The 72,089-nt window shown below is 47.3% G+C and overlaps 3 protein-coding genes across 3 annotated transcripts; 1 reads left to right on the top strand and 2 right to left on the bottom strand.

The window, feature by feature from the left end:
• Nucleotides 1–26,311: 26,311 nt before the first annotated feature.
• LOC115188760 (serine protease 23) lies at nucleotides 26,312–33,772 on the top strand. The gene is made up of 2 exons (XM_029747578.1): nucleotides 26,312–26,729; nucleotides 32,161–33,772. The coding sequence occupies exons 1-2, from the start codon at nucleotides 26,692–26,694 to the stop codon at nucleotides 33,320–33,322; spliced, it is 1,200 nt and encodes a 399-aa protein (XP_029603438.1). The 5' UTR covers nucleotides 26,312–26,691; the 3' UTR covers nucleotides 33,323–33,772.
• Nucleotides 33,773–34,460: 688 nt separating this feature from the next.
• LOC115188759 (transmembrane protein 39A) lies at nucleotides 34,461–57,932 on the bottom strand. The gene is made up of 10 exons (XM_029747577.1): nucleotides 57,632–57,932; nucleotides 55,425–55,632; nucleotides 52,365–52,587; nucleotides 52,143–52,226; nucleotides 50,499–50,653; nucleotides 48,029–48,139; nucleotides 39,574–39,796; nucleotides 36,902–37,089; nucleotides 36,344–36,464; nucleotides 34,461–36,216 (listed from the first exon to the last, which is right to left on the bottom strand). Exons 2-10 carry the CDS (start codon nucleotides 55,535–55,537, stop codon nucleotides 35,941–35,943), a joined length of 1,494 nt encoding a protein of 497 aa, XP_029603437.1. The 5' UTR covers nucleotides 55,538–55,632; nucleotides 57,632–57,932; the 3' UTR covers nucleotides 34,461–35,940.
• Nucleotides 57,933–58,429: 497 nt separating this feature from the next.
• LOC115188695 (immunoglobulin-like domain-containing receptor 1) lies at nucleotides 58,430–70,371 on the bottom strand. Its single transcript, XM_029747420.1, has 7 exons — nucleotides 70,114–70,371; nucleotides 65,145–65,315; nucleotides 64,508–64,657; nucleotides 64,025–64,144; nucleotides 61,288–61,434; nucleotides 60,882–61,004; nucleotides 58,430–60,764 (listed from the first exon to the last, which is right to left on the bottom strand). The coding sequence occupies exons 1-7, from the start codon at nucleotides 70,178–70,180 to the stop codon at nucleotides 59,902–59,904; spliced, it is 1,641 nt and encodes a 546-aa protein (XP_029603280.1). The 5' UTR covers nucleotides 70,181–70,371; the 3' UTR covers nucleotides 58,430–59,901.
• Between the last annotated feature and the right edge of the window lie 1,718 nt (nucleotides 70,372–72,089).

The following is a 72,089-nucleotide window of genomic DNA, read 5'->3' as shown; positions in this document are numbered from 1 at the left end:
CAAATCTTGGGTGAGAACCTCCTTCCCTCAGCCAGGGCATTGAAAATGGGTCGTGGATGGGTATTCCAGCATGACAATGACCCAAAACACACGGCCAAGGCAACAAAGGAGTGGCTCAAGATGAAGCACATTAAGGTCCTGGAGTGGCCTAGCCAGTCTCCAGACCTTAGTCCCATAGAAAATCTGTGGAGGGAGCTGAAGGTTTGAGTTGCCAAACGTCAGCCTCGAAACCTTAATGACTTGGAGAAGATCTGCAAAGAGGAGTGGGACAAAATCCCTCCTGAGATGTGTGCAAACCTGGTGGCCAACTACAAGAAACATCTGACCTCTGTGATTGCCAACAAGGGTTTTGCCACCAAGTACTAAGTCATGTTTTGCAGAGGGGTCAAATACTTATTTCCCTCATTAAAATGCAAATAAATTTATAACATTTTTGACATGCGTTTTTCTGTATTTTTTGTTGTTATTCTGTCTCTCACTGTTCAAATAAACCTACCATTAAAATTATAGACTGATCATTTCTTTGTAAGTGGGCAAATGTACAAAATCAGCAGGGGATCAAATACTTTTTTCCCACACTGTAAGTGTATGTAATCTTCCGACTTCAACTGTATATTTACATATATATAAAAAGTTACAGTTTTTGGAGAACATATATATATTTTTCTCACAAAAGTAATGCAGTGGGCCTTTACTAGTCCTGTATTAGCCGTCTGTAGCACGGACCAAAAAATCCCAGCACCCCCAAACTACTTCCTGCGGCTATGCACAGATGTTTCCTGTACATCTGGATACAACATAACATCGACTACTGTACTCTGGTTCCCAGCAGGTCATGAGTGTTATTGATCATTATTATGGCTGATTGATGGATGCTGAATTGAAGATTGTCTGGGGGTTGTATGATGACCACCTAACTAATGCACAGGCTTCACCCAGCAGTCTAACACAGTCTTGGCTGTGCTTATGACCTGGGTTCAACACAGACCCGACCTCATCCCCTGTCCTCCCTTCTCTGTCCTATCCTCTCCAGACCTCACCCTCTGTCCCCTGTCCCCAACCCTGGCTCTGCTGTCACAAGAGGAGCAACGTCTGGGTGCAAAACAAACTGACCTTACTAGTGAGAGAGAGCTCTGCTCCTTCCAGCTACTGTCTACTACCTACTGTCTGCTGTCTACTGTCTACTGTCTACTGTCTACTGCCTGCTGCCTACTGCCTACTGCATGCTGCCTACTGTCTGCTGTCTGCTGTCTGCTGTCTACTGTCTACTGTCTACTACCTACTGTCTGCTGCCTACTGTCTACTGCCTACTGTCTGCTGCCTACTGTCTACTGCCTACTGTCTGCTGTCTACTGTCTACTGTCTACTGTCTGCTGTCTACTGTCTACTGTCTAATGTCTGCTGCCTACTGTCTACTGCCTACTGTCTGCTGCCTACTGTCTACTGCCTACTGTCTGCTGCCTACTGTCTACTGCCTACTGCCTGCTGTCTACTGTCGACTGTCTACTGTCTACTGTCTGCTGTCTGCTGTCTACTGTCTACTGTCTACTGTCTACTACCTACTGTCTACTGTCTGCTGTCTGCTGTCTACTGCCTACTGTCTGCTGTCTACTGTCTACTACCTACTGTCTTCTGTCTACTGTCTTCTGTCTACTACCTACTGTCTGCTGTCTGTCTACTGCCTGCTGCCTACTGCCTACTGTCTACTGCCTACTGTCTACTGTCTACTGCCTACTGTCTGCTGTCTACTGTCTACTGTCTACTGTCTACTGTCTAATGTCTACTGTCTAATGTCTACTGTCTGCTGTCTACTGTCTGCTGTCTACTGTCTAATGTCTACTGTCTACTGTCTGCTGTCTGCTGTCTAATGTCTAATGTCTGCTGCCTACTGTCTACTGCCTACTGTCTGCTGCCTACTGTCTACTGTCTGCTGCCTACTGTCTACTGCCTACTGCCTGCTGTCTACTGTCTACTGTCTACTGTCTGCTGTCTGCTGTCTACTGTCTACTGTCTACTACCTACTGTCTACTGTCTGCTGTCTACTGTCTACTGCCTACTGTCTGCTGTCTACTGTCTACTACCTACTGTCTGCTGTCTTCTGTCTACTGTCTTCTGTCTACTACCTACTGTCTGCTGTCTGCTGTCTAATGTCTACTGCCTGCTGCCTACTGTCTACTGCCTACTGTCTACTGTCTACTGCCTACTGTCTACTGTCTACTGTCTACTGTCTGCTGTCTGCTGTCTGCTGTCTGCTGTCTACTGTCTACTACCTACTGTCTGCTGCCTACTGTCTGCTGCCTACTGTCTACTGCCTACTGTCTGCTGCCTACTGTCTGCTGCCTACTGTCTACTGCCTACTGTCTGCTGTCTACTGTCTACTGTCTACTGTCTACTGTCTGCTGTCTACTGTCTACTGTCTAATGTCTAATGTCTGCTGCCTACTGTCTACTGCCTACTGTCTGCTGCCTACTGTCTACTGCCTACTGTCTACTGCCTACTGCCTGCTGTCTACTGCCTACTGTCTACTGTCTACTGTCTACTGTCTACTGTCTGCTGTCTGCTGTCTACTGTCTACTGTCTACTACCTACTGTCTACTGTCTGCTGTCTACTGTCTACTGCCTACTGTCTGCTGTCTACTGTCTACTACCTACTGTCTGCTGTCTTCTGTCTACTGTCTTCTGTCTACTACCTACTGTCTGCTGTCTGCTGTCTACTGCCTGCTGCCTACTGCCTACTGTCTACTGCCTACTGTCTACTGTCTACTGCCTACTGTCTGCTGTCTACTGTCTACTGTCTACTACCTACTGTCTACTGTCTACTGTCTACTGTCTAATGTCTACTGTCTGCTGTCTGCTGTCTACTGTCTAATGTCTACTGTCTACTGTCTGCTGTCTGCTGTCTACTGTCTAATGTCTGCTGCCTACTGTCTACTGCCTACTGTCTGCTGCCTACTGTCTGCTGCCTACTGTCTGCTGCCTACTGTCTACTGCCTACTGCCTGCTGTCTACTGTCTACTGTCTACTGTCTGCTGTCTGCTGTCTACTGTCTACTGTCTACTACCTACTGTCTACTGTCTGCTGTCTACTGTCTACTGCCTACTGTCTGCTGTCTACTGTCTACTACCTACTGTCTGCTGTCTTCTGTCTACCGTCTTCTGTCTACTACCTACTGTCTGCTGTCTAATGTCTACTGCCTGCTGCCTACTGCCTACTGTCTACTGCCTACTGTCTACTGTCTACTGCCTACTGTCTGCTGTCTACTGTCTACTGTCTACTACCTACTGTCTACTGTCTAATGTCTACTGTCTGCTGTCTACTGTCTGCTGTCTACTGTCTAATGTCTACTGTCTAATGTCTACTGTCTAATGTCTACTGTCTGCTGTCTACTGTCTGCTGCCTACTGTCTACTGTCTACTACCTACTGTCTACTGCCTACTGCCTACTGTCTACTACCTACTGTCTACTGTCTACTACCTACTGTCTACTGTCTACTGTCTACTGTCTACTGTCTACTGTCTACTACCTACTGTCTACTGTCTAATGTCTACTGTCTACTGTCTACTACCTACTGCCTACTGTCTACTGTCTACTACCTAATGTCTACTGTCTACTGCCTACTGTCTGCTGTCTGCTGTCTACTACCTACTGTCTACTGCCTACTGTCTAATGTCTACTGTCTACTACCTACTACCTACTGTCTACTACCTACTACCTACTGTCTACTGCCTACTGTCTACTGTCTACTACCTACTGTCTACTGCCTACTACCTACTGTCTACTGTCTACTACCTACTGTCTACTGTCTACTGTCTACTGTCTACTACCTACTGTCTACTGTCTACTGCCTACTGCCTACTGCCTACTGTCTACTGTCTACTACCTAATGTCTACTACCTACTGTCTACTGTCTACTGTCTACTGCCTACTGTCTACTGCCTACTGTCTACTGTCTACTGTCTACTGTCTAATGTCTACTGTCTAATGTCTACTACCTAATGTCTACTACCTACTGTCTGCTGTCTACTGCCTACTGTCTACTGTCTACTGTCTACTACCTACTGTCTACTGCCTACTGCCTACTGTCTACTGTCTACTACCTAATGTCTACTGTCTACTGTCTACTGCCTACTGTCTGCTGTCTGCTGTCTACTACCTAATGTCTACTGTCTACTGTCTACTGTCTACTGTCTACTACCTACTGTCTACTGTCTACTATCTACTGTCTACTATCTAATGTCTACTGTCTACTGCCTCATGCCTGCTGTCTACTACCTACTGTCTACTGTCTGCTGTCTACTGTCTACTGTCTACTGTCTGCTGCCTACTATCTAATGTCTACTGTCTACTGCCAACTGTCTAATGTCTACTGTCTAATGTCTACTGTCTAATACCTACTGTCTACTGTCTACTGCCTACTGTCTACTGTCTACTGTCTACTGTCTACTACCTACTGTCTACTGTCTACTGTCTACTGTCTACTACCTAATGTCTACTGTCTACTGTCTACTGCCTACTGTCTGCTGTCTGCTGTCTACTACCTACTGTCTACTGTCTGCTGTCTACTGCCTACTGTCTAATGTCTACTGTCTACTACCTACTGTCTACTGTCTACTACCTACTACCTACTGTCTACTGCCTACTGTCTACTGTCTACTGTCTACTGTCTACTACCTACTACCTACTACCTACTGTCTACTGCCTACTGTCTACTGCCTACTGTCTACTGTCTACTGTCTACTGTCTACTGTCTACTACCTACTACCTACTGTCTACTGTCTACTGTCTACTGCCTACTACCTACTGTCTACTACCTACTGTCTACTACCTACTGTCTACTGTCTACTGTCTACTGTCTACTGTCTACTGTCTAATGTCTACTGTCTACTACCTAATGTCTACTACCTACTGTCTGCTGTCTACTGCCTACTGTCTACTGTCTACTGTCTACTACCTACTGTCTACTACCTACTGTCTACTGTCTGCTGTCTACTGTCTACTGTCTACTATCTAATGTCTACTGTCTACTGTCTACTGCCTCATGCCTGCTGTCTACTACCTACTGTCTACTGTCTACTGTCTGCTGCCTACTGTCTACTGTCTAATGTCTACTGTCTACTGCCAACTGTCTAATGTCTACTGTCTAATGTCTACTGTCTAATGTCTAATGTCTACTGTCTACTGTCTGCTGTCTGCTGTCTACTGCCTGCTGTCTACTGCCTACTGTCTACTGTCTAATGTCTACTGCCTGCTGCCTACTGCCTGCTGCCTACTGCCTGCTGCCTACTGTCTACTGTCTACTGTCTACTGCCTACTGCCTGCTGTCTACTGTCTACTGTCTAATGTCTACTGCCTACTGCCTACTGTCTACTGTCTACTGCCTGCTGCCTACTGTCTGCTGCCGACTGTCTACTGTCTACTGCCTAATGTCTACTGTCTACTGCTTAATGTCTACTGTCTACTGCCTAATGTCTACTGCCTACTGCTTAATGTCTACTGTCTACTGTCTACTGCCTCATGCCTAATGTCTACTGCCTACTGCCTACTGCCTACTGCCTCATGCCTAATGTCTACTGCCTACTGCTTAATGTCTACTGTCTACTGTCTACTGCCTCATGCCTGCTGTCTACTGTCTACTACCTGCTGCCTGCTGCCAGCTGTCTAATGCCTTCTGCCTAATGTCTACTGCCTACTGCCTAATGTCTACTGCCTCCTGTCTACTGCCTAATGTCTACAGCCTACTGCCTGCTGCCTACTGTCTAATGCCTAATGTCTGCTGTCTACTGCCTAATGTCTACTGCCTACTGCTTAATGTCTGCTGTCTACTGTCTACTGTCTAATGCCTACTGTCTACTGTCTACTGTCTAATGTCTACTGCCTGCTGTCTACTACCTACTGTCTACTGTCTAATGTCTACTGCCTACTGCCTGCTGCCTACTGCCTACTGCCTACTGTCTGCTGTCTACTGCCTAATGTCTAATGTCTACTGTCTACTGTCTACTGCCTGCTGTCTACTACCTACTGTCTACTGTCTAATGTCTACTGTCTGCTGCCTACTGTCTACTGTCTGCTGTCTACTGCCTAATGTCTAATGTCTACTGTCTACTGTCTACTGTCTACTGCCTACTGTCTAATGTCTACTGTCTAAAGTCTACTGTCTACTGTCTGCTGCCTACTGCCTACTGTCTACTGTCTGCTGTCTACTGCCTAATGTCTAATGTCTACTGTCTACTGTCTACTGTCTACTGCCTACTGTCTAATGTCTACTGTCTAAAGTCTACAGCCTGCTGCCTACTGCCTACTGCCTGCTGCCTACTGTCTACTGCCTGCTGTCTGCCTACTGTCTACTGTCTACTGTCTACAGCCTGCTGCCTACTGCCTGCTGCCTACTGCCTGCTGCCTGCTGCCTGCTGCCTACTGTTTACTGCCTACTGTCTGCTGCCGACTGTCTACAGTCTACTGTCTGCTGCCGACTGTCTACTGCCTAATGTCTACTACCTACTGCCTAATGCCTAATGTCTACTGCCTACTGCTTAATGTCTGCTGTCTACTGCTTAATGTCTACTGTCTACTGTCTACTGTCTACTGCTTAATGTCTACTGCCTACTGCTTAATGTCTACTGCCTAATGTCTACTGCCTACTGCTTAATGTCTACTGTCTACTACCTGCTGCCTGCTGCCAGCTGCCTAATGTCTACTGCCTACAGCTTAATGTCTACTGTCTACTCTCTACTGCCTCATGCCTAATGTCTACTGCCTACTGCTTAATGTCTACTGTCTACTGTCTACTGCCTCATGCCTAATGTCTACTGCCTACTGCCTACTGCCTCATGCCTACTGCCTACTGCTTAATGTCTACTGTCTACTGTCTACTGTCTACTACCTGCTGCCTCCTGTCTACTGCCTAATGCCTAATGTCTACTGCCTACTGTCTACTGCCTAATGTCTACTGTCTAATGTCTACTGCCTACTGTCTAATGTCTACTGCCTACTGTCTACTGCCTAATGTCTACTGTCTAATGTCTACTGCCTACTGTCTAATGTCTACTGCCTACTGCCTAATGTCTACTGTCTACTGCCTAATGTCTACTGTCTAATGCCTAATGCCTAATGTCTACTGTATAATGTCTACTGTCTAATGTGTACTGCCTAATGTCTACTGCCTAATGTCTACTGCCTAATGCCTAATGTCTACTGCCTAATGTCTACTGCCTAATGTCTACTGCCTAATGTCTACTGTCTAATGTCTAATGTCTACTGCCTAATGTCTACTGCCTACTGTCTACTGTCTACTGCCTACTGCCTACTGTCTACTGCCTAATGTCTACTGTCTACTGCCTAATGTCTACTGCCTACAGTCTACAGTTTACAGTCTACAGCCTCCTGTCTACAGTCTACTGCCCCCAGTCCCCTGCCTCCTGCCTCTTGCCTACGTTAGACTCTGCTGTGTGTTTGTGTTCAGAAGTTACAATCCAAGCTGTGAGTTGACCCTATCCCTGTTGTTGCTGACTTTCTCACTCTTTCCATCTCTCTCTCTCTCTCTCTCTCTCTCTCTCTCTCTCTCTCTCTCTCTCTCTCTCTCTCTCTCTTTCTCTCTCTCTCTCTAATGGCTTTATTGGCATGGACCGTATTACCACATGCATTGCCAAAGCAAACATATGATGATTTGATCTCTTTCTCTTTTCTCTCCTCTCTCTTTCTCTTTATGTCTCTCTCTATCTCTATCTCCATCTCTGTCTGTCTCTCTCATTAAAGGAAGCTTCATTCTGATCAAAACTTCTGTTGCTTCTGTCTGTGTAATGATGATGGCTCTGGTGTTTCTGCCATGTTGTGTGTGTGTGTGTGTGCGTGTGTGTGCGTGTGTGTGTGTGTCTATTGTGCTGATGTTGTTCTGGGTGATTTGACTCACGCCATGGTGATATCATCTGGGATAACAGTGACACACGCTGCACAGGGTCACTGTCCCCCAAGATGAGAATTACATGGCATGTGTCCCAAATGGCACCCTATTTCCTATGTAGTGCACTACTTTTGACCAGAGGGAATACACTCTTAGAATAAAGGGTTCCAAAAGTTTTTTGGGGGCTGTCCCTTTAGGAGAACGCTTTTTGATTCCAGGTAGACCTCTTTTCGGTTCCAGGTAGAACCCCTTTGGGTTCTATGTAGAACCATCTGTGGAAAGGGTTCTACATGGAACCCAAATGGGTTTTATCTGGAACCAAAAAGCGTTCTCCTATAGGGACAGCCGAATAACCTTTTTCTAGGTTTTTTAGGTTGTAGCTTTTTTTCTAACAGTGTAGGACAGGAATGTAGGGTTCTATTCGGGACACAGCCTCTTTGATATCTTCATTGGATTTTCTGAGTCAGACTTTATCTTCAGAGACTACGGGGAACTCAAAACAGAACATCTGATTCAATTAAAAAATAAGCTAATATAAACATCTTGTATAAGCAAGTCATTATGTTTATATGGACTAGTCAGTATGTTTATATGGACTAGTCAGTATGTTTTATACGGACTAGTCAGTATGTTTATACGGACTAGTCAGTATGGTTTATATGGACTAGTCAGTATGGTTTATATGGACTAGTCAGTATGGTTTATATGGACTAGTCAGTATGGTTTATACGGACTAGTCAGTATGGTTTATATGGACTAGTCAGTATGGTTTATATGGACTAGTCAGTATGGTTTATATGGACTAGTCAGTATGGTTTATATGGACTAGTCAGTATGTTTATATGGACTAGTCAGTATGTTTATATGGACTAGTCAGTATGTTTTATATGGACTAGTCAGTATGTTTTATATGGACTAGTCAGTATGGTTTATATGGACTAGTCAGTATGTTTATATGGACTAGTCAGTATGTTTTATATGGACTAGTCAGTATGGTTTATATGGACTAGTCAGTATGGTTTATATGGACTAGTCAGTATGGTTTATATGGACTAGTCAGTATGGTTTATATGGACTAGTCAGTATGGTTTATATGGACTAGCCAGTATGGTTTATATGGACTAGTCAGTATGGTTTATATGGACTAGTCAGTATGGTTTATATGGACTAGTCAGTATGGTTTATATGGACTAGTCAGTATGTTTATATGGACTAGTCAGTATGGTTTATATGGACTAGTCAGTATGATTTATATGGACTAGTCAGTATGATTTATATGGACTAGTCAGTATGGTTTATATGGACTAGTCAGTATGTTTATATGGACTAGTCAGTATGGTTTATATGGACTAGTCAGTATGGTTTATATAGACTAGTCAGTATGGTTTATATGGACTAGTCAGTATGATTTATATGGACTAGTCAGTATGGTTTATATGGACTAGTCAGTATGTTTATATGGACTAGTCAGTATGGTTTATATGGACTAGTCAGTATGGTTTATATGGACTAGTCAGTATGGTTTATATGGACTAGCCAGTATGGTTTATATGGACTAGCCAGTATGGTTTATATGGACTAGTCAGTATGGTTTATATGGACTAGTCAGTATGGTTTATATGGACTAGTCAGTATGGTTTATATGGACTAGTCAGTATGGTTTATATGGACAAGTCAGTATGTTTATATGGACTAGTCAGTATGGTTTATATGGACTAGTCAGTATGGTTTATATGGACAAGTCATTATGTTTATATGGACTAGTCAGTATGGTTTATATGGACTAGTCAGTATGGTTTGAGAGTCTGATATATGACAGGGAGAGAGAGACCCATAAAAGTGTTTATTAGTCATCCAAGGAGAATCTTTCCTGACATGCCTGTTTTGTATTTGCAGCTGACTCAACTACATGCCTGTTTTGTATTTGCGGCTGACTCAACTACATGCCTGTTTTGTATTTGCGGCTGACTCAACTACATGCCTGTTTTGTATTTGCGGCTGACTCAACTACATGCCTGTTTTGTATTTGCGGCTGACTCAACTACATGCCTGTTTTGTATTTGCGGCTGACTCAACTCTTGGTTTTGCTTGATTTCTCCCAGGATAGTGTAACGCCCTGGCCATAGAGAGGGGTTTTTGTTCTTTATTTTGGTTAGGCCAGGGTGTTACATTGGGTGGGCGTTCAATGTTCCTTTTTCTATGTTTTTGTATTTCTTTGTTTTGGGCCGTGTGTGGCTCCCAATCAGGCACAGCTGAAGCTCGTTGTTGCTGATTGGGAGTCACACATAAGGAGCATGTTTTTCCTTTGGGTTTTGTGGGTAATTGTTTCTGTTAGTGTTTGCACCTGACAGGACTGTTGGCTGTCGGTTTTCTCTTTTCTTGTTTTTGTATAGTGTTCACGTTGTTCTATTAAATGATGAACACTAACTCCGCTGCGTTTTGGTCTACTCTCTCTTCAGACAGCCCTTACAGATAGGTAGGATCCTGAATCTATCTTCAGTTTGACACAGAGACCGAACAACTCAATGAGCTATTTTGACGGTCTGTTGAGTAGCTCTGGGTGTATTTTCTTTAGCCTGGCAGCAGGTTGTTAACCTTTGACCCTCTAGTGCCAGCAGGTGGATTCTCTCAGCACCATCATATCCTTGTCTGTCAGATCCAACATACACTATATGTACAAAGGTATGTGGACACCCCTTCAAATGTAGTGGATTTGGCTATTTCAGCTGACAGGTGTATAAAATCGAGCACACAGCCATTCAATCTCCATAGACAAATATTGGTAGTTGAATGGCCTTACTGAAGAGCTCAGTGACTTTAAACGTGGCACCGTCATAGGATGCCACCTTTCCAACAAGTCAGTTCGTAAAATTTCTGCCCTGCTAGAGCTGGCTCGGTCAACTGTAAGTGCTGTTATTGTGAAGTGGAAATGTCTAGGAGCAACAAAGGCTCAGCCGGGAAGTGGTAGGCCACACAAGCTCACAGAACGGGACCGCCTAGTCCTGAAGCGTGTAAACACTTACTACCGAGTTCCAAACTTCCTCTGGATGGATCGTCAGCACCAGACCTATTCAGCTTCATGAAATGGGTTTCAATGGCTGAGCAGCCACACACAAGCCTTTGTTTACCATACCCAATGCCAAGCGTCGTAAGCACATTCACATATTGTACGAATTGTAATTCGTAACATATTATACAAAATGGATGATGGACATCCACAAATTAATACATACCATACGAAACGTAGCATACCATACTGTCTCAGATTTACGTACAGAATAATATGAAATGCTCTGAGACCAGGTTGCACCATCATATCCTCATCTGCCAGCATAACTGGTCATTTTTTTATTTAACTTGGCAAGTCGGTTAAGAACAAAATTCTTACTTACAATGATGGCCTACCCCAACCAATTGTGGGCCAATTGTGCGCCGCCCTATGAGACTCCCAATCACGGCCGGTTGTGATTCAGCCTGGATTCGAACCAGGGACTGTAGTGTCACCTCTTGCACCGAGATGCAGTGTCTTAGACCGCTGCACCACTCAGGAGCCCTAAATTAATTATCAAGTTAGTTTAAATCCTTGATTAGTGCTGGAATAGAATAAATATGTGCCACGATCCAATTGGGTCAGAACAGTGAGCTCTGTCTGTCTGTCATAGGAGGAAAACACAACAGACATGCCAGCCCAGCCCGGCCAGTGAGCCGCCATGTAAAGCCAAGCCCACTTCCTGTTACAGGGCCTCACAAACAGCAGCTGTCCACATACTTTTGGTCATGTAGTGCATATTGTTCTATTCCAACACCATCATATCCTCGTCTGTCAGATCCATCATTATATTGTTCTATTACAACACCATCATATCCTCGTCTGTCAGATCCATCATTATATTGTTCTATTACAACACCATCATATCCTCGTCTGTCAGATCCATCATTATATTGTTCTATTACAACACCATCCAGCCTGGTCTCATAGACTAGACGTAACATAGTAAATGTAAATCCGGGAAACTGAAATTAATATGATATGTTACGTTTGGTATGGTTACACAAGACAGAAGGTTACTTAAGGCAAAAACTAAAGCTGGGTGGTATAATGCGAACGTTTAGCAACCCAAAGGTTGCGTGTTTGAATCTCATCACATCTCATTAGGTACTTTGCAACTACTTAACATGTTAGCTAACCCTTCCTCTAACCCTTTTAGCTAACCCTTCCCCCAATCCTAACCCTTTTAGATAACCCTAACCTTAACCCTTTAAACTAAATCCTGACCTTAACCCCTATAGGTAGCTAACATCAGCGTTAGCCACCTATCCACCTAGCTAACGTTAGCAACAATAAATTGGTAAGCAAATTCATAACATATCATATGAAATGGATGATGGACATCCACAAATTAATATATTCCATATGAAATGTAACATGTCACACTGTCTCGGATTTACGGACAGAATAATATGAAGTGCTCTGAGACCAGGTTGCACCATCATATCCTCGTCTGTCATATCCATCATATATTGTTTCTATTACAATGCCAGCATTACTGGTAAACTAATCATCAAGTTAGTTTAAATCCTTGATTAGTGCTGGAATAGAACAAATATGTGTCCAATTGAGTGTCCCAATGGATCAGAACAGTGAGCTCTGTCTGTCTGTCATAGGGGGAAAACACAACAGACGTGCCAGCCCAGCCCGGCCAGTGAGCCGCCATGTAAAGCCAAGCCCACTTCCTGTTACAGGGCCTCACAAGCACTGAGCCCACAGCTGTCTCTCTTGATCTATAACACAGACAGAACTCATCCAGGCAGGTCTGTTCTGCTCTGTTATGCTAAGTTCTTATTTGCTCTGTTCTCTGCTCTGTTCTGCTCTGTCCAATGCCTCTGACTCACCAACCACACCGCACCACACCCAACCCATGTCCTGGAGGCTGGGAGGCTAGATATGCATCCCAAATGGCACCCTATTCCCTATTTAGTGCACTACTTTTGACCAGGGCCCTATAAAGGGAATAGGTTGCCAACCCTGGTAAAAAGTAGTGCTCTATATAGGCAATAGGGTGTTGTTTTTAATGCAGAACCGGGACTATCCCAGGTCCACAAGACAACGAGTTCAGGAAAACAATGAAACCACTCTTCTTGTTCTTTGACATGAAGTAGTCTACTGGGTAAATGGATTCCTGCATGAATACCAGGTACATGTTCAGTATGTCAGTGCCTCTGACTCCCCGCCCCGCCCGGCGCCACACCGTGCTGAACGCCATGTTTCTCCTCCTGCCTAGAAGGCTGGGATTGTCCCAGGACCACATGACAAACCAATGTGTTCAGGAAAGCTGTAAGCACAACGTCTCGCACAATAAAGCTTCTCTTCTTGTTCTCGCTCACAGTAACATAAAGTAGCCTACTGGGTGAATCTAGTCCTGCATCAATACTCCTGTGTGGCATGCTGAAGGCTCTCCTTGCCCTTTGTGACATCACAGTCTTACCAGAGACACATACTAACACTGAATACACGTATGTAGCTCTGAGTCAGACACCTCTACACAATGATCCTCACAAGTTCCTCATAAACGCATACATCTTGACTAAACATTAACTTGAGGAAATGCATATCTAGTAGATATGTAACCAGAGCCAGGACTGGTGCCTATCCTATACTGGCTGTTGTTGTTTCTGTTACTATGCCCTCAGGGCAGGAAGGATTCAAGCGGCTCCAGTGAAATCTTCAGCTGCATAAACAAACTGTTGCTCTGCTTTTATCTGAGCTATGTAGCTACGTCTGTGTCACAAATGGTACCCAATGCCCTATTTAGTGCACTATACAGGGAATACGGATCAATTTGGGACGAGGCCTAAGCGACTCTGGACAACCAGAACAGAGCTTGTTGAAGAGGAGCAGAGAGAGACGCCAAGGTCAGGTGGTCATACGGCAGAGATATGAGTTTGGCCAGGACAGCATCGGACAGACAGACCATAACTAAATAAAATGTTATGATCAAATTATGTTTAGTGGATTACACACCATAATGTGACTGACTGACTCATTATGACGTCGCTGTCCAGCAGACCTCCCGAGTGGAGCAGAGGTCTAAGGCACTGCATCTCAGTGCTAGAGGCATCACTACAGACCCTGGTTCGTGATTGGAAGTCCCATAGGGCGGCGCACAATTGGCCCAGCGTCGTCCTGGTTAGGGTTTGGCCGGGGTAGGCTGTCATTGTAAATAAGAATTTGTTCTTAACTGACTTGACTAGTTAAATAAAGGTTCAATAAAAAAGAGGAGAAGAGGGAAGAAATGAAGCGACAGGAGAGGAGAGAAGAGGGAGAAATGAAGGGACAGGGGAGGAGGAGAGGGAGAAATGAAGGCACAGGAGAGGGAGAAATTAAGGGACAGGGGAGGAGAAGAGGGAGAAATGAAGGGAGAGAGGAGGAGAGAAAAGAAGGGAGACACTCGTTCACTAGCCTTCATGGATTTGAAAAGAAATGACTGGTATTTGTAAACTCCCTCTCCAAGCCAACACCAATCCATTTCTTTTAAATTCATGTGGAGTAGTGAACTAGTGCACACTTCAGGAAGGAGAGATGATTATGACCCACCCCAACTCCGGTCCCTGGAATGTTGCTGACCGGTCCCCAAATGGCACCAGATTCCCTACATAGTGCACTACTTTGGACCAGGACCCATAGCGCTCTCGTCAAAAGTAGTACACTATATGGGGAACAGAGTGCCATTGCGGATACACCCTCTATCTACTCAGTCAGTTCTCAAGTGTCCGTTTTAATATCAACTCTTATTTACCAAGGAGTAGGCAGCACCGCTTCTCAGTCTGTGGTCCAGATGAAAGATTCAGCAACACTGAACTGAAGGCCGTGAGACACTAACAGGACCCCATAGGAACGACACCTAATGAAACACAACCACCTTAGTCAGATAGAATTACCCTGCTAGTCACGCAGAGAACAGACGTTTCCTTTCCCGTGACCCTCCAACCATTTGGACCAGCTCAGAGATCAACACCCTGTGTGTCCCAAATGGCCCCCTACTCCCTCATTTTGGTCAAAAGTAGTGTACTAAATAGGGAATAGGGTGCCATTTGGTACGCAGCCCCTTCAGATCAGACTAGCGGGGAAACAGCTTGCTCTCGACTTGGTGGACCTCCTCTCACACACCATTGTTTTGGATAGTTAACCTCGCTTACAGTTATTCTCCCATTTCAACGTTTGCATTCCCCCTGATTTCACAGCGAATGTTCTACTCAGAGGACCTCTTGGACGGCTTCGCTTTTCCAACGGGTCTTGTGATTCTTGAACAGCTGTTTCCCTCGTTGCCAGGGGAGAACAAGAGGATTGAAGGATCAGTGGGAGGACACAGGAGGGGATGGACAAACAAGGAAGGAGAGAGGGAAGAAGGGAGTGAGGAGAAAGAGAGACGGAGAGAGAGAGAAAGGACAGATGATGGGATGGACAGACATAGAGGGATAGAGAGAGAGAGAAGGAGGGAGAGCGGGAGGGAGAAAGAGAGAGAGGGAGAGAGAGAGGGATAAAGAGAGAGAGGGAGGGAGGGAGGGAGAGGGAGAGAGAGGGAGAAAGAGCGGGAGGGGGAGAGAGAGAGAGAGTGAGAAAGGGGAGAGGGAGAGAGAGGGAGAAAGAGCGGGAGGGGGAGAGAGAGAGAGAGTGAGAAAGAGAGAGGGATGAAGAGAGAGAGAAAGAGCAGGAGGGGGAGAGACAAAGAGAGAGAGAGAGGGGGAGAGACAGAGACAGAGACAGAGAGAGAGAGAGAGAGAGAGAGAGAGAGAGAGAGAGAGAGAGAGAGAGAGAGAGAGAGAGAGAGAGAGAGAGAGAGAGAGAGAGAGAGAGAGAGAGAGAGAGAGAGATGGGGGAGAGGGATTGAGTGAGTGAGGGAAGAGTGAAGAGGAGGGAGGGAAAGGGGAGAGGGAGAGATAGAGATACACAGAGAGGGGAATCCAGCATCACACTTGTTTGATTGTGTCTGCTCAGTTCAGCTCTGTGGGGAGAATGAAGAGGAGGGGAAAAATGTACATGAACTCCACTCTGGAGAATGTGTGTCCCCGTGGCAACGACAACCCATTAGCTCAAACAAGATGGCCTCTTTCATAACAACTCAAAACAAACAGCATCTCTCACCATGTCAGCCCATTCAAATAACCTTTCTCCCATTGGCCAAATGAGGTTGTCTGTCTGTCTCCTAGTCTGTCTGTCTCCTAGTCCGCCTGTCTTCTAGTCCGCCAGTCTCCTAGTCCGCCAGTCTCCTAGTCCGCCTGTCTTCTAGTCCGCCAGTCTCCTAGTCCGCCAGTCTCCTAGTCCGCCTGTCTCGTAGTCCGCCTGTCTCCTAGTCCGCCTGTCTCCTAGTCCGCCTGTCTCCTAGTCCGCCTGTCTCCTAGTCCGCCTGTCTCCTAGTCCGCCTGTCTCCTAGTCCGCCTGTCTCCTAGTCCGCCTGTCTCCTAGTCCGCCTGTCTCCTAGTCTGTCTACTGATCCAGCTGCAGAGAATACTCGTTATAACTCAGGACATGTGATTGGCTGGAGGACAAACAACATCACAAACACACACACAAACAAATGAACAAACACACAGGCTGTGTCAGAGATACACACTCAACCCCTTCAGATTCAACCAAAAGTATCATGGATGTCACGTCCTGACCAGTAAAAGGGGTTATTTGTCATTGTAGTTTGGTCAGGGCGTGGCGTGTTTGTTTTGTGTGTTTTGGTGTTTTTGGTTTAGGTTCTGTTTTCTATTTCTATGTTTAAATCTAGTTTTCTATTTCTATGTTGGGTTTTTGGTAGGACCTCCAATTAGAGACAGCTGGTTGTCGTTGTCTCTAATTGGAGGCCATATTTAGTTGAGGTTTGTTTCACTTGTGTTTTGTGGGTGGTTATTTTCTGTATAGCCTGGATGCCTTATGGAACTGTTTTTCATCGTTTGTTTATTTTGTTTAAGTGTTTTCATCGAATAAATTAAGTATGAGCACTTTACCCGCTGTGCCTTGGTCCTATCCTTATGACGCCTATGACAATGGAGATTTTCATCCAACATAGTGATGACTCATTGTGCATACTGTAGTCAAGGTTGCTAACCAACGGAGGACCAATTACACTTTCTATAATGCAGAAGTCCAACCATGGATGAATATTCTTGTGTATTTGAATACTTAATTCAAGGCCTCACAGAGGTCAGCTCTGTCCAAGGCTGTAGAATTGGCATTGGGAGTGAATGGGGGTTAGGCTCAGTTGGCAGGGCTGCTGACCCAGTTACACAGCAAACCGAGAGAGAGCGAGAGAGAGGGAGCGAAAGGGAGAGCGAGAGAGGGAAAGGGAGAGGGGGGAGAGAGAGAGAGAGAGAGAGAGAGAGAGAGAGAGAGAGAGAGAGAGAGGGAAAGATAAAGAGAGAAAGAGAGCAAGAGAGAGAGAGGGGGGAAAAGAGAGAGAGAGAGAGAGAGGGAAAGATAAAGAGAGAGAAAGAGAGCAAGAGAGGGAAAGGGAGAGGGGGGAAAAGAGAGAGAGAGCAGGAGACAGAGATAAAGAGGGGGAGCAGGATAGGAAGTCTCATTGTTAGGTGGTTCAGCGTGCGATGAAGAGTAGAACCCACCCTGGACCTGGCCAACGACCTACTAATCACTCACAGACAGAACACAGTTCACCCAGGACCATGTCGCTGCATTGTTGTGTGGGTGTGTGTGTTCACAGAGCCAGTTCATCCAACTATCTCCATGCTCTCACATTGTTGGATGTGTGTGTGTGTATGTGCATGCGTGCATAAACACACGTTTGTTTGTGTGTGTCTGTGTGTGCTCACGTTTATGTGTGCCCATGTGTGCATCGATCTCAGAGCCCTGATCACCCATCTATAACGGTGTGAACCTCTCTGGTGCTGGCTACCTCTCCAACAATATGACACCATGCTCTCTGGTGCTGGCTACCTCTCCAACAATATGACACCATGCTCTCTGGTGCTGGCTACCTCTCCAACAATATGACACCATGCTCTCTGGTGCTGGCTACCTCTCCAACAATATGACACCATGCTCTCTGGTGCTGGCTACCTCTCCAACAATATGACACCATGCTCTCTGGTGCTGGCTACCTCTCCAACAATATGACACCATGTTCTCTGGTGCTGGCTACCTCTCCAACAATATGACACCATGTTCTCTGGTGCTGGCTACCTCTCCAACAATATGACACCATGTTCTCTGGTGCTGGCTACCTCTCCAACAATATGTCACCATGTTCTCTGGTGCTGGCTACCTCTCCAACAATATGACACCATGTTCTCTGGTGCTGGCTACCTCTCCAACAATATGACACCATGTTCTCTGGTGCTGGCTACCTCTCCAACAATATGACACCATGTTCTCTGGTGCTGGCTACCTCTCCAACAATATGACACCATGTTCTCTGGTGCTGGCTACCTCTCCAACAATATGACACCATGCTCTCTGGTGCTGGCTACCTCTCCAACAATATGACACCATGCTCTCTGGTGCTGGCTACCTCTCCAACAATATGACACCATGCTCTCTGGTGCTGGCTACCTCTCCAACAATATGACACCATGCTCTCTGGTGCTGGCTACCTCTCCAACAATATGACACCATGCTCTCTGGTGCTGGCTACCTCTCCAACAATATGACACCATGCTCTCTGGTGCTGGCTACCTCTCCAACAATATGACACCATGCTCTCTGGTGCTGGCTACCTCTCCAACAATATGACACCATGCTCTCTGGTGGCCCTGAATCATGCCTGACTCATGGTCTTGACTGGGGGATGTGGCTCCACCTTTTGTCCTCAACTTCTCTGATGCTTTAACTATAAACAATCATTGCATATTGGACTGAAACATCATGGTAGTTTTACTGAGGCTCTGCAGTTATTCAGCATCCACACATCTTAGATGCTTTAACAGCGATCAGGCAGATTCATTGCATGTTGAACTGATCAGAAACCGCAAGCCCAGCCTTTTTTATGAGATCAATAGTTGGGTGCGTTTGATTAAAAACAAATCCTAAGTAAATCAAAACGAATGTGTGGTTATGATTCATCTCAAACAGACAGCTGGTACGGTTAGACAACTTGTCTGTTTTACAGTATAAACACCAGTAGATATGGGTAACGACAGTATGATACTGTATAAATACCACTAGATATGGGTAACGACAGTATGATACTGTATAAACACCACTAGATATGGGTAACGACAGCATGATACTGTATAAACACCACTAGATATGGGTAATGACAGTATGATACTGTATAAACACCAGTAGATATGGGTAATGACAGCATGATACTGTATAAACACCACTAGATATGGGTAACGACAGTATGATACTGTATAATCACCACTAGATATGGGTAACGACAGTATGATACTGTATAAACACCACTAGATATGGGTAACGACAGCATGATACTGTATAAACACCACTAGATATGGGTAACGACAGTATGATACTGTATAATCACCACTAGATATGGGTAACGACAGTATGACAGTGTTATAAACACCACTAGATATGGGTAATGACAGTATGATCCTGTTATAAACACCACTAGATGCAGGTAACGACAGCATGATACTGTATAAACACCACTAGATATGGGTAACGACAGTATGATACTGTTATAAACACCACTAGATATGGGTAATGACAGTATGATACTGTTATAAACACCACTAGATATGGGTAACGACAGTATGATACTGTATAAACACCACTAGATATGGGTAACGACAGTATGATACTGTATAAACACCACTAGATATGGGCAACGACAGTATGATACTGTTATAAACACCACTAGATATGGGTAACGACAGTATGATACTGTATAAACACCACTAGATATGGGTAATGACAGCATGATACTGTATAAACACCACTAGATATGGGTAACGACAGTATGATACTGTATAAACACCACTAGATATGGGCAACGACAGTATGATACTGTATAAACACCACTAGATATGGGTAACGACAGTATGATACTGTTATAAACACCACTAGATATGGGTAACGACAGTATGATACTGTATAAACACCACTAGATATGGGTAACGACAGTATGATCCTGTTATAAACACCACTAGATATGGGTAATGACAGTATGATACTGTTATAAACACCACTAGATATGGGCAACGACAGTATGATACTGTATAAACACCACTAGATATGGGTAATGACAGTATGATACTGTATAAACACCACTAGATATGGGTAACGACAGTATGATACTGTATAAACACCACTAGATATAGGTAACGACAGTATGATACTGTATAAACACCACTAGATACAGGTAACGACAGTATGATACTGTATAAACACCACTAGATACAGGTAACGACAGCATGATACTGTATAACCACCACTAGATATGGGTAATGACAGTATGATACTGTTATAAACACCACTAGATATGGGTAACGACAGTATGATACTGTATAAACACCACTAGATATGGGTAATGACAGTATGATACTGTATAAACACCACTAGATATGGGTAACGACAGTATGATAATGTATAAACACCACTAGATATGGGTAATGACAGTATGATACTGTATAAACACCACTAGATATGGGTAACGACAGTATGATACTGTATAAACACCACTAGATATGGGTAACGACAGTATGATACTGTTATAAACACCACTAGATATGGGTAACGACAGTATGATACTGTATAAACACCACTAGATATGGGCAACGACAGTATGATACTGTATAAACACCACTAGATATGGGTAATGACAGTATGATAGTAAATAGTAAACAACACTATACACCTCTGTAGACTGTGTGGTCAGTTTTATGACCTTGTTGTCATTGTAAATGTAGTTTTAGTTCTGGATTCAGGCCAGAAGGGCAACATGTGGGTAGTACAGTTGAAGAAACCCTGCTGTGTGTTGACTGTCACGGAGGTGTCACAGTTGTCGTCTGGAAAGGACCAAAACGCAGCGGGTTGTATACTCATCTTCTTTTAATAGGAGAAAGAAGGAAAACCAAACAAACACGTATACAAAAATCACAAAAATGATGAACGACGAAATACAGTCTTGTCAGGCATAGACAGCTAAACAAGAAACAACCTCCCACAAATCACAAACACAAACACACCCTAATATATAGGACTCTCAATCAAAGGCAACTAGACAACCCCTGCCTCCATTTGAGAGTCCACACCCCAATTAACTAAACATAGAAACAGACTAACTAGAAAGTACATAGAAATAGACTAACATAGAGCAGTGACCAAAAAACCCGGAAATAATAAATCAAACACCCTACTACATAAACCATCACCCCGAAACACATAAACAAAATATCCTCTGCCACATCCTGACCAAACTACAATAGCAAATAATCTTATTACTGGTCAGGACGTGACAGTACCCCCCCCCCCCCCCCCCCCTAAAGGTGCAGACCCCGGATGCACCTCATAAATAAAAAATTAATTAAAAAAACAACAACAAAAATGAAAAATTCCCCCTAAACTAAAGGGAGGGAAGGGAGGGTGGCTACACCCCCCCTCCCCAACCCACCTATACCGGAGGTGATTCTGGCTCCGGCCTACTGTCCTCCAGAATGCAGACAGACTTGATCAGTTTCGGGCCGTAGGCAGACTCCCCTCGTTCCGGATCATCGGCAGACCTCTTCCGTTCCATACTGAAGGCAGACTCATTCGATATACAGTTAATCATATCTAGTTCCGAATCGTCAGACTTACTCAGTTCCGGGTCGCTGATAGACTCCCTCGGTTCCAGGTCGCAGGCAGACTCCCTCGGTTCCGGGTCGCAGGCAGACTCCCTCGGTTCCGGATCGCAGGCAGACTCCCTCGGTTCCGGATCGCAGGCAGACTCCCTCGGTTCCGGATCGCAGGCAGACTCCCTCGGTTCCGGATCGCAGGCAGTCTCCCTCGGTTCCGGATCACAGGCAGTCTCCCTCGGTTCGGGACTAGACACTGTTGCCGGATACTCTGGACTGCACACTGGTGCCGGATACTCTGGACTGCACACTGTTGCCGGATACTCTAGACTGCCCACTGTTGCCGGATACTCTGGACTGCACACTGTTGCCGGATACTCTGGACTGCACACTGTTGCCGTATACTCTGGACTGCACACTGTTGCCGGATACTCTGGACCGCACACTGTTGCCGGATACTCTGGACCGCACACTGTTGCCGGATACTCTGGACCGCACACTGTTGCCGGATACTCTGGACCGCACACTGTTGCCGGATACTCTGGACCGCACACTGTTGCCGGATACTCTGGACTGCATACTGTTGAAGGATACTCTGGACTGCACACTATTGCCAAACTCTCGAGGCTGGGCTGACGCACTGGAAGTCTGATGCGTGGTACTGGTACTGGATGTGCCAGTCTGGGGACACGCACCTCAGGGCTAGTGCGGGGAGCGGGAACAGGCCGAGTCGGACTGGGCTGACGCACTAGAAGCCTGATGCGTGGTGCTGGTACTGGAGGTATCAGCCTGGGAACACGCACCTCAGGGCTAGTGCGGGGAGCGGGAACAGGACGAGTCGGACAGGGCTGACGCACTGGACCGTAGAGGCGTACTGGCGGTCTCGAGCGCAGAACTGGCATCACTCTAACTGGCTGGAGGCCCACTTCCTCCTGGCAAATGCGGGGCGCTGGTATTGCGCGTACCGGCCTAAAAATACTTGGCCTCGCCACAGTACCCATTACCCCGAAGCACGGGACCTGTCCATTCACTGGTTGCCCAGAAAAGGTACGGGGATTTGGCCTGGGGCTCAAACCTCGCCCAGCCAAACTACCCATGTGCCCCCCCAATTTTTTTTATCTGGGCTGCCTCTCGGGCTTAAACGGCAGTCGTGTTCCCCAGTAGCGTTCCCGGTCCTCACCAGACTTCCTCCATGGGCCCTCTCCGGCCAGAATCTGCTCCCACGTCCATTTCTCCCGCCAGTCCATATTGAATTCCCCTTGCTCCTTACTCCGCTGCTTGGTCCATTTGTGGTGGGAGGTTCTGTCACAGTTGTCGTCTGGAAAGGACCAAAACGCAGCGGGTTGTATACTCATCTTCTTTTAATAGGAGAAAGAAGGAAAACCAAACAAACACGTCTACAAAAATCACAAAAATGATGAACGACGAAATACAGTCTTGTCAGGCATAGACAGCTAAACAAGAAACAACCTCCCACAAATCACAAACACACCCTAATATATAGGACTCTCAATCAAAGGCAACTAGACAACCCCTGCCTCCAATTGAGAGTCCACACCCCAATTAACTAAACATAGAAACAGACTAACTAGAAAGTACATAGAAATAGACTAACATAGAGCAGTGACCAAAAAACCCGGAAATAATAAATCAAACACCCTACTACATAAACCATCACCCCGAAACACATAAACAAAATATCCTCTGCCACATCCTGACCAAACTACAATAGCAAATAATCTTATTACTGGTCAGGACGTGACAGGAGGCTAACGCCTGAAACCAGTAAAGTGTGCCTGCCAACCTTGGGCATACATACGCGCACTGTTGCTGTTCGTAAAACAACAGTTGTGTGTTTGTGTGTTGTGTATGTATAATATGCATCTGAAGGACTCTGCATATTCTGCGCCGTGTGTGTGTGTGTTTGTGTGTGTGCAGAGAGGAATGTGTGTGTCCTGCCAAATCTGTGAGTTAGGAGTGTGTGTGTGTGTGTGTGTGTGTGTGTGTGTGTGTGTGTGTGTGTGTGTGTGTGTGTGTGTGTGTGTGTGTGTGTGTGTGTGTGTGTGTGTGTGTGTGTTTCAGTCCGTGTGTGGGTGTCCTGCCAGAGCGGTGACTAGGAGTGTGTGTGCGTGTTGTGACAGAGCAGTAACTAGGAGTAGGTGGGTGACAATAGAAGCTTGGGATTGCAATATGCAGTCTTCAGTGGTACCATGGAGACAGAGACAGTTCTAGAACACAGAGAAGTCTTTCATCTAATGCCTTTGCTATGTACTCCTCCCTCCCTTCTCCTGCTATGTACTCCTCCCTCCCTTCTCCCGCTATGTACTCCTCCCTCCCTTCTCCCGCTATGTACTCCTCCCTCCCTTCTCCCGCTATGTACTCCTCCCTTCCTTCTCCCGCTATGTACTCCTCCCTCCCTTCTCCTGCTATGTACTCCTCCCTCCCTTCTCCTGCTATGTACTCCTCCCTCCCTTCTCCTGCTATGTACTCCTCCCTCCTCCTGCTATTTACTCCTCCCTCCCTTCTCCTGCTATGTACTCCTCCCTCCCTTCTCCTGCTATTTACTCCTCCCTCCCTTCTCCTGCTATTTACTCCTCCCTCCCTTCTCCTGCTATGTATTCCTCCCTCCCTTCTCCTGCTATTTACTCCTCCCTCCCTTCTCCTGCTATGTACTCCTCCCTCCCTTCTCCTGCTATGTATTCCTCCCTCCCTTCTCCTGCTATGTACTCCTCCCTCCCTTCTCCTGCTATGTACTCCTCCCTCCCTTCTCCTGCTATGTACTCCTCCCTCCCTTCTCCTGCTATGTACTCCTCCCTCCCTTCTCCTGCTATGTACTCCTCCCTCCCTTCTCCTGCTATGTACTCCTCCCTCCCTTCTCCTGCTATGTACTCCTCCCTCCCTTCTCCTGCTATGTACTCCTCCCTCCCTTCTCCTGCTATGTACTCCTCGCTCCCTTCTCCTGCTATGTATTCCTCCCTTCTCCTGCTATTTACTCCTCCCTCCCTTCTCCTGCTATGTATTCCTCCCTCCCTTCTCCCGCTATTTACTCCTCCCTCCCTTCTCCCGCTATGTACTCCTCCCTCCCTTCTCCCGCTATGTACTCCTCCCTCCCATCTCCCGCTATGTATTCCTCCCTCCCTTCTCCTGCTATGTATTCCTCCCTCCCTTCTCCTGCTATGTACTCCTCCCTCCCTTCTCCCGCTATGTACTCCTCCCTCCCTTCTCCCGCTATGTATTCCTCCCTCCGTTCTCCTGCTATGTATTCCTCCCTCCCTTCTCCTGCTATTTACTCCTCCCTCCCTTCTCCTGCTATGTATTCCTCCCTCCCTTCTCCTGCTATGTACTCCTCCCTCCCTTCTCCTGCTATGTACTCCTCCCTCCCTTCTCCTGCTATGTACTCCTCCCTCCCTTCTCCTGCTATGTACTCCTCCCTCCCTTCTCCTGCTATGTACTCCTCCCTCCCTTCTCCTGCTATGTACTCCTCCCTCCTCCTGCTATTTATTCCTCCCTCCCTTCTCCTGCTATGTATTCCTCCCTCCCTTCTCCTGCTATGTACTCCTCCCTCCCTTCTCCTGCTATGTACTCCTCCCTCCCTTCTCCTGCTATGTACTCCTCCCTCCCTTCTCCTGCTATGTACTCCTCCCTCCCTTCTCCTGCTATGTACTCCTCCCTCCCTTCTCCTGCTATGTACTCCTCCCTCCCTTATCCTGCTATGTACTCCTCCCTCCCTTCTCCTGCTATGTATTCCTCCCTCCCTTCTCCTGCTATGTACTCCTCCCTCCCTTCTCCTGCTATGTACTCCTCCCTCCCTTCTCCTGCTATGTATTCCTCCCTCCCTTCTCCTGCTATGTACTCCTCCCTCCCTTCTCCTGCTATGTACTCCTCCCTCCCTTCTCCTGCTATGTACTCCTCCCTCCCTTCTCCTGCTATTTACTCCTCCCTCCCTTCTCCTGCTATGTACTCCTCCCTCCCTTCTCCTGCTATGTACTCCTCCCTCCCTTCTCCTGCTATTTACTCCTCCCTCCCTTCTCCTGCTATGTATTCCTCCCTCCCTTCTCCTGCTATGTATTCCTCCCTCCCTTCTCCTGCTATGTATTCCTCCCTCCCTTCTCCTGCTATGTACTCCTCCCTCCCTTCTCCTGCTATGTACTCCTCCCTCCCTTCTCCTGCTATGTACTCCTCCCTCCCTTCTCCTGCTATGTACTCCTCCCTCCCTTCTCCTGCTATGTACTCCTCCCTCCCTTCTCCTGCTATGTATTCCTCCCTCCCTTCTCCTGCTATGTACTCCTCCCTCCCTTCTCCTGCTATGTACTCCTCCCTCCCTTCTCCTGCTATGTACTCCTCCCTCCCTTCCTCACCTTTGCTCTCTCTATTCTTCTCTCATTCTCCTTCTCCATTCCTTCAGTCCACACCCTAATTGTTTTAACACTGCAGGGCACTAACTCCAGCTTCACATTCAGTATCACAAAATCATCATCTGAAAACACTAACAGGTGCAAAGAATTATGATGATTGATGAGGATGATGATGATGATGATGATGACATGTGTCATACTGTAACTGAATGTTCACTGATGCATGCCTTTAGTCTGGATACAAACATTCTGGAAATAATATCAGAATTCAATGGGGGAAGGTTCATAAATAAATCAACAACAAATAGTTTCCTCATCTCTGATATTGTTTGTCAGCGTAAATCGTTGCCATGCAAATGACAAGCAAAATATCATCAGCCACGTGACCGGGCCGGTTATAGCAGAGGCAGTAGCTTTTGCTGGTGGTCATTAAACTCCGGTTAGAATCCACCGAGCGAGCGCCTGTTTCAATGGAGGAGCGTCTACAGTGGACCGGTTGCCTTCTGAAATCTTTTGAGAGAATACATCGTTTTCATTTGACCTCCTCTCTCCTGATGTAAGGATCTACTTTTTGAAAGGACTAGTTTTACTTCCACCCCTTCGCAGCACCCGCGTTATCGCACCGATGCCCCTCTGATGTCCGCGCGGTAGCAGTAACAACCGCAGCTTCCCCAGACCCCCATCGCGTGCCACTTGCCAATGCAAACCAAGCGTACGTGGGTTGAAGCGCTCCGTGGGTAAGAATTTTCACCTTTTATAGCCTCTTATTTCATGTCTGCGTGATCTAGGTTATTATTCACCACCACCATTCCTATATAATTACCTATTCAGGCGTCTAGTGTAGGCTAATGAGCACGGGGAGCATCTGAGCGAGACTCTTTGAGAAGTTCTGGAATAATTCATACCCAAGCAGATTTAAACGTATATCTATAGGCATATGTGAGCGATGGTGAAACAAAGTTTCATCAACATTTATAATGCAAACGTTCGTGTTTTGGACACTGTGTTGATATCTGTTAATAACAAAGTGCAAAGGTCATTGTCACTCTTTATCGTGTTATTTTAGCCGATACATCAGATCCCCAAAGTATTGGCTGACGTCATGGAGATAAGAGATAGTCAGAAGAAAAGAGATACTGTTTTAACCAGTACTTGCCGTTTGTTTGTTCATGAAACAGGTTCAGGACATTTCTACTGTCCAGGACATGAAGCCATACAGATAGATGCAAGTAGGCTACTGTTGGCTATAGTTTATACACATGTTCTTATTCAGAATGACTTCATTCATTGGAAGGTATTACATGTTTATTAATGAACCATCACTTTAGGGGTTGTTTGCCTGATCCTACCACTGTGCTTTACAAACCTACACATGTTTTACCACGGACAAGCCACCACCCCTGCAGACTGTTCTACAGCCTGCTGTATTCCTATGGATAAATCTAGTTGATAGAACCAGTATGATAGACTACTATACAGTCCCTGCTTCCAGTCTGTACTGATAGACTACTATACAGTCCCTGCTTCCAGTCTGTACTGAAAGACTACTATACAGTCCCTGCTTCCAGTCTGTACTGATAGACTACTATACAGTCCCTGCTTCCAGTCTGTACTGAAAGACTACTATACAGTCCCTGCTTCCAGTCTGTACTGATAGACTACTATACAGTCCCTGCTTCCAGTCTGTACTGATAGACTACTATACAGTCCCTGCTTCCAGTCTGTACTGATAGACTACTATACAGTCCCTGCTTCCAGTCTGTACTGATAGACTACTATACAGTCCCTGCTTCCAGTCTGTACTGATAGACTACTATACAGTCCCTGCTTCCAGTCTGTACTGAAAGACTACTATACAGTCCCTGCTTCCAGTCTGTACTGAAAGACTACTATACAGTTCCTGCTTCCAGTCTGTACTGATAGACTACTATACAGTCCCTGCTTCCAGTCTGTACTGAAAGACTACTATAGTTCCTGCTTCCAGTCTTTACTGATAGACTACTATACAGTTCCTGCTTCCAGTCTGTACTGGTGACGACTGAGAGACAGAGTACCCTATTCCCTATGAAGTGCACTACTTTTGACTAGAACCCCATAGAGAACTGGTCAAAAATAGTGTACTACATAGGGAATAGGGTGCCATTTGGATAAATAGGGAATAGGGTGCCATTTGGGACGTAACCACACAGTGAGTTTCCTCCTACTTGACACAGCGAACACAGCATCCTCACCCTCCCAGCCTCTGGAACTTTCCTCCAGCGCTGCCCTGCGCTGAATAGAGCACCTGACCTCTAACCTTTAACCCCAGGGGAAGGACATTTTTAAGCCATATTAAAACAGTGGAAGTTGTGTAACTGCTTGGCTGAATTCCACCGCAGCTCAAAATTCCTAAGGCAGAAATCTTCGTCCCTTGTGCACACAACCCCCCCCCCCCGTCCCCAGTCTAGTGGCTAAAAATACGATGCAGGGCTCGCCGGGTCTGGGTTGGAGAATGTTTCCCAGCCGCTGTGACTGACGGTCCAGACATCCGGTCACATTCAGAAGGGCTCTGATCTCTCTGGTCACTGCAGCAGAACTACAGGTCTCTCTGGTCACTGCAGCAGAACTACAGATCTCTCTGGTCACTGCAGCAGAACTACAGGTCTCTCTGGTCGCTGCAGCAGAACTACTGATCTCTCTGATCGCTGCAGCAGAACTACAGATCTCTCTGATCGCTGCAGCAGAACTACAGATCTCTCTGGTCACTGCAGCAGAACTACAGGTCTCTCTGGTCACTGCAGCAGAACTACAGGTCTCTCTGGTCGCTGCAGCAGAACTACAGGTCTCTCTGGTCGCTGCAGCAGAACTACAGGTCTCTCTGGTCGCTGCAGCAGAACTACAGGTTTCTCTGGTCGCTGCAGCAGAACTACAGGTCTCTCTGGTCACTGCAGCAGAACTACAGGTCTCTCTGGTCACTGCAGCAGAACTACAGGTCTCTCTGATCGCTGCAGCAGAACTACAGATCTCTCTGGTCACTGCAGCAGAACTACAGATCTCTCTGGTCACTGCAGCAGAACTACAGGTCTCTCTGGTCACTGCAGCAGAACTACAGATCTCTCTGGTCACTGCAGCAGAACTACAGATCTCTCAGGTCGCTGCAGCAGAACTACAGATCTCTCAGGTCGCTGCAGCAGAACTGCAGGTCTCTCTGGTCACTGCAGCAAAACTGCAGGTCTCTCTGGTCACTGCAGCAGAACTACAGATCTCTCTGGTCACTGCAGCAGAACTACAGGTCTCTCAGGTCGCTGCAGCAGAACTACAGGTCTCTCAGGTCGCTGCAGCAGAACTACAGGTCTCTCTGGTCCTGCAGAAGAACTACAGGTCTCTCTGGTCCTGCAGAAGAACTACAGGTCTCTCTGGTCCTGCAGAAGAACTACAGGTCTCTCTGGTCGCTGCAGCAGAACTACAGGTCTCTCTGGTCACTGCAGCAGAACTACAGGTCTCTCTGGTCACTGCAGCAGAACTACAGGTCTCTCTGGTCACTGCAGCAGAAGTACAGGTTTCTCTGGTCGCTGCAGCAGAACTACACATCTCTCTGGTCGCTGCAGCAGAACTACACATCTCTCTGGTCACTGCAGCAGAACTACAGGTCTCTCTGGTCACTGCAGCAGAACTACAGATCTCTCTGGTCGCTGCAGCAGAACTACACATCTCTCTGGTCACTGCAGCAGAACTACAGATCTCTCTGGTCACTGCAGCAGAACTACAGGTTTCTCTGGTCGCTGCAGCAGAACTACAGGTCTCTCTGGTCACTACAGCAGAACTACAGATTTCTCTGGTCGCTGCAGCAGAACTACAGATCTCTCTGGTCACTGCAGCAGAACTACAGGTCTCTCTGGTCACTGCAGCAGAACTACAGGTCTCTCTGGTCACTGCAGCAGAACTACAGGTCTCTCTGGTCACTGCAGCAGAATTGCAGGTCTCTCTGATCGCTGCAGCAGAACTACAGGTCTCTGATCGCTGCAGCAGAACTACAGATCTCTCTGATCTCTGGTCACTGCAGCAAAACTACAGATCTCTCTGATCTCTCTGGTTGCTGCAGCAGAACTACAGATCTCTCTGATCAATGCAGAAGAACTACAGATCTCCCTGGTCACTGCAGCAGAACTACAGATCTCTCTGGTCACTGCAGCAGAACTACAGGTCTCTCTGGTCCTGCAGAAGAACTACAGGTCTCTCTGGTCCTGCAGAAGAACTACAGGTCTCTCTGGTCGCTGCAGCAGAACTACAGATCTCTCTGGTCACTGCAGCAGAACTACAGATCTCTCTGATTGCTGCAGCAAAACTACAGATCTCTCTGGTCTCTTTGCTCGCTGCAGCAGAACTACAGTGTCTATAGACAGCATGACTAGTATAAGAAATAGCATCATCATATAAACAAATACTAAATCATATGTAACAGTGAGAGAAGGGTCTGTTTATCAGCTGAAAGACCCTTGATGTATTACTAGCTCACTACATCTCACCTGTCTAGGTATTACTGGCTCACCACATCTCACCTGTCTAGGTGTTACTAGCTCACCACATCTCACCTGTCTAGGTATTACTAGCTCACCACATCTCACCTGTCTAGGTATTACTAGCTCACCACATCTCACCTGTCTAGGTGTTACTAGCTCACCACATCTCACCTGTCTAGGTATTACTGGCTCACCACATCTCACCTGTCTAGGTGTTACTAGCTCACCACATCTCACCTGTCTAGGTGTTACTAGCTCACCACATCTCACCTGTCTAGGTATTACTAGCTCACTACATCTCACCTGTCTAGGTATTACTGGCTCACCACATCTCACCTGTCTAGGTATTACTGTCTCACCACATCTCACCTGTCTAGGTGTTACTGGCTCACTACATCTCACCTGTCTAGGTATTACTAGCTCACCACATCTCACCTGTCTAGGTATTACTGCCTCACCACATCTCACCTGCCTAGGTGTTACTGGCTCACCACATCTCACCTGTCTAGGTATTACTGGCTCACCACATCTCACCTGTCTAGGTATTACTGGCTCACTACATCTCACCTGTCTAGGTATTACTGGCTCACCACATCTCACCTGTCTAGGTGTTACAAGCTCACCACATCTCACCTGTCTAGGTATTACTGGCTCACCACATCTCACCTGTCTAGGTGTTACTAGCTCACCACATCTCACCTGTCTAGGTATTACTGGCTCACCACATCTCACCTGTCTAGGTATTACTGGCTCACCACATCTCACCTGTCTAGGTATTACTGGCTCACCACATCTCACCTGTCTAGGTGTTACTAGCTCACCACATCTCACCTGTCTAGGTATTACTGGCTCACCACATCTCACCTGTCTAGGTGTTACTAGCTCACCACATCTCACCTGTCTAGGTGTTACTAGCTCACCACATCTCACCTGTCTAGGTGTTACTAGCTCACCACATCTCACCTGTCTAGGTGTTACTAGCTCACCACATCTCACCTGTCTAGGTGTTACTGGCTCACCACATCTCACCTGTCTAGGTGTTACTAGCTCACCACATCTCACCTGTCTAGGTATTACTGGCTCACCACATCTCACCTGTCTAGGTATTACTGCCTCACCACATCTCACCTGTCTAGGTATTACTGGCTCACCACATCTCACCTGTCTAGGTATTACTAGCTCACCACATCTCACCTGTCTAGGTATTACTGGCTCACCACATCTGACCTGTCTAGGTATTACTGGCTCACCACATCTCACCTGTCTAGGTATTACTGCCTCACCACATCTCACCTGTCTAGGTATTACTGGCTCACCACATCTCACCTGTCTAGGTATTACTAGCTCACCACATCTCACCTGTCTAGGTATTTAGTGACATCACACTTCACCCCTACCTACATGTACAAATTACCTCAACTAACCTGTTCCCCCGCACACTGACTAGGTACCGGTACCCCCTGTATATAACCTCATTGTTGTTATGTTACTTTTTATTATACTTTAGGTTATTTGGTAAATATTTTCTTAACTCTTCTTGAACTGCACTGTTGGTTAAGGGCTTGTAAGTAAGCATTTCACAGTAAGGTCTACACCTGTTGTATTCGGCGCATGTGACAAATAAAGTTTGATTTGATCTCACCTGTCCTCTCCCTTTCTCCTCTTCTAGGTCTCCCTCCTCCATGGCCTCTTTTCCCTCCATCCCATCCCCCCTTCCCCTCCTCTCCCTCTTCCTCCTCCTCTCCATCCCTCCAGTGGCTCCTATCCAGCCCCAATGGCCCCTGCAGCGCGTCCCTGTGGTCTTACCCCAGGTGACAGAGGACCGCCCCGCCCCCCACTTCCAGGCTGACGCACGATTGGACGTCACCTCCCCATGTGACCCGGAATGCCACAAGAAGGCTCTTCCCCCCAGCTACTGGGACCTGCGTAGCATCCTGTCATACGAGACACTCCATAGCAACGGTCGCCTCACCGAAACCGCCGTGGGGATCTACGGGTACACCGCCCGCCCCCAGACCACGCCAGCACTGCCTTCCCGACGCAAACGTCAGATCTTTGGCCATGACGGGCGTTTCAGCATCGTAGGGCAAGACTTCCTGTTGAACTACCCATTCTCGGCAGCGGTCAAGCTGTCCACCGGGTGTTCCGGAACACTGGTGGGCGACCGGCACGTTCTGACCGCCGCCCACTGCGTCCACGACGGGAAGAACTACGTGAAAGGGGCGCAAAAGCTCCGGGTGGGTTTCCTGAAGCCAAAGCAGCGTGACTCTCCCAATCCTGCCTCTGCCACCAATGCATCCAACGCCCATCCATCACCCCCAGATAAGATGAAGTTCCAGTGGATTCGTGCCAAGCGCACCCACGTGCCCAAAGGCTGGATCAAGGGCAACGGCAACGACATCGGAATGGACTACGACTACGCCTTATTAGAGCTCAAGAAGGCCCACAAAAGACGCCACATGAAGCTGGGCGTCTCCCCGCCGGCGAAGCAACTGCCCGGGCGCAGGGTCCAGTTCTCCGGCTACGACAACGACCGGCCGGGCCAGCTGGTCTACCGGTTCTGCCGGGCTGGAGAGGAGACGCCAGACCTTCTCTACCAGCACTGTGATGCCCAGCCCGGGGCCAGCGGCTCGGGGATCTACGCTCGTATGTGGGACCGGAGGCGGCGGCGCTGGGAGAGGAAGGTGATCGGGGTGTTCTCAGGGCACCAGTGGGTGGATCGAGACGGGGCGTCGCAGGAGTTTAACGTGGCGGTGAGGGTGACGCCTCTGAAATACGCCCAGATCTGCTACTGGATCAAGGGAAACTATGTAGACTGCCGAGAAGGATGAGAAAGAGGTGGACATGTCATGCACATACTGTACACACACACACACACACGGAAGATTGATGGAGGAGAAAGTGAAGGGGGTCTTCCCTTGCTGAGGAAGTGTCATTCATACACATGCAGTACACACTTCATCATGCATTAATACTGTTTCATTACTAATACATCCATCGTTCTGCATGCAGAGACATCCTGCCAACACACAACTAGAACCACTCACATTTACACCCAGGAAGTCCTACTGTACATACATACATCCTCACTAACCCTTTCCATCGTACATGAAATAAAATGTACAAATGTATTCGTGCCCTTCTTACTGCATGATCAACACTGTGCTTTGAAACACAACTGAAAGGTCTTATGACTGAGCTTTAGAAGATGGCTTTGACCAGGGACTCCCTGGACCAACGTGTCATGATGGTGAAGAGAACATTTACTGCACTGAAAGAAAGGATGAAATAAGAGGAACAAGACGTGTAAGAGATTGGTGGAGAGCCAGGGAGAGACAGACGCAGGTTCACTGCTAATTCTATAGATTGGTGGAGAGCCAGGGACAGACAGACGCAGGTTCACTGCTAATTCTATAGATTGGTGGAGAGCCAGGGAGAGACAGACGCAGGTTCACTGCTAATTCTATAGATTGTCGAGCTCTGTTGGGACATCTTTTTTTCTCTGTTATTGCCAATGAATGTAACCCTGTCATCAACCAAAGGTGCTACCCTGCTCTTCAAAAATGTAAACTCAAGGTATAGACTGTCACAGTACAAACTGTTGGTTTTTCAAATGGACCAGAGTAAAATATCCATAGCTCCCCCTGCTGGACCAAATACAACACTACAGGCCACTCTGCTGCGTAGCACCAGAGTGCTGACCCTGTCGTACCGACCCTGTCGTACTGACCCTGTCGTACCTGACCCTGTCGTACCTGACCCTCAACTACTCATGATATGCACTTTGTCAAACTTTATGGGTGAGCTATTTTTCTGTTTCAAAAACAATTGTGCAGTGATATATATATATATATATATCTCAACTTTATAATGCTTTGGAATAAAATGCATAATGCAGTTTTGCTAATGGGTCTTTGTGGTTTCATCTCTTATCTACACGATCTCATGGACAAACACATTTCACACGTCACTTTAACAGCATTTTTATTTGATTTTTTTATTTCATATTTCAACGGCATAAAAAATGCTCATCGAAAATCAAACACTGAGCCATACGACAGCATGTCTCCCCCCTCCATCTTCCTTCCACCTCACCCACTGAAAATATAAACACAGCTAACGTTCCAGGTCATCTTTATTGCAGTCATCCTGCACATATCAGATGTCACATCTCAGGTACGACATTCATCATTCATCTGATATAGCAATCTGCTGAGAGGCGCCTACAACAGGACTGCATTAAAAGACAAGGTGGAACGCACCCATGAACAAACATCATACAGGCAACCTGGGATTTTGGCACGTTGATAAAAACATGAATCATTCTAGATCAGCTGCTCATAGAAAAGGAACAAAATAGAATGGATGAACGGACAATTATGGCACCAGAACCCATCCCACAACATAATCTGGGACTCGCAACAAGGCAAGCTGTTTAAAATAACACTGCTAGCAGCTGAGCACAACTTGCAGCATTGAAGATACCAAGTGTAATTTGTAATTTCATTTCAAGCACACACTGGAAAGTAAAGCACATACATATGTCTGCTCATTCAATGCGGTTTGTCTCCCATCTAGAAAAACGGCCATGCAATCTGTTGCGGTGGTGGTGCCCATTCTATTCAGACTATATCTATGTTTTCCGCTTCTCAGGCACAGTGAAATGAAGAGCGGCTATTTGTGGTAAATGAATGACCTGAATGAACATGACACTGCAAAGAAGACATTGGGCCTGTCCCAAATTATACCCTATATAGTGCACTACTTTTAACCTGGGCTAATAAGGCTCTGGTCAAAAGCTGTGCTCTATGTAGGAATAGGGTGTCATTTGGGACGTGGATATGTTCTACAGGCACCAGAGTCAGCGCTCATGGCCAAACTGCAGACAGTCTTGCTACGAAACGAATCCTAATAAAACACTAAAGGGATGAATACGTTCTCTAAAGAGGTGTGCAGGGAGAGGCGGGGTCTCCTCAGTCGCTTCCTTGATTGGCCGCCGGCGCCAGTCTATCCCTCTGATTGGCTCTGAAGCCTTCTTTAAGCATCTTTGGTGGAAGTCGGAACGCGGTGAGCATAGGAGGAGGAGCTTAGCACAGCGCGTGGGCGGGGCCTCATGGCATCAAGAACACAACTCACTCTCTCCCATCCAATCGCTTTGCACAATGAGGCAACAACAAACATCACATGACAATACTACCGTAATGCCCTGTGTTACTTTTGAAACAGTATACAAAATAAAATATTATTTAAATAGGTATAAACATTGCATGAAAAATAGAACCGTATCAAAACAATATGAGTTCACAGTCAGTCCACCCCACTGCTGCACCCCCAACCCCCTCTCTCACCTCCACCCCTTCCATCCATCCCGCCGTACAACTATAGTTGCAGGGAGGCTAGGGAGTATCCGAACCCACGTCCCCCAGCTCCAGAACCCTCTCCTGGGGTGTCACTGGGACTTGAGCCCCAGGCCGTTGGTGGCGGTGCTGTTGGTAGTGCTGGACCCTGTACTGGAGGTAACAGGGTAGGAGTAGGCCTTGCCCAGCACGATGCGGTCCCGGAGCAGCTTGAAGAGGACGTAGTAGTTACAGAACAGGATGAGGCCCAGGGACAGGGTGTGGTTCCAGCTCTCAGAGCGGAGCAGGGAGTACAGCTGGTACAGGACTACACTAGACTCGATCCAGATTAACAAGTTCAGGATCCGCAACGGCTTGTGGAAAAGGAACTACAACACAATAAATAATAGCACAATTGGTATTTATTTATAAACATGACTTGGAAATAAAGTGAAATGTCAAGGCAGTACATGGGCAGGATATAAACACACACGTCTAGTAAAGGCAGTGACTCACGTAAAACCTGGCGTGGGAGACGTCCGAGGGCAGGGCCACGTTGTAGGGTCCTACAGCCTTGTACAGGCTACGACTGTGACGTACTAACACCCCCTGGGGCCAGACTGTACTCTCAGACCACCTGCAACACACAATGAAAAAAGGTGGAGATTGATCCTACAGCCGACAGATCAAATAGAACCCTGCCTAGAAGACCAGACAGCAGAGTCTGGTGGACAGCAGGGTGGCTAACCCTCTTCCTGGAGACAGCCTCCTTATGCATGGCTTTACTCCATCCCTGCTCTAACGCACCTGGTGGAGTCCTGAAGACCAGTTGATTAGAGTCAGACGTGTTGGAACCAAATCCTGCATATGTCTAGCTCTCCAGGAGAAAAGGTTGGGTTACGTACATACACAAGTGCTGCGGGGCGTTGTTGTAATAGTGTGTGTGTGTGTGTGTGTGTGGACCACCTAAGCGTGCTGCGGGGCGTTGTTGTAATAGTGTGTGTGTGTGTGGACCACCTAAGCGTGCTGTGGGCCGTTGCTGTTGAAGTATGTGTGTGAGTGTGGACCACCTACACGTGCTGCGGGGCGTTGCTGAAGAATCCGTGCTCCAGCTTCTGCCAGCGCCCCAGGTGGGCTGCAGAGCGGTGCAGCAGGTCACAGTAGCTGGGAGGTAACAGCTGGCTCATCAGCATCACAAACGCATTGATCCACACCATGATCAGGTGCTCACAGGACCAGCGCATGTCATAGTACTGGGTACTCTGGAGGGGGAGACAAAACCACGTTTTAGGCTTCAAGGGCCTTGCTTAACACAAACGCAGGAGACAGCACCTAGGATACCTGGAGACTGAAGGAGGAAACTGTGAACACACAAAGACCCAGGGGAGGGGAGATGAGCACCAGGAGGGTTGACAGTTCCTTGGATAACGGGGAGGGGAGATGAGCACCAGGAGGGTTGACAGTGCCTTGGATAACAGGGAGGGGAGATGAGCACCAGGAGGGTTGACAGTTCCTTGGATAACAGGGAGGGGAGATGAGCACCAGGAGGGTTGACAGTTCCTTGGATAACGGGGAGGGGAGATGAGCACCAGGAGGGTTGACAGTTCCTTGGATAACGGGGAGGGGAGATGAGCACCAGGAGGGTTGACAGTGCCTTGGATAACAGGGAGGGGAGATGAGCACCAGGAGGGTTGACAGTTCCTTGGATAACAGGGAGGGGAGATGAGCACCAGGAGGGTTGACAGTTCCTTGGATAACGGGGAGGGGAGATGAGCACCAGGAGGGTTGACAGTGCCTTGGATAACAGGGAGGGGAGATGAGTACCAGGAGGGTTGACAGTTCCTTGGATAACAGGGAGGGGAGATGAGTACCAGGAGGGTTGACAGTGCCTTGGATAACAGGGAGGGGAGATGAGTACCAGGAGGGTTGACAGTTCCTTGGATAACAGGGAGGGGAGATGAGCACCAGGAGGGTTGACAGTGCCTTGGATAACAGGGAGGGGAGATGAGCACCAGGAGGGTTGACAGTGCCTTGGATAACAGGGAGGGGAGATGAGCACCAGGAGGGTTGACAGTTCCTTGGATAACAGGGAGGGGAGATGAGCACCAGGAGGGTTGACAGTGCCTTGGATAACAGGGAGGGGAGATGAGTACCAGGAGGGTTGACAGTTCCTTGGATAACGGGGAGGGGAGATGAGCACCAGGAGGGTTGACAGTTCCTTGGATAACAGGGAGGGGAGATGAGCACCAGGAGGGTTGACAGTGCCTTGGATAACAGGGACGGGAGATGAGCACCAGGAGGGTTGACAGTTCCTTGGATAACAGGGAGGGGAGATGAGCACCAGGAGGGTTGACAGTGCCTTGGATAACAGGGAGGGGAGATGAGCACCAGGAGGATTGACAGTTCCTTGGATAACAGGGAGGGGAGATGAGTACCAGGAGAGTTGACAGTGCCTTGGATAACAGGGAGGGGAGATGAGCACCAGGAGGGTTGACAGTGCCTTGGATAACAGGGAGGGGAGATGAGCACCAGGAGGGTTGACAGTGCCTTGGATAACAGGGAGGGGAGATGAGCACCAGGAGGGTTGACAGTGCCTTGGATAACAGGGAGGGGAGATGAGCACCAGGAGGGTTGACAGTGCCTTGGATAACAGGGAGGGGAGATGAGTACCAGGAGGGTTGACAGTTCCTTGGATAACAGGGAGGGGAGCAGCAACCTGCTAGAGGGAGGAAAAGAGAGGAGGAGAAAAAAAGAGAAAGAGACATACCTTGATGAAGCAGAGGGAGGGAAGTTATGTAGTAAGAGTTAGTACCTTGACGAAGCAGAGGGGGAGGAAGGCTACGTAGTAAGGGTTAGAGTTAGTACCTTGACGAAGCAGAGGGAGGAAGGCTACGTAGTAAGGGTTAGAGTTAGTACCTTGACGAAGCAGAGGGGGAGGAAGGCTACGTAGTAAGGGTTAGAGTTAGTACCTTGACGAAGCAGAGGGAGGAAGGCTACGTAGTAAGGGTTAGAGTTAGTACCTTGACGAAGCAGAGGGGGAGGAAGGCTACGTAGTAAGGGTTAGGGTTAGTACCTTGACGAAGCAGAGGGAGGAAGGCTACCTAGTTAGGGTTAGGGTTAGTACCTTGACGAAGCAGAGGGGGAGGAAGGCTACGTAGTAAGGGTTAGGGTTAGTACCTTGACGAAGCAGAGGGAGGAAGGCTACGTAGTAAGGGTTAGGGTTAGTACCTTGACGAAGCAGAGGGAGGAAGGCTACCTAGTTAGGGTTAGGGTTAGTACCTTGACGAAGCAGAGGGGGAGGAAGGCTACGTAGTAAGGGTTAGGGTTAGTACCTTGACGAAGCAGAGGGAGGAAGGCTACGTAGTAAGGGTTAGGGTTAGTACCTTGACGAAGCAGAGGGAGGAAGGCTACCTAGTTAGGGTTAGGGTTAGTACCTTGACGAAGCAGAGGGGGAGGAAGGCTACGTAGTAAGGGTTAGGGTTAGTACCTTGACGAAGCAGAGGGGGAGGAAGGCTACGTAGTAAGGGTTAGGGTTAGTACCTTGACGAAGCAGAGGGAGGAAGGCTACCTAGTTAGGGTTAGGGTTAGTACCTTGACGAAGCAGAGGGGGAGGAAGGCTACGTAGTAAGGGTTAGGGTTAGTACCTTGACGAAGCAGAGGGAGGAAGGCTACGTAGTAAGGGTTAGGGTTAGTACCTTGACGAAGCAGAGGGAGGAAGGCTACCTAGTAAGGGTTAGAGTTAGTACCTTGACGAAGCAGAGGGGGAGGAAGGCTACGTAGTAAGCGCTGAAGAGGGAGTTGAAGAGGACTTCCTTGATGCGACGGTTGAAGTCGCTCCGGAGTTCCTCCACCTCGCTGCGGATGAGTTCTGGAGACGGGGGCTGGGGACAGGTGTGGTGGGGGATGTGGCCTGGAGTGGTAAACTGCTCTCTCAGGTTCTCCCTTAGTAACGCTAGGAAGTCCTTAGGCCTGGAGGGAGAAGAGAGAAGTAAGAATGATCTAGGATCAGTTTTTTCATAATGGAATAAGACTACATGGACTGATGAGACCAGGGCCCCGTATCCACAAAAGATCTCAGAGTAGACAATTGGTGGGAAGTGCTGAGAATAGACATTTTACTCCTACTCTTATGGGTAAAAATAAAAAGCTATGCATGAACCCTCTTTATTAATAAGAGTCACGCCCTAGGCCCCTGTCCACAAAGCATCTCAGAAAAGGTCGTAGGAATCCTGTTAAAACCTGTTTTATGACAAAACTCCCAGCTGAGAGTAGGGTTTAGGATGATGTTAAGATACTGCCCAGCCAAACTCTGAGCCAGGAGGAAAATCAAGTCATGAAAGTTTCTCTCAGATGTTTCTCATGACAGTTTGAGGTACCACAAAGGAAAGATAATGATGACGCTCATTAACCAAGTTGCAAATGATTTGATTTATTAGGATCCCCATTAGCCAATGGTGACAGCTAGTCTTCCTGGGGTCCGACAAATAACGATACATTTAAAAACATGAACATAAAGAGTGTCTGCATCTATCAGTTCCACATACATGTCAGTACAGACACACAACCAGTAGGTCACGTGGGGGAGAGGCGTTGCGCCGTGAGGTGTTGCTTTATTTGTTTTATGAAACCAGGTTTGCTGTTTATTTGTTCTATATGAGTGCATCTCACTGCACTGAGAATAGGAAACTCTGTCACCACCGATAAATCCACCATAATTGAGAATTTCAATAAGCATTTCTCTACGGCTGGCCATGCTTTCCACGTGGCTACCCCTACCCCGGCCAACAGCCCTGCACCCTCCACAGCACCCAAGCATCCCCCATTTCTCCTTCACCCAAATACAGATAACCGATGTTCTGAAAGAGCTGCAAAATCTGGACCCCTACAATCAGCTGGGCTAGACAATCTGGACTCTCTTTTTCTAAAATTATGCGCTGCAATTTTTGCAACCCCTATTACTAGCCTGTTCAACCTCTCTTTCGTATTGTCTGAGATCCCCAAAGATTGGAAAGCTGCCGCGGTCATCCCCCTCTTCAAAGGGAGACACTCTAGACCAAAACTGTTACAGACCTATATCCATCCTGCCCTGCCTTTCTAAGGTCTTTGAAAGCCAAGTTAACAAACAGATCACCGACCATTTCGAATACCACCGTACCTTCTCCACTATGCAATCTGGTTTCCGAGCTGGTCATGGTTGCACCTCAGCCACGCTCAAGATCCTAAACGATATCATAACCGCCATCGATAAGAGACTATACTGTAAAGCTGAATTCATCGACCTGGCCAAGGGTTTCGACTCTGTCAATCACCGCATTCTTATCGGCTGACTCAACAGCCTTGGTTTCTCAAATGACTGCCTCTCCTGGTTTACCAACTACTTATCAGATAGAGTTCAGTGTGTCAAATCGGAGGGCCTGATGTCCGGACCTCACGCTGTCTCTATGGGGGTGCCACAGGGTTCAATTTTCGGGCCGACTCTTTCTCTGTATACATCAATGATGTCGCTCTTGCTGCTGGTGATTCTTTGATCCACCTCTACGCAGACGACACCATTCTGTATACTTCTGGCCCTTCTTTGGACACTGTGTTAACTAACCTCCAGATGAGCTTCAATGCCATTCAACTCTCCTTCTGTGGACTCCAACTGCTCTTAAATACAAGTAAAACTTAATGCATGCTTTTCAACCGATCGCTGCTCGCACCTGCCCGCCCATTCAGCAACACTACGCTGGACGGTTCTGACTTAGAATATGTGGACAACTACAAATACCTAGGTGTCTGGTTAGACTGTAAACTCTCCTTCCAGACTCACATTAAACATCTCCAATTTCATTCGCAACAAAGCATCCTTCAGTCACGCTGCCAAACTCACGCTGCCAAACATACCCTCGTAAAACTGACTATCCTACTGATCCTTGACTTCGGCGATGTCATTTACAAAATAGCCTCCAACACTCTACTCAGCAAATTGGATGCAGTCTATCACAGTTCCATCCATTTTGTCACCAAAGCCCCATATACTACCCACCACTGCGACCTGTATGCTCTCGTTGGCTGGCCCTCGCGTCATATTCGTCGCCAAACCCACTGGCTCCAGGTCATCTATAAGTCTTTGCTAGGTAAAGCGCCGCCTTATCTCAGCTCACTGGTTACCATAGCAGCACCCACCCGTAGCACGCACTCCAGCAAGTATATTTCACTGGTCACCCCCAAAGCCAATTACTCGTTTGGCCGCCTTTCCTTCCAGTTCTCCGCTGCCAATGACTGGAACGAATTGCAAAAATCACTGAAGCTGGAGACTCATATTTCCCTCTCGAACTTTAAGCACCAGCTGTCAGAGCAGCTCACAGATCACTGCACCTGTAAATAGCCCATCTGTAAATAGCCCATCCAACTACCTCATCCCCATACTGTTATTTTTTTCTTCTTCTCCTTTGCACCTCAGTATCCCTACTTGCACATTCATCTTCTGCACATCTATCACTCCAGTGTTTAATTGCTAAATTGTAATTATTTCTGCCATGTCGCAGTTGTAAATGAGAACTTGTTCTCAACTGGCCTACCTGGTTAAATAAAGGTGAAATAAAAAAACAAATGTAAAAAAATTAGATGGGAGTTCCATAAACTCATGGCTCTGTATAATACTGTACGTTTCCTTGAATATGTTCTGGACCTGGGAACTGTGAAAAGACCCCTGGTGGCATGTCTGGTGGGGTAAGAGTGTGTGTCACACGGCGTATCACATTTAACAAACCAAACATTCAAATACCGTTTAGAAGGTAAAGAAAAAACCCAAACCGGTCCGTGCATCAATACCGGTATATAGTAAAATACGGTGTACTGCCCAGCCCTAGCAGTCAGTCTTTCCTCAGCTCTTAGCCAAGACAGACTGGTATGGATAGTTTCTATATTATCCCTCTGATTACAATGAAGAGCAAGACGTTCTGCTCTGTTCTGGGCCAGCTGCAGCTTAACTAGGTTTTTCTTTGTAGCACTTGACCACATGACTGGACAATAATCAAGATAAGATAAAACTAGAACCTGCAGAACTTGCTTTGTGGAGTCAAAAAGCAGAGCATCTCTTTATTCCGGCTAAGCTTCTCCCCATCTTTACAACCATTCAATCTATATGTTTTGACCATGACTGTTTACAATCTAAGGTAACGCCAACTAATTTAGTCTCCTCAACTTGTTCAACAGCCACACCATTCATTACCAGAACCAGCTGAGGTCTAGAAATTAAGGAATGATTTGTACCAAACACAATGCTCTTAGTTTTAGAGATGTTCAGGACTAGTTTATTACTGGCTACCCATTCCACAACAGACTGCAACTCTTTAAGGGTTTCAGTGACTTCACTAGCTGTGGTTTCTGATGTGTATAAGGTTGAATCATCAGCATACATAGACACACATGCTTTGTTTAATGCCAGTGGCAGGTCATTGGTGAAAATAGAAAAGAGTAGAAGTCCTAGAGAGCTGCCCTGCGGTACACGACAATTTACATGTTTGACATTAGAGAAGCTTCCATTAAAGAAAACCCTCTGAGTTCTATTAGATAGATAGCTCTGAATCCACAATATGGCAGAGGTTGAAAAGCCACAACACACAAGTTCTCAACAACAGGTTATGGTCAATAATATCAAAGGCTGCACTGAAATCTAACAGTACAGCTTCCATAATCTTATTATTATCATCAATTTCTTTCAACCAATCAGTCATTTGTGTCAGTGCAGTACATATTGAGTGCCCTTCTCTATAAGCATGCTGAAAGTCTGTTGTTCATTTGTTTACAGAGAAACAGCATTGTATTTGGTCCAAAAACAATTTCCCCAACAGTTTGATAAGAGCTGGCAGCGAGCTGATAGGTCTGCTGTTAGAACCAGTAAAAGCCGCTTTACAAGTCTTGGGCAGCGGAATGACTTTGGCTTCCCTCCAGGCCTGAGGACAAAGACTTTTCTCTAGGCTCAGATTAAAGATATGACAGATAGGATGGTAGCTGACTCTATAGCCACTCCTATGAAGCTTTCCATCTAAGTTGTCAATGCCAGGAGGTTTGTCATTATTGATGGATAACAATAATTATTCCCCCTCTCCCACACTAACTTCACAAAATTCTAACGTACAATGCTTTTCTTTCATTACTCGTTTTTTAAATAATTAGCAACATCCAATGATGGAGAATAATAAATCGCTGTGAACCCAATAGCATGTGTCAGACAACCACAGTGAATGTGACTGGACATTAAAACATTGCAATGATAAAACGTTTGATTTCATTTTCACATGATACGATCACTTCCTTCTCTTAATTGTGGATGAATATGTTGGCAAGCATAACCAGTTAACTAATTCTGATCATGTATGATAATGTTGCATACGATGTTTGAAAGGTCTATAATTCTTTTCCTGAACACAATCAAAAGTTAACATAGGCCTCAGATGCCTTCAACTGCCCCACTTATAGCCATGTCCAATTTAGGCACCTTTTTAACAATGTGATATTGTGCTCCAAAGGGATAACTTGATGTAGGTTAATGAAATAATCCAAATAAAAATATGTGATTATTTATTATATTATTATGTGAAATAGGCCTCATGTGAAATCACTGTCAAAAATACTGCTGCGTCGCCTCAGTGGAGTGGTCTAAGACACTGCTAGCTGTGCCACTAGAGATCCTGGTTCGAGTCCAGGCTCTGTTGCAACTGGGCGCGACTGGGAGACCCATGGGGCGGCGCACAATCGGCCCAGCGTCGCCCGGGTTAGGGGAGGGTTTGGCCCAGCGTCGCCCGGGTTAGGGGAGGGTTTGGCCCAGCGTCGCCCGGGTTAGGGGAGGGTTTGGCCCAGCGTCGCCCGGGTTAGGGAGGGTTTGGCCCAGCGTCGCCCGGGTTAGGGGAGGGTTTGGCCCAGCGTCGCCCGGGTTAGGGGAGGGTTTGGCCCAGCGTCGCCCGGGTTAGGGAGGGTTTGAGGGGAGGGTTTGGCCCAGCGTCATCTGGGTTAGGGGAGGGTTTGGCCCAGCGTCGCCCGGGTTAGGGGAGGGTTTGGCCCAGCGTCGCCCGGGTTAGGGGAGGGTTTGGCCCAGCGTCGCCCGGGTTAGGGGAGGGTTTGGCCCAGCGTCGCCCGGGTTAGGGGAGGGTTTGGCCCAGCGTCGCCCGGGTTAGGGGAGGGTTTGGCCCAGCGTCGCCCGGGTTAGGGGAGGGTTTGGCCCAGCGTCGCCCGGGTTAGGGGAGGGTTTGGCCCAGCGTCGCCCGGGTTAGGGGAGGGTTTGGCCCAGCGTCGCCCGGGTTAGGGAGGGTTTGGCCCAGCGTCGCCCGGGTTAGGGGAGGGTTTGGCCGGCAGGGATGTCCTTGTCCCATCGCGTACTAGCGACTCCTGTGGCGGGCCGGGCGCAGTGCACGCTGACCAGGTGTACAGCGTTTCCTCCGACACATTGGTGCGGCTGGCTTCCGGGTTAAGAGGACATTGTGTCAAGAAGCAGTGCAGCTTGGTTGTGTTTCAGAGGACTCACGGCTCTCAACCTTCACCTCTCCTGAGTCTGTACAGGAGTTGCAGCGATGAGACAAGACTGTAACTACCAATTGGATACCAGGAAATTGGGGAGAAAAAGGGGTACATTTTTGTAATAAAAATGACAAATGAAAATAATGTTGCATTTAAGTCTAGATGTATGGATTTATCTTACAATAATGTTGCATTTAAGTCTAGATGTATGGATTTATCTTACAATAATGTTGCATTTAAGTCTAGATGTATGGATTTATCTTACAATAATGTTGCATTTAAGTCTAGATGTATGGATTTATCTTACAGAAATATTACAACATTCAACAACTCCAAAGCAATTTCCTGACTATGGTGCAGGTACCACTGACTCACTGCCCTTCTCTATTATCAAGAAGTTTGCTTTAAAATAATGATTATAATAATAAAGAAGAAGCCAGCTGGTAACTGTTCATTGATTAGGACAGCTGGTGTCCTGAAGATCTGTCAACTAGGTAGGACTCTTATGACTAGAGGTTTCATGAATAGCTTGTATTCTCAACCAATTACCAATGTTCTACTCAGCCTCTTTGTGGATACGGGGCCCAGCCCTCCTCCTGCCATTATTAATACAGGCCCAGAAACAGAACAGGTAAAACCAAGTATTCTTCTGTCTTATTCCCTTTCATTCTTTTTAAATGACACTATTATTGAATTGATCAAAACGTCACATGACAGGAATATCACATTGTTGTCTCTTTGCAGTGTGCTCTCTATGGTACTTGAAATGCCCACCCTTTAGGTGGGGTGTCAGCTAAAAAGACCCTTAACTAAACTCACACAATCAAACAGAGGAATCTGTCCCAGGCTGTGAGAGAGAAGAAATCAAGAAGAGTTCATGACTGCCTCTGATTCCAACCACCTCACAGGGAACTTTTATTGACAGTTTTTAAGTCAATGTTCTGTCCCCCACTCTGACCAGAAGGGCGTGTTTGTTCTGTCCCCCACTCTGACCAGAAGGGCGTGTTTGTTCTGTCCCCCACTCTGACCAGAAGGACGTGTTTGTTCTGTCCCCCACTCTGACCAGAAGGGGGTGTTTGTTCTGTCCCCCACTCTGACCAGAAGGACGTGTTTGTTCTGTCCCCCACTCTGACCAGAAGGGCGTGTTTGTTCTGTCCCCCACTCTGACCAGAAGGGCGTGTTTGTTCTGTCCCCCACTCTGACCAGAAGGGCGTGTTTGTTCTGTCCCCCACTCTGACCAGAAGGGGGTGTTTGTTCTGTCCCCCACTCTGACCAGAAGGGCGTGTTTGTTCTGTCCCCCACTCTGACCAGAAGGACGTGTTTGTTCTGTCCCCCACTCTGACCAGAAGGACGTGTTTGTTCTGTCCCCCACTCTGACCAGAAGGGCGTGTTTGTTCTGTCCCCCACTCTGACCAGAAGGGCGTGTTTGTTCTGTCCCCCACTCTGACCAGAAGGGCGTGTTTGTTCTGTCCCCCACTCTGACCAGAAGGGGGTGTTTGTTCTGTCCCCCACTCTGACCAGAAGGGCGTGTTTGTTCTGTCCCCCACTCTGACCAGAAGGACGTGTTTGTTCTGTCCCCCACTCTGACCAGAAGGGGGTGTTTGTTCTGTCCCCCACTCTGACCAGAAGGGCGTGTTTGTTCTGTCCCCCACTCTGACCAGAAGGGCGTGTTTGTTCTGTCCCCCACTCTGACCAGAAGGGGGTGTTTGTTCTGTCCCCCACTCTGACCAGAAGGACGTGTTTGTTCTGTTCCCCACTCTGACCAGAAGGGCGTGTTTGTTCTGTCCCCCACTCTGACCAGAAGGGGGTGTTTGTTCTGTCCCCCACTCTGACCAGAAGGGCGTGTTTGTTCTGTCCCCCACTCTGACCAGAAGGGGGTGTTTGTTCTGTCCCCCACTCTGACCAGAAGGGCGTGTTTGTTCTGTCCCCCACTCTGACCAGAAGGGCGTGTTTGTTCTGTCCCCCACTCTGACCAGAAGGGCGTGTTTGTTCTGTCCCCCACTCTGACCAGAAGGGGGTGTTTGTTCTGTCCCCCACTCTGACCAGAAGGGCGTGTTTGTTCTGTCCCCCACTCTGACCAGAAGGGCGTGTTTGTTCTGTCCCCCACTCTGACCAGAAGGGCGTGTTTGTTCTGTCCCCCACTCTGACCAGAAGGGCGTGTTTGTTCTGTCCCCCACTCTGACCAGAAGGGCGTGTTTGTTCTGTCCCCCACTCTGACCAGAAGGGGGTGTTTGTTCTGTCCCCCACTCTGACCAGAAGGGCGTGTTTGTTCTGTTCCCCACTCTGACCAGAAGGGGGTGTTTGTTCTGTCCCCCACTCTGACCAGAAGGGCGTGTTTGTTCTGTCCCCCACTCTGACCAGAAGGGGGTGTTTGTTCTGTCCCCCACTCTGACCAGAAGGACGTGTTTGTTCTGTCCCCCACTCTGACCAGAAGGGGGTGTTTGTTCTGTCCCCCACTCTGACCAGAAGGGGGTGTTTGTTCTGTCCCCCACTCTGACCAGAAGGACGTGTTTGTTCTGTCCCCCACTCTGACCAGAAGGGGGTGTTTGTTCTGTCCCCCACTCTGACCAGAAGGACGTGTTTGTTCTGTCCCCCACTCTGACCAGAAGGACGTGTTTGGCTGGGGGAGAGGACATTGAAGTCTGTTGTTTATTTGTTTACCTGAATATGGGGAGCGTGTGTGTTTATGAGAATGTTTACCTGAAGAAGGGCCCGTGGGACAGGTCCTGGTCTGAGTAACCACAGTCTGAAGGCACTGGCTGGGCCCTACTCTCCTGATGGAAGCAACACAGGGGAACATACACCCCAAACCTGACGCACAGAGAGGGAGGGGGATGAGGAAGAGAAAGGACAACAGGAAATAAAGAACCATGTGTTAGATCAACTAGATAATGGTGAACGTGACCCTGTGATCAACTAGCTAATGGTGAACGTGACCCTGTGATCAACTAGCTAATGGTGAACGTGACCCTGTGATCAACTAGCTAATGGTGAACGTGACCCTGTGATCAACTAGCTAATGGTGAACGTGACACTGTGATCAACTAGATAATGGTGAACGTGACCCTGTGATCAACTAGCTAATGGTGAACAAGACACTGTGATCAACTAGATAATGGTGAACGTGACCCTGTGATCAACTAGCTAATGGTGAACGTGACCCTGTGATCAACTAGCTAATGGTGAACGTGACCCTGTGATCAACTAGATAATGGTGAACGTGACCCTGTGATCAACTAGCTAATGGTGAACGTGACCCTGTGATCAACTAGCTAATGGTGAACGTGACCCTGTGATCAACTAGCTAATGGTGAACGTGACCCTGTGATCAACTAGCTAATGGTGAACGTGACCCTGTGATCAACTAGCTAATGGTGAACGTGACCCTGTGATCAACTAGCTAATGGTGAACGTGACCCTGTGATCAACTAGCTAATGGTGAACGTGACCCTGTGATCAACTAGATAATGGTGAACGTGACCCTGTGATCAACTAGATAATGGTGAACGTGACCCTGTGATCAACTAGCTAATGGTGAACGTGACCCTGTGATCAACTAGCTAATGGTGAACGTGACCCTGTGATCAACTAGCTAATGGTGAACGTGACCCTGTGATCAACTAGCTAATGGTGAACGTGACCCTGTGATCAACTAGCTAATGGTGAACGTGACCCTGTGATCAACTAGCTAATGGTGAACGTGACACTGATCAACTAGCTAATGGTGAACGTGACACTGATCAACTAGCTAATGGTGAACGTGACACTGTGATCAACTAGCTAATGGTGAACGTGACACTGTGATCAACTAGCTAATGGTGAACGTGACACTGTGATCAACTAGCTAATGGTGAACGTGACACTGTGATCAACTAGCTAATGGTGAACGTGACACTGTGATCAACTAGATAATGGTGAACGTGACCCTGTGATCAACTAGATAATGGTGAACGTGACACTGATCAACTAGATAATGGTGAACGTGACACTGTGATGAACTAGATAATGGTGAACAAGACACTGTGATGAACTAGATAATGGTGAACGTGACACTGATCAACTAGATAATGGTGAACGTGACACTGATCAACTAGATAATGGTGAACAATAAAACACCCTACACTACTTCCCAGTACACACACCATCTCTGAATAACAATAACACACACTACTTCCCAGTACACACACCATCTCTGAATAACAATAACACACACTACTTCCCAGTACACACACCATCTCTGAATAACAATAACACACACTACTTCCTAGTACACACACCATCTCTGAATAACAATAACACACACTACTTCCCAGTACACACACCATCTCTGAATAACAATAACACACACTACTTCCTAGTACACACACCATCTCTGAATAACAATAACACACACTACTTCCTAGTACACACACCATCTCTGAATAACAATAACACACACTACTTCCTAGTACACACACCATCTCTGAATAACAATAACACACACTACTTCCCAGTACACACACCATCTCTGAATAACAATAACACACACTACTTCCCAGTACACACACCATCTCTGAATAACAATAACACACACTACTTCCCAGTACACACACCATCTCTGAATAACAATAACACACACTACTTCCCAGTAGACACACCATCTCTGAATAACAATAACACACACTACTTCCCAGTACACACACCATCTCTGAATAACAATAACACACACTACTTCCTAGTACACACACCATCTCTGAATAACAATAACACACACTACTTCCCAGTACACACACCATCTCTGAATAACAATCACACACACTACTTCCCAGTACACACACCATCTCTGAATAACAATAACACACACTACTTCCCAGTACACACACCATCTCTGAATAACAATAACACACACTACTTCCCAGTACACACACCATCTCTGAATAACAATAACACACACTACTTCCCAGTACACACACCATCTCTGAATAACAATAACACACACTACTTCCCAGTACACACACCATCTCTGAATAACAATAACACACACTACTTCCCAGTACACACACCATCTCTGAATCAAACCACTAGAGTAGCATCTACAGAGCTGTACTGACACATCAACTGTAGAGCTGCTGTCATACAGTAAGTAGTCTGAAACCTGTGGTAACTCCTCTCTCTGAACACAGACACTCACGGGTATCCAAGGAAGAGCAGGTTGAGCACCGAGTGGTTCTTGAACAGGTTGACCAGGGTCCAACAGAGAACCCAGCCACACAGAGTGAGGAGGCTGAGCCGTGCTGCGATCAGAACCACGTACCGTACCAAGGAACATGGACTGGTCTGAGACGCCTGGGACACACACACACACACAGACAGAAACACACACAGGTTAGAGGTTACACAAACAATCCACCGACAGACAGCACAATCAACCACAATGCATTGCTACACACTATGTTCTTAACTCGGACATAACACGGACATAAGCCGACAAGTCAGTCACACACACACAACCCTGGCCAGAGTCCAGACAACAATACTAAGCCAGTCACACACACACACACACAACCCTGGCCAGAGTCCAGACAACAATACTAAGTCAGTCACACACACACAACCCTGGCCAGAGTCCAGACAACAATACTAAGCCAGTCACACACACACACACACAACCCTGGCCAGAGTCCAGACAACAATACTAAGCCAGTCACACACACACACACACACAACCCTGGCCAGAGTCCAGACAACAATACTAAGCCAGTCACACACACACACACACACAACCCTGGCCAGAGTCCAGACAACAATACTAAGCCAGTCACACACACACAACCCTGGCCAGAGTCCAGACAACAATACTAAGCCAGTCACACACACACAACCCTGGCCAGAGTCCAGACAACAATACTAAGCCAGTCACACACACACACAACCCTGGCCAGAGTCCAGACAACAATACTAAGTCAGTCACACACACACCCCTGGCCAGAGTCCAGACAACAATACTAAGCCAGTCACACACACACACACACACACACACACACACACAACCCTGGCCAGAGTCCAGACAACAATACTAAGCCAGTCACACACACACAACCCTGGCCAGAGTCCAGACAACAATACTAAGCCAGTCACACACACACACAACCCTGGCCAGAGTCCAGACAACAATACTAAGCCAGTCACACACACACACACACAACCCTGGCCAGAGTCCAGACAACAATACTAAGTCAGTCACACACACACAACCCTGGCCAGAGTCCAGACAACAATACTAAGCCAGTCACACACACACAACCCTGGCCAGAGTCCAGACAACAATACTAAGTCAGTCACACACTAACGATGCAACTAGGAGGATCAGCGTCGGCCTAAATACTGGAAACATGTTCACTCCCATCCCTACTACTACACCACTAAACATGATGCAACCAGTTTAGAAACAGACTATCTGCCTATTCTGCAGACACAGTTGAGGAAGGGAGAGAGAGAGAAGATGAGAGGTAGAGAGAGAGAAGATGAGAGGTAGAGAGAGAGAAGATGAGAGGTAGAGAGAGAGAAGATGAGAGGTAGAGAGAGAGAAGATGAGAGGTAGAGAGAGAGAAGATGAGAGGGAGAGAGAGAGAAGATGAGAGGTAGAGAGAGAGAAGATGAGAGGTAGAGAGAGAGAAGATGAGAGGTAGAGAGAGAGAAGATGAGAGGTAGAGAGAGAGAAGATGAGAGGTAGAGAGAGAGAAGATGAGAGGTAGAGAGAGAGAAGATGAGAGGTAGAGAGAGAGAAGATGAGAGGTAGAGAGAGAGAAGATGAGAGATATAGAATGAGAGATACCTCTGACACTATAGTCCACACCAGTCTCCTGGCCAGCATCACTGTGATGAAGATAGCCAGGTGGTAGTCCATCAGATGGAAGTTCTGCAGAGAGGAGGCAACAAACGGACTGAAGGTGTGTGAACTCATCAGAGTTATAGGCATCACTCTCTCTGTGTGTGTGTGTGTGTGTGTGTGTGTGTGTGTGTGTGTGTGTGTGTGTGTGTGTTCACTACTACTCACCAGAGAGGTGGAGGCAGCAGGGTGACTATAAGGGTACCACCACACAGTCCTGTAGATATTAATATACTGAACAAACAGCGCCACCAGCAGGTAGAGGAAGAGCAGGAACTCAAACAGCAGGCTGCTGTCCAATGGGAGGTCAGGGATCCGGTAGTGACGGACGGGTTCCGGCGTGATGAGGGCCGAGAGGGGCGGGGCAGAGAGACCCACACAGTTACTGCTCCTGGAGGGAGGGGGGCATAGAGAGAAGCTGGGGTTACTGGTGTGTTGTGGTTCTGGAGGGAGGGGGGGCATAGAGAGAAGCTGGGATTACTGGTGTGTTGTGGTTCTGGAGGGAGGGGGGGGCATAGAGAGAAGCTGGGGTTACTGGTGTGTTGTGGTTCTGGAGGGAGGGGGGCATAGAGAGAAGCTGGGGTTACTGGTGTGTTGTGGTTCTGGAGGGAGGGGGGGGGCATAGAGAGAAGCTGGGGTTACTGGTGTGTTGTGGTCCTGGAGGGAGGGGGGGGGGGCATAGAGAGAAGCTGGGGTTACTGGTGTGTTGTGGTCCTGGAGGGAGGGGGGCATAGAGAGAAGCTGGGGTTACTGGTGTGTTGTGGTTCTGGAGGGAGGGGGGGGCATAGAGAGAAGCTGGGGTTACTGGTGTGTTGTGGTTCTGGAGGGAGGGGGGCATAGAGAGAAGCTGGGGTTACTGGTGTGTTGTGGTTCTGGAGGGAGGGGGGCATAGAGAGAAGCTGGGGTTACTGGTGTGTTGTGGTTCTGGAGGGAGGGGGGCATAGAGAGAAGCTGGGGTTACAGGTGTGTTGTGGTCCTGGAGGGAGGGGGGCATAGAGAGAAGCTGGGGTTACAGGTGTGTTGTGGTTCTGGAGGGAGGGGGGGGGGCATAGAGAGAAGCTGGGGTTACTGGTGTGTTGTGGTTCTGGAGGGAGGGGGGGGGCATAGAGAGAAGCTGGGGTTACTGGTGTGTTGTGGTTCTGGAGGGAGGGGGGGGGGGCATAGAGAGAAGCTGGGGTTACTGGTGTGTTGTGGTTCTGGAGGGAGGGGGGCATAGAGAGAAGCTGGGGTTACTGGTGTGTTGTGGTTCTGGAGGGAGGGGGGGGGGCATAGAGAGAAGCTGGGTTACTGGTGTGTTGTGGTTCTGGAGGGAGGGGGGGGGAATAGAGAGAAGCTGGGGTTACTGGTGTGTTGTGGTTCTGGAGGGAGGGGGGCATAGAGAGAAGCTGGGGTTACTGGTGTGTTGTGGTTCTGGAGGGAGGGGGGGGGCATAGAGAGAAGCTGGGACTACTGGTGTGTTGTGGTTCTGGAGGGAGGGGGGCATAGAGAGAAGCTGGGGTTACTGGTGTGTTGTGGTCCTGGAGGGAGGGGGGCATAGAGAGAAGCTGGGGTTACTGGTGTGTTGTGGTTCTGGAGGGAGGGGGGCATAGAGAGAAGCTGGGTTTACTGGTGTGTTGTGGTCCTGGAGGGAGGGGGGCATAGAGAGAAGCTGGGGTTACTGGTGTGTTGTGGTTCTGGAGCAGCCTTGAGTTTGAGTGTTATAACGTGCTGAGCATCTGAGTCCCGCCAGACTACTACTGGAGAATGAGTCCCGCCAGACGACTACTGGAGAATGAGTCCCCCCAGACGACTACTGGAGAATGAGTCCCCCCAGACGACTACTGGAGAATGAGTCCCCCCAGACGACTACTGGAGAATGAGTCCCCCCAGACGACTACTGGAGAATGAGTCCCCCCAGACGACTCCCTGGAGAATGAGTCCCCCCAGACGACTCCCTGGAGAATGAGTCCCCCCAGACGACTCCCTGGAGAATGAGTCCCCCCAGACGACTCCCTGGAGAATGAGTCCCCCCAGACGACTCCCTGGAGAATGAGTCCCCCCAGACGACTCCCTGGAGAATGAGTCCCCCCAGACGACTCCCTGGAGAATGAGTCCCCCCAGACGACTCCCTGGAGAATGAGTCCCCCCAGACGACTCCCTGGAGAATGAGTCCCCCCAGACGACTCCCTGGAGAATGAGTCCCCCCAGACGACTCCCTGGAGAATGAGTCCCCCCAGACGACTCCCTGGAGAATGAGTCCCCCCAGACGACTCCCTGGAGAATGAGTCCCCCCAGACGACTCCCTGGAGAATGAGTCCCCCCAGACGACTCCCTGGAGAATGAGTCCCCCCAGACGACTCCCTGGAGAATGAGTCCCCCCAGACGACTCCCTGGAGAATGAGTCCCCCCAGACGACTCCCTGGAGAATGAGTCCCCCCAGACGACTCCCTGGAGAATGAGTCCCCCCAGACGACTCCCTGGAGAATGAGTCCCCCCAGACGACTCCCTGGAGAATGAGTCCCCCCAGACGACTCCCTGGAGAATGAGTCCCCCCAGACGACTCCCTGGAGAATGAGTCCCCCCAGACTACTACTGGAGAATGAGTCTCTATGCCTCTTCCTCATCGGTGTTGATCTGAGCTGGCATACCTTCTTCCTCCTCAGTGTTGATCTGAGCTGGCATACCTTCCTCCTCCTCAGTGTTGATCTGAGCTGGCATACCTTCTACCTCCTCAGTGTTGATCTGAGCTGGCATACCTTCTACCTCCTCAGTGTTGATCTGAGCTGGCATACCTTCTACCTCCTCAGTGTTGATCTGAGCTGGCATACCTTCTACCTCCTCAGTGTTGATCTGAGCTGGCATACCTTCTACCTCCTCAGTGTTGATCTGAGCTGGCATACCTTCTACCTCCTCAGAGGGGTGGTATTAATAATCTGACTCCACCAATCATCTATTTGACTAACACTGATTATGTTAGAATATTAAATCACAGTCAGGACAGGAAGGAAGAGGCTATGGCCGTCTCATGGTAGCTGCAGACAGTAACATTTTAAAAACAGAATGTGTGATCATATAGCCTAGGCCTACACATTTAACTTCCCATAAGGCTTGGCTCAATAAATCCTGTAGGCCTGTTTGTGTTTGGTGAGGTAGGAGGGTTAGGTCTGCTTGTTGTAGTACACTACTTTACCCCATCTGTGTGTGTGTGTGTGTTAGGGGTGTCGACAGTATCTGTGTTCGTTTCCTAACCTGTTTCTGAGTCCGTTGCCGTTGCTGAGGCTGCCCCCCACCAGAGTCTGTAGGGAGGGCAGAGCAGAGCGGCTCAGCTGTTGTCTACTTGGCCCCCTGCGGCCCCCGGGCATGGCCAGGCACCACCTCAACACCCCCTGCTACTGCCTCTCCACCTAGACCCAGAGACCAGCACCACCTCACAGCCCGGCCCAACACAGCCAGGCCACTGGAGAGACGGACAGAGAGAGGAAACAACGTCAGGGTCATGTTCATTAGGCACAACACATTGGAAAACAGAGTCAAACAGGGAGGTAGAATACTATCTGAACTTGTGCACATTGCAACCCATTTTGTTATGGTGTGTGCTCTAATGAACACAACCCAGGTGCAATGAAGAACAGTCCCAATAGAGGACAGAATGTGTACACACACGTTGCAGATAGACGTCTCCTGAAAAAACGTGCCATGAATGAGTCGCTACTCTACTCATCTTAGTGGCACGTAGGATGATATGACGTGGGATAAACAATGTATTTCTGTCTAAACCTTCCAGAACATGGTGTCCTACTGAACGCAGCCCTGGGGAAGATGGTGCCAAAAAAAGGCAGGACTAGGACAGAGTCAATAGAACAGAGGTAGGTGAATAGGTCCTGGGCTAGGTTACTGGTAGGACAACATCACCATAGTCAAGCACCCAGGGTCATGAAACATTACATAAGACTACATCCTCAGACTGATAACAGACAGGCATCACACAGACAGACACAGACAGACAGACACAGACAGACAGGCATTAGACACAGACACAGAGAGAGACAGGCAGGCATCACAGACAGACACAGACAGGCATCACACAGAGACAGAGAGACAGACAGGCATCACACAGAGACAGAGAGACAGGCAGGCATCACCCACATACAGACAGACAGGCATCACCCATACACAGACAGACAGGCATCACCCACACACAGACAGACAGGCATCACCCACACACAGACAGACAGGCATCACCCACACACAGACAGACAGGCATCACCCACAGACAGACATGCATTGAATGCATGTACCAGCACACAGTCGTCAAACACACTTTACAATGGCAGCCAGGTGAGACAACAACCGTAGCTACTGTAGATGCCACGGTTATAGAACAAGAGATAAGCAAACCAGGTTATCACAATTACCTTTGTCTCTGTGTGTGTGTGTGTGTTTGTGTGTGTGTGTGTGTGTGAGAGAGAGAGATAATTGAGGAGCTTCCTAGTGGCTGTACATAGGCTAATGTATAGTTTGCTGGAACAATCCACACACAGCCATTCCATTAAGGGAGACTGAACAGAAAGGAGGGAGAGACAGACAATGCCCACAACCACAACACAAAGGTAGCTGGCTAGTTCAGTACACTATAACCTTGACTACTGGAGGAGAAGGGAAGGGATGCAAAGGTGCCAGTCAACTTAGACTAGCTAGGCTGTCCTTCCATGTACTAATGTTTCTGGTGATGAGTGATAATGGCTATAAAAACATCTAACTTATCCATGCTCGCATCAGATCAGAGTAGCCTATCTGCCAACATAGCTAGCTACTGTTCTCAGGCAACACTTTAAGCATGACTGTAGTGTTGTATCGAAACTGAAGTTTTTCAACAGCAAAATGCGGAAACTGCCCAGATCAGAAGGCATGCGCAATAAAGTAACGGCTTTATGACAGTTCGTGATCAACTGGCTGATAGAATGGAAACTGTTACAATATTATAGGAAACTGTTACACAAGTCTGACACTTGTATTGAGAGTGCAATATTCCCAATGGCTGAACATCGAATTTCTAACTACTTTATAACTAGCTTAACATTCAAGAAGATGAAACATTCTCATAGAAGTTGAAAAGTTGTATTTTCAAGACACGTAGCTAACGTTAGTTAGCTAAACACACATTGTACTTACTACACATTTAACTAGATATGTATAAGCAATTTGTACCTAGCTAGTCATTTCCAGTAACATTGTCAAGCTACCTAACGAACGGTGCTAGCCAGCTTTTTGTGTTATTGGACATGATCGAACTGTTATGTGTTATTATAGAGGAGAAACGAGAATTTACAGGATTCATCATTTCAAATGGGGAAGTTAGCTAGCCTAGATAGCTACATTATGTTTCATTTGATGCACTGCATACAAAACCAGCTAGCTAATGAGCTACTCGTGCAGGAATTAAACAGAATACTCACACAACATTGACAAAAAGCGGATGGTGTGGACACGGATGCATCAGTCAATTGTGGGTTGACAAGTCGAGACAGGAGCGAACATTTCTCTCGTCTTAAAAGGGAATATATTCATAGGCTTTAGCAGGACGGGGTTGTGTGCTACTTATAAACACACAGAACGTTATATCGGTTTACCTCCAACAACAAGCATACGGTTAAAAACGAGTCTGTTTGCAGTGCAACAGTAGCTAGCTACAGTCACCAGTAGCACACAGAGACCGACGTGGCAAAGCGATGCCTGTTTGGACAAAACGTCATCATTCATGCGACTTGTTCTTCAGCCACGCAGCCGCACACGAATTTGGTGACGAATATTTACACTAATTGTACAATCCTCTTGCAAAGCAGTGGCTTTTCAAGTAAACATTTTCAACACAGGGTAAATGATGTTAAATAAAAAATATGCATTTAATTCCTGCTAACTTTGTTATGTTGAATAAATGATCACAAGCGAGTATGACATCCCATGACACACATCTTATATGGATGACATTTGACCCTGAATGTAATTTCACTCAAATAAATTCTGTCAATTTGTCTTTACCTTGCCTTGAGCTAATCTGATCACAACACAAAGGTGATCATATATAGATCTGAAGCAGGCATTTCCTGTCTGTGGAACTTACTGGACAATGGAGGAGCTTCCTAGTGTCTGTGTCCTATAGGCCAGCCTGTTGGGTGTCAGTGTGAGTGTGTCATTTGCCTCCAGCATGGTTGAAATGGGAACCAGTTGGGTGAAGAAGACACCTGTACACAAGGTATCTATAAAATAACTTTATTGAAAACATTTCCTTCATTGTCCCTAAGAGGGAGTAACTTACACCACCACCATTCTCTATCCAGAGACATCAAATCATACAGCTGTGATCTTCACATCGAAGCCTAGTTCCCCCTGAGGAGATGGTGGTGGTTTTGCTTTCTCTAATAGGATAAGTCCCTAAGCAAACTGACTTCACGTAACAGCACATCGTCTTTGCTCATTTTCCTCACGTGAAATATCGTGAGCCATATCGATACCTACATAACTGAATATTCACAAGTCAACATGTCCAGGCAGAGCGCACAATTCAAACTATTTACATGTACAACATGTAGAAAAGGGACCTGAGTGATCATGGAATACAAGCCTACATAGGCTATGGCTAAAAACAAACAGGAAACATTTTGTTTTCTGGTTTACTTTTGACAAACAATTAAATAAGGCATATTATGTATTATTCTCATCTGTTAACAATGTTATGGCAATGATACAAATAAAATGTAAAATATAAAACCAAAATACCCTTCAAAACATCAACTTAAGATATGTGTAGTAACTTCAAAAACGTTCAAGAAATTGTAAACGTTCTAGAGTATGAATCTGGAAAATCAGATCGACATGTCGAATTGCATGCCGCCAGCTATCATTCGTGCTTTCTAAGTCTTTCATATGTTGTCATTCATTTCTCTCGTTTAGTCCTTTCTTTCCCGTTAGGATAATACAAGATGGAGAGATGTAGGGCCGATGGAGGAAAACAAAGAGTGAAGGTGAAGGAGGAGGAGGACAACATGGCTGATGACCAAAGACAATTGCTTAGCTCTGCAAAATTGCCCAACTTCAGCTCTTTCATATGTTGTCATTCATCCCTCTTTCCTTCTCCATTAGAATAGCACAATATGAGGAGATAGAAAGAGGGTGGAGGAGGACATTGACAGTGTGACCTGAGACAATTGCTTAGCTCTGCAAAATTGCCCAATCAGCTCTTTCTACAGTCTCTGATTTCCCAATGCTGAGCCTTTCAACTGCTCATCTACTGTTGAGGGCTGACTGACTGGCTGACTGACTGACTGGCTGACTACTGTACTGCACACACAGCTTTTGTTTACACAACAGATTGTTAAGATTGGGCACTTATCTGCACTTATCCGTTCAACCAGCAGAGGGGGCTGTTGTAATGGCATTCAGCAGAAGGAGAGGAGAGGTAGCCAGTGAGAGCCCAGATCAGATGACCACAGTGCCCCTGCCAGAACTCTTGCCCTGTAGTGGGACACATTATTTAAAGGCTCCCTGAATGGAAGCAGTGACGAGACCAAGTAGTGTGCACCCATGTGTCTTTGTGAGTGATTCTTTCATATCTGCGTGATAATATGATTATGTGTAATTGAAGGCATGGATCAAATGCCATTGTCAGATGGTAAATGCTTTTGAAGGGGTTGTGTGTGTGTGTGTGTGTGTGTATTCAGTGTACTAACTAAAGCAGAGTTTTAACAGAGTAACGCTCATTCCTCCTTGGTGGTTTCTGTCCCGGCTCGTATTCAGAATAGCTGGACGGGGTGTCTGAATACATTCCTCCTCCTCTCCTGTGACCTCTGCCCTCTCCTCTCCTGCTGTTTTCATCCTCATCTGAACTGAACGACCCTCTGCGGGAGCGGGAGTAGTTGCTGGGAGGCGGGACGCGACGCTGCTCCTCGAACAGGTCGTCTCTGGAGCGGGATCGAGGGACCCTGTCGCTGAGGTCGTCACGTGAACCCGTTCGACCTCGCGCCCCCCGGCTCTCCCCGTCCAGAAAGTCTTCGCTGTAGCTCCTTGGCATGCCATGGCTCCTTGGCGGCGACGGGTAATGGCGCCCGCCGGCTTCGCTGCGGTCGTCACGGTGATTGGTGAAGCGACTCTCACTGCGGCTGCTTTCTCTGGAGCTGGGTGGACGTGTTTTAGGAGCAAGCGGCGGCTGGCCCCCTCTCCGACCCCCTCGTCCAGGCTGCTCTATGATGGGAGGCATCTGGATGACCCCGCGGTACTCCACGGCCCCGTCGTCCAGGCCAGAGAGCATGCTGGGAGGACCCGCTGAGAAGGGGACGTGCTGGGGCTGCATCATGTACTGAGGGGGAGGGGGTATCATCTGGAGCTGCTGGTGGTGGGGCTGGGGCTGCATCATGGGGCTGGTCCCATCCATGCCCCTCACCTGGCTCTCCAGGTAGTCCAGCATCTGCTTGTTGCCGGGATGTTGGTTGCCATAGACGCTGACAGCATGGACACTGGGGGGCATGTTGTAGCCGGACGGGGGAGGGGGGAGGGGCATGGGGGCCATGGCGATGCTCTTCCCTGATTGGGAGCCTGATGGGATAGAGAAAACCATGATAAGTGACAAATATGGATTTGTTAAAGACACATTTAGAAGATCAGAAGCATAGCTCTGCTGTGTGTGTGTGTGTGTGTGTGTGTGGTACTAACCTGCATACAGCAGAGGGTTCATCTGTGAGGAGCTGTGGCTCATGGGGCTGTACATAGGCTGACCTCCCATCCATGGACCCATGGCCCTCTGGGCATCCTTCATCATCCTGTGCTGCATCACCGCTGGAGAGAGAGAGACACAGAGGAAGAGGTGAGAGGGAGCCTAAGTGTGGGAGAAAGAGAGTGAGTGAGAGAAAGAAAGAAGAGAGAGGGGCCCTTCCCTACCTTTCTCAGGACAGCAGCAGGTCTGTGGGCAGCAGGGACAGACAGAGGCCCTTCCCTACCTTTCTCAGGACAGCAGCAGGTCTGTGGGCAGCAGGGACAGACAGAGAGGCCCTTCCCTACCTTTCTCAGGACAGCAGCAGGTCTGTGGGCAGCAGGGACAGACAGAGAGGCCCTTCCCTACCTTTCTCAGGACAGCAGCAGGTCTGTGGGCAGCAGGGACAGCGGACGTAGCAGCAGCACCTCTGAGGACAACACTGGCAGCAGCAGATACAGAAGAGCAGGATGAGGAGCAGAGCTCCAATCACCATGAACAGCACCGTCAGCCAGTCTGGAGACAGCCACAACACAGGAAATCATTACACCAGATGATACTTACTAGGTCGGGACACAGACATACACTTATACCCATGTCACTTCACTTAGAGTCCATTCCCACCAGGGTCCGTATTTACAGTGTTTCACAGTAGGACTAGTGCTGATATAAGCTGTGGCTTCTCTTAATGAATGAGATGACATGGAAACATAAATCTATGATAATCATTTCAATCAGCATGTTTCTACGTCTGGCCATGCTTTCCACCTGGCTACCCCTACCCCGGCCAACAGCTCTGTATCCCCCGCAGAAACTTTCCCAAGCCCCCCCCCCCACTTCTCCTTCACCCAAATCCAGACAGCTGATGTTCTGAAAGATCTGCAAAATCTGGACGCCTACAAATCAGCCGGGCTAGACAATCTGGACTCTCTTTTTCTAAAATTATCCGCCAAAATTGTTGCAACCCCTATTACTAGCCTGTTCAACCTCTCTTTCGTATTGTCTGAGATCCCCAAAGATTGGAAAGCTGCCGCGGTCATCCCCCTCTTCAAAGGGGGAGACACTCTAGACCCAAACTGTTACAGACCTATATCCATCCTGCCATGCCTTTCTCAAATCTTCGAAAGCCAAGTTAACAAAACAGATCACCGACTATTTCGAATCCCACCGTACCTTCTCCACTATGCAATCTGGTTTCAGAGCTGGTCATGGTTGCACCTCAGCCACGCTCAAGATCCTAAACGATATCATAACCGCCATCGACAAAAGACAGTACTGTGCAGCCGTCTTCATCGACCTGGCCAAGGCTTTCGATTCTGTCAATCACCACATTCTTATCGGCAGACTCAATAGCCTTGGTTTCTCAAATGACTGCCTCTCCTGGTTCACCAACTACTTATCAGATAGAGTTCAGTGTGTCAAATCTGAGGGCCTGTTGTCCGGACCTCTGGCAGTCTTTATGGGGGTGCCTCAGGGTTCAATTCTAGGGCCGACTCTTTTCTCTGTATACATCAATGATGTCGCTCTTGCTGCTGGTGATTCTCTGATCCACCTCTACGAAGACGACACCATTCGGTATACATCTACCCCTTCTTTGGACACTGTGTTAACAAACCTCCAAACGAGCTTCAATGCCATACAACACTCCTTCCGTGGCCTCCAACTGCTTTTAAATGCAAGTAAAACTAAATGCATGCTCTTCAACCGATCGCTGCTCACACCTGCCCGACTAGCATCACTACTCTGGACGGTTCTGACTTAGAAAATGTGGACAACTACAAATACCTAGGTGTCTGGTTAGACTGTAAACTCTCCTTCCAGACTCACATTAAGCATCTCCAATCCAAAATTAAATCTAGAATCGGCTTCCTATTTCGTTAAACAAAGCCTCCTTCACTCATGCCGCCAAACATACCCTCGTAAAACTGACTATCCTACCGATCCTTGACTTCGGCGATGTCATTTACAAAATAGCCTCCAACTCTACTCAGCAAATTGGATGCAGTCTATCACAGTGCCATCCGATTTGTCACCAAAGCCCCATATACTACCCACCACTGCGACCTGTATGTTCTCGTTGGCTGGCCCTCGCTACATATTCATCGACAAACCCACTGGCTCCAGGTCATCTATAAGTCTTTGCTAGGTAAAGCCCCACCTTATCTCAGCTCAATGGCCACCATAGCAACACCCACCCATAGCACGCACTCCAGCAGGTATATTTCACTGGTCATCCCCAAAGCCAACACCTTCTTTGGCCTCCTTTCCTTCCAATTCTCTGCTGCCAATGACTGGAACGAATTGCAAAAATCACTGAAGCTGGAGTCTTATATCTCCCTCACTAACTTTAAACATCAGCTGTCAGAGCAGCTTACCGATCACTGTACCTGTACACAGCCCATCTGTAAATAGCACACCCAACTACCTCCTCCCCATATATATATATATATATATAGCTCTATTGCCCCCCAGTATCTCTACTTGCACATCATCATCTGCACATCTATCACTCCAGTGTTAATGCTAAATTGTAATTATTTCACCTCTATGGCCTATTTATTGCCTTACCTCCCTAATCTTACTACATTTGCACACACTGGTCATGGGTGCAAGTAGGTGCAATAGACTTTTCTATTGTGTTATTGACTGTACATTTGTTTATTCCATGTGTAACTCTGTGTTGTTGTTTTTGTCGCACTGCTTTGCTTTATCTTGGCCAGGTCGCAGTAGTAAATGAGAACTTGTTCTCACCTGTCCTACCTGGTTAAATAAAGGTGAATTAAAAATAAAATAAAAATGGACAGGAAGGACCTCTTCACGAATCAGATGACATGGACAGGAAGGACCTCTTAACGAATCAGATGACATGGACAGGAAGGACCTCTTAACGAATCAGATGACATGGACAGGAAGGACCTCTTAACGAATCAGATGACATGGACAGGAAGGACCTCTTAACGAATCAGATGACATGGACAGGAAGGACCTCTTAACGAATCAGATGACATGGACAGGAAGGACCTGATCCTAGATCAGCACTCTTACTCAGAGACGCTTTATGAACACGACCAGGTTGTGGTCATAGCTGTGATTGTGGTCAACTTACTGTAGACCATGAGGCTGATCACGCCATCCAAGCCGCCGCTGGTGTCTCCTGTGGCTTCCACAGAACAGTAGTAAACTCCGTTGTCCCACCACATGATCTCATTGATCACCAGGTCAGCCTCTGTGGGGGAAGACAGTCCAACAACGTCATAACATGTCAGAGTAGCAACAAAGAGCACACATTCATACGTTGTTTCTCAATCCATTCTTCTGGGAACCTCCAGTCATTTCACATTGTTGTTGTTTTCCACCACGATTTTCATTAGTTAATGCAGGTGTGATATTGTGTCTGGATTAAAGTTACAAAATTCCAGTAACGTTCCTAAAATTCCCAGGTTTTCCAGAAATCCCCAGGTTGGCTGATATCCGGTATCAGGAGGGATTTAAGCAGGGAATTTGGAATTCTCCAACCAGGATTTCTATCAAACTGGGGGATTTAGGGAAAGTTACTGGAACTTTGCAACCCAAGGCTGTCTAGACTCACTGTTCTGGACGGAGATCTTGCGTTCCCGGTACTCTGTGCCCAGTATGGCCTCGTTGGTGCCTCTCTTCTGGACGATGATCCTCACCGTGCGCTGGCGGTCTGGGCAGTCATTGGCCGGGTCCTGACCCAGCTGCAGAGCATTCTGGTACGCTATAGAGGGAGATATGTTTCATACAGAAGTGTGTGTCTGAGTGTGACTGACTGAGTGTTACTGTACATCACCAGTAATTTATTTAATATTTCAGGTTCTAGAGTGAGACAGGAAGTTTGGGCCTCACTACAAACCTGAAGAAAACACTACAGCAAACTCATCTACCCAACCACTAACAACCTTAGAATTTGCCTATATACACCATCAAACTGTAGCCCAACTAGTTAACATGTAGCCCAACTCCCAAACCCAGCATCAGCCCAGTTCCCTTCACTTCCCCCATAACTAACCTGGGGAGTAATACTCCAGGACAGGGTCCATAACTAACCTGGGGAGTAATACTCCAGGACAGGGTCCATAACTAACCTGGGGACTAGTACAAGGTCCATAACTAACCTGGGGACTAGTACAGGGTCCATAACTAACCTGGGGACTAGTACAGGATCCATAACTAACCTGGGGACTAGTACAGGGTCCATGACTAACCTTGGGAGTAATACTCCAGGATGGGGTCCTTGCAGAAGGACTTGTATCGCCAGGTGACCTGGACATCCTGCTGGTTAGCGGAGGTGGTGTAGTCACACTTCAGGATGACGGAGGCAAACAGAGCTGTACTCCTCTCTGTCTGAGGAACATTCACCTGGACACTCTGCACCTCTGATGGGAGAGAATACATCATGTCAGTGTGTGTGTGTGTGTGTGTGTGTGTGTGTGTGTGTGTGTGTGTGTGTGTGTGTGTGTGTGTGTATATGTGAAAGGGGGAATGTACACTACCGTTCACAAGTTTGGGGTCACTTAGAAATGTTCTTGTTTTTGAAGAAACACATTTTTGTCCATTAAAATAACATTAAATTAAATCAGTGTAGACATTGTTGATGTTGTAAATGACTAATGTAGCTGGAAACGGCAGATTCTTCATGGAATATCTACAGTTGAAGTCGGAAGTTTACAAACACTTAGGTTGGAGTCACTAAAACTCGCTTTTCAACCACTCCACAAATTTCTTGTTAACAAACTATAGTTTTGGCAAGTCGGTCAGGACATCTACTTTGTGCATGACATAAGTCATTTTCCCAACAATTGTTTACAGACAGATTATTTCACTTATTATTCACTGTATCACAATTCCAGTGGGTCAGAAGTTTACATACACTAAGTTGACTGTGCCTTTAAACAGCTTGGAACATTCCAGAAAATTATGTAATGGCTGTAGGAGCTTCTGATAGGCTAATTGACATCATTTGAGTCAATTGGAGGGGTACCTGTGGATGTATTTCAAGGCCTACCTTCAAACTCAGTGCCTCTTTGCTTGACATCATGGGAAAATCTAAATAAATCAGCCAAGGCCTCAGAAAAAAATTGTAGACCTCCACACGTCTGGTTCATCATTGGGAGCAATTTCCAAACGCCTGAAGGCACCACGTTCATCTGTACAAACAATAGTACGCAAGTATAAACACCATGGGACCACGCAGCCGTCATACCGCTCAGGAAGGAGACGCGTTCTGTCTCCTAGAGATGAACGTACTTTGGTGAGAAAAGTGCAAATCAATCCCAGAACAGCAGCAAATGACCTTGTGAAGATGCTGGAGGAAACAGGTACAAAAGTATCTATATCCACAGTAAAATGAGTCCTATATCAATATAACCTGAAAGGCCGCTCAGCAAAGAAGAAGCCACTGCTCCAAAACCGCCATAAAAAAGCCAGACTACGGTTTGCAACTGCACATGGGGACAAAGATCATACTTTTTGGAGAAATGTCCTCTGGTCTGATGAAACAAAAATAGAACTGTTTGGCCATAATTACCATCGTTATGTTTGGAGGAAAAAGGGGGATGCTCGCAAGCCGAAGAACACCATCCCAACCGTGAAACACGGGGGTGGCAGCATCATGTTGTGGGGGTGCTTTGCTGCAGGAGGGACTGGTGCACTTCACAGCTGGAAACTGTTGTTATGATTAAAGAAGCAATAAAACTGGCCTTATTTAGACTAGTTGAGTATCTGGAGCATCAGCATTCGTGGGTTCGATTACATGCTCAAAATGGCCAGAAACCAAGTACTTTCTTCTGAAACTCTTCAGTCTATTCTTGTTCTGAGAAATGAAGGCTATTCCATGCGAGAAATTGCCAAGCAACTGAAGATCTCGTACAACGCTGTGTACTACTCCCTTCACAGAACAGCGCAAACTGGCTCTAACCAGAACAGAAAGAGGAGTGGGAGGCCCCAGTGCACAACTGAGCAAGAGGACAAGTACATTAGAGTGTCTAGTTTAAGTAACAGACGCCTCAAGTCCTCAACTGGCAGCTTCATTAAATAGTACCCGCAAAACACCAGTCTCAACGTCAACAGTGAAGAGGCGACTCCGGGATGCTGGCCTTCTAGGCAGAGTTGCAAAGAAAAAGTCGTATCTCAGACTAGCCAATAAAAATAAAAGATTAAGATGGGCAAAATAACACAGACACTGGACAGAGGAACTCTGCCTAGAAGGCCAGCATCCCGGAGTCGCCTCTTCACTGTTGACGTTGAGACTGGTGTTTTGCGGGTACTATTTAATGAAGCTGCCAGTTGAGGACTTGAGGCGTCTGTTACTTAAACTAGACACTCTAATGTACTTGTCCTCTTGCTCAGTTGTGCACTGGGGCCTCCCACTCCTCTTTCTGTTCTGGTTAGAGCCAGTTTGCGCTGTTCTATGAAGGGAGTAGTACACAGCGTTGTACGAGATCTTCAGTTGCTTGGCAATTTCTCGCATGGAATAGCCTTCATTTCTCAGAACAAGAATAGACTGAAGAGTTTCAGAAGAAAGTACTAGTGACTAGTGTTTTGCAGGGTAATATTTAAAGAAGCTGCCTTGTGAGGCATCTGTTTCTCAAACTAGACACAAACTAGACACTCTAATGTACTTGTCCTCTTGCTCAGTTGTGCGTTAACCCTATCAGTCCCGAGGCCCCAGCAAAAATCAGCTTCTCATTGATCTGACTTTCATTGATCTGCACGTCCAGCCCTTATATTTATCCTCACAATGAAGTGTTTAAACAGTTTATTTTTAGGACAACCAGGGCTACAAGTAGAACACAAAACTATTTGACATAAACAGTTGTATTCATGAGTTTTATTGACAAATGTCAATACAAAACACAAGGTCCGCCAAAGCACAAACCTGATCAGAATGAATTTATATGAATGCTGTAAGTACAGAAATACTTTGCTCACTGGGGAAATGAATATCCAACTAGTCAGTGACAACTGTGTGGAGTTTGTGACAGCAACTATGTGAGTTTATTACAGTATTATAGACACTATGTCCTGGGATTTACTATGATCTATGTAGAAGAACCCCTTACAGTATTATAGACACTATGTCCTGGGATTTCCTATGATCTATGTAGAAGAAACCCTTACAGTATTATAGACACTATGTCCTGGGATTTACTATAATCTATGTAGAAGAAACCCTTACAGTATTATAGACACCATGTCCTGGGATTTACTATGGTCTATGTAGAAGAACCCCTTACAGTATTATAGACACTATGTCCTGGGATTTACTATGGTCTATGTAGAAGAAACCCTTACAGTATTATAGAGACTATGTCCTGGGATTTACTATGATCTTCTATGTAGAAGAACCCCTTACAGTATTATAGACACTATGTCCTGGGATTTCCTATGATCTATGTAGAAGAACCTTACCTTCTAACGACTCTTCTGTAGCTCATGAGGTCATAGACCTAAACATGTCACGTGTGTGTTCCTGAGAGTCTCAGCTTTTCAGAGATGGCTTTAATAGTTTGTAGCTCAAACCATTCGGACTGCCCTAGTCTCACAAACACCGCTCTAGCTCAGCCCCCGTTAAATCACAGATGAATCATTGGTACCAAAATGCGCTGGCGTTCCGGTGGGACTCATTGGGTTAAAGCATATTGAATTTGAGATAGAGAGAATAAAATAATGGGATAGAGTATGTGTACGTGTGTGTGACAGAGCCCCGCTGAAAGTGGTTCAACCAGAAAAACTAGTGACTGAAAGAAAGAGACAGCCTGCCACAGGAAACAGTTTGATGCTATTCAAATAGACTCAACTTCCATTTTGATTGTAAAAATCCCTCTACAGTATAGGCCAGGTGTATTCAACTCTTACCGTACGACAGGGTTCTCCAACCCTGTTCCTGGAGAGCTACCCTCCTGTAGGGTTTCGCTCTAAGTCCAAGTGTAACTAACCTGGTTCAGTTTATCAACCAGCTAATTATTAGAATCAGGTGTGCTAGATTAAGGTTAGAGTGAAAACCTACGGGACGCTTTCTCCCCAGGGACAGTTTTGGAGAGCCCTGAAAAAAACTCAATGGAACTGGCTTTGAGGTCCAGAGTTGAGGGATATAGGCAATAGACCACCATTTACAACCTGGTCTCAGAGCATTTCGTATTATTCTGTATGTAAATCCGAGACACTCCATTTAGTATGATATGTTAAGTTTCATATGGTATGTATTAATTTGTGGATGTCCATCACACATTTCCTATGATATGTTAAAACTTACAATTCGTATTACATGTTAGGAATTTTCTAAAAGTATAATATGTTACAAATTGTAGCTAGGTGGTTAACGTTAGACAGCTTGCTAACGTTAGCTAGGCTAGGGGTTAAGGTTGAGGTTAGGAGTTAGGTTAAAGGATTAAGGTTAGGGGAAGGGTTAGCTAAAATTGTTAGGGGAAGGGTTAGCTAACATGCTAAGTAGATGCAAAGTAGCAAGTAGTTAAAGTTCCTAATTAGCTAAAATGCTGAAGTTGTCCGTGATGAACTCGTAACCTTTGGGTTGCTAGAGCTAGACGTTTGCATTATACACCCACACAACTTTCGTTTTTGCCTTAAGTAACAGTTAGTCTTATGTAACCATACCAAACATGACATATCACACTAAATGGAGTGACCCGGATTTACGTACAGAATAATACGAAATGCTCTGAGACCAGGTTGCCATTTAGGCTAGTCAGGTTACTCTGTAACTGTCAGTCTATGTCCTTGTCCTTGAATACCCTCCATAATTACAATTATTGAGGTGAAATGTCAGGATAACTAACACCCATTCCACCTCTCTCGAGTCCCCCAGCTGGAGCCAAACCAACAGGAGTTTGGCTCTAAAAAAGGTGAATTCCATTTTCAATCTACAGTATTTCATTATGAGTATGTCTAACTCTAGATAAGGATCAGTAAGTGTAATTTGATAGGACTACAGTGCGAGTCATCGTGAGATCTCATCGGTATCTGTCCATCATGTGACCGATACCCCGGCTCGTGCCTAAAGTCATTGTAACTTTATGGGTTGTGGATGGATACATTACAATAGCATAAACTTTTGAGGCGACTAAATTAAACGAAGCTCTAATGCAAAAACAGGACGAATTGACAACGTTTAACGATTCAAATATGAATTGCTAATTTTCATCAACAAAAACTCACCTGTCGGTAGGGAAGAGAGGACGAACGCGGCCAGTATCAACCTCCTCATCGTTGATGATTGATCCATTAAACTAATAAATATTATATCGTCCAATGAATTATCTATATAAAAAAAGGAAAGACCTACATTATCCTCCTAAACAGACTCCCCATTGTTCTGTGTGTGTTGTGTGTTGTGTTGAAGACGGCTCCTTCCTTGTCCGACACCTTTGAGGAGTTTGGGTTGCTGGTAGCGGAGACAGACAGACCCCACCCAGAAACAGGTAGTGTATGTGACGTGGACAGGTGCTTCCTACCGCAGAATGGGACGGTTTCAACTAAAATGCCACTATGACAATACACAATGAAAGCGACGGTAAATCTGTAATATGTTCATTAATTCGATATTTAAATAATTACTTTATTACATCTATTAATATTCTGCTTTTTTTATGTGATTTAGGGTCTTTTTTTCACATGACATTGTTATGGAATAATTAGCCTAGAGTGAAATGTTTTTACTTCGTTTGGAATACGAAAGGTTCATTTTTAATGTTAGATGAATATAATTTAAAAGGCAAAGACACTAGCCTACAACAGGTGTAGTGATCCAGGGGACTGGAGGCCTAGCATGAAACCACTGGATGTTACCAGTAGCCTAGACCCTATGCTGACACAAACGTTGCTGACTTTGTGACGGTTTTAGATGAGGGTGGGAATCAATTCAGTCCACACCATAATACTTGTTAATTCATTTGATTGAAAAAATCTCATTCTAGCTGTTTGATGACAAACAGTGTAGCAGCCTAACACCTGTAAACTAAGCAAACATTGGCTTAGCATTTCTCTCTCTCCCTCCCCTTCTTTCTCTCTCCCCCCTTTCTCTCCCCCGTTTTGTGTCTTATTTGGCACTGTCTTGTGTAGACCTCTTAGCAGTGTTTGTTTTAGTGCCCTGTGAACATAGTTTCCCAATGGACAAAGCATGCGGCCCCAGAACATTACCATGTGAATGTAAAGCCTATAGAGCCCCACAGGCCTTGGGCCAACAGGTCTCAGAGCAGAGCCAGCGGCCCCCTGGTTCCCCCCAGCTGAGGACCGACAGGCTGCTTGTTCAACTCTGAGGAGACAACAGGTCTCAGAGCAGAGCCAGCGGCTCCCTGGTCCCCCCAGCTGGGGACCGACAGGCTGCTTGTTCAACTCTGAGGAGACAACAAGTCTCAGGGCTGAGCCAGCGGCTCCCTGGTCCCCCCAGCTGGGGACCGACAGGCTGCTTGTTCAACTCTGAGGTGACAACAAGTCTCAGGGCTGAGCCAGCGGCTCCCTGGTTCCCCCCAGCTGGCGACCGACAGGCTGCTTGTTCAACTCTGAGGAGACAACAAGTCTCAGGGCTGAGCCAGCGGCCGCCTGGTCCCCCCAGCTGGGGACCGACAGGCTGCTTGTTCAACTCTGAGGAGACAACAAGTCTCAGGGCTGAGCCAGCGGCTCCCTGGTCCCCCCAGCTGGGGACCGACAGGCTGCTTGTTCAACTCTGAGGAGACAACAAGTCTCAGAGCAGAGCCAGCGGCTCCCTGGTTCCCCCCAGCTGGCGACCGACAGGCTGCTTGTTCAACTCTGAGGAGACAACAAGTCTCAGGGCTGAGCCAGCGGCTCCCTGGTCCCCCCAGCTGGGGACCGACAGGCTGCTTGTTCAACTCTGAGGAGACAACAAGTCTCAGGGCTGAGCCAGCGGCCGCCTGGTCCCCCCAGCTGGGGACCGACAGGCTGCTTGTTCAACTCTGAGGAGACAACAAGTCTCAGAGCAGAGCCAGCGGCCCCCTGGTTCCCCCCAGCTGGCGACCGACAGGCTGCTTGTTCAACTCTGAGGAGACAACAAGTCTCAGGGCTGAGCCAGCGGCTCCCTGGTCCCCCCAGCTGAGGACCGACAGGCTGCTTGTTCAACTCTGAGGAGACAACAGGTCTCAGAGCAGAGCCAGCGGCTCCCTGGTCCCCCCAGCTGG

The sequence above is a fragment of the Salmo trutta genome, unplaced genomic scaffold (genome assembly GCF_901001165.1).
Source record: "Salmo trutta unplaced genomic scaffold, fSalTru1.1, whole genome shotgun sequence".
In the NCBI taxonomy this organism is placed as follows: Eukaryota; Metazoa; Chordata; class Actinopteri; order Salmoniformes; family Salmonidae; genus Salmo; species Salmo trutta.
The sequence above is the reverse complement of the archived record's forward strand: the minus strand, read 5'-3'. Positions and strand labels throughout refer to the sequence as shown.

Bases quoted from the DNA above. Each gene is read 5' to 3' on its own strand.
- LOC115188759 (XM_029747577.1), bottom strand. From the start codon at position 55,537: ATGCCCGGGGGCCGCAGGGGGCCAAGTAGACAACAGCTGAGCCGCTCT. The intron at 52,227-52,364 runs GTGAGTAGTAGT...TCCTCTCTGCAG, and splicing joins CTGCTGCCTCCACCTCTCTG to AACTTCCATCTGATGGACTA. The intron at 37,090-39,573 runs GTACTAACTCTA...CTCCCCCTCCAG, and splicing joins TCCCCCTCTGCTTCGTCAAG to AGTACCCAGTACTATGACAT.
- LOC115188695 (XM_029747420.1), bottom strand. From the start codon at position 70,180: ATGGATCAATCATCAACGATGAGGAGGTTGATACTGGCCGCGTTCGTC. The intron at 65,316-70,113 runs GTGAGTTTTTGT...CTCTCCCATCAG, and splicing joins CCTCTCTTCCCTACCGACAG to AGGTGCAGAGTGTCCAGGTG. The intron at 61,435-64,024 runs GTAAGTTGACCA...GGCTGTCTCCAG, and splicing joins GATCAGCCTCATGGTCTACA to ACTGGCTGACGGTGCTGTTC.
- LOC115188760 (XM_029747578.1), top strand. From the start codon at position 26,692: ATGCAAACCAAGCGTACGTGGGTTGAAGCGCTCCGTGG. The intron at 26,730-32,160 runs GTAAGAATTTTC...CTCCTCTTCTAG, and splicing joins TGGGTTGAAGCGCTCCGTGG to GTCTCCCTCCTCCATGGCCT.